General features: G+C 38.7%; 5 protein-coding genes and 1 pseudogene across 7 annotated transcripts; 5 read left to right on the top strand and 1 right to left on the bottom strand.

Annotated features, from left to right (window-relative positions):
* The first annotated feature begins 7,108 nt into the window (after window positions 1-7,108).
* On the top strand, window positions 7,109-9,585 carry LOC112186045 (protein SOSEKI 2). Its single transcript, XM_024324398.2, has 5 exons — window positions 7,109-7,605; window positions 7,686-7,755; window positions 7,838-7,950; window positions 8,058-8,805; window positions 9,242-9,585. The coding sequence occupies exons 1-5, from the start codon at window positions 7,404-7,406 to the stop codon at window positions 9,372-9,374; spliced, it is 1,266 nt and encodes a 421-aa protein (XP_024180166.1). The 5' UTR covers window positions 7,109-7,403; the 3' UTR covers window positions 9,375-9,585.
* A 7,262-nt stretch (window positions 9,586-16,847) lies between these two features.
* LOC112184027 (putative pectinesterase/pectinesterase inhibitor 28) lies at window positions 16,848-18,755 on the top strand. The gene is made up of 2 exons (XM_024322325.2): window positions 16,848-17,921; window positions 18,009-18,755. The coding sequence occupies exons 1-2, from the start codon at window positions 16,904-16,906 to the stop codon at window positions 18,698-18,700; spliced, it is 1,710 nt and encodes a 569-aa protein (XP_024178093.1). The 5' UTR covers window positions 16,848-16,903; the 3' UTR covers window positions 18,701-18,755.
* Window positions 18,756-22,539: 3,784 nt separating this feature from the next.
* LOC112189030 lies at window positions 22,540-26,830 on the bottom strand (annotated as a pseudogene).
* A 14,938-nt stretch (window positions 26,831-41,768) lies between these two features.
* On the top strand, window positions 41,769-43,066 carry LOC112183484 (protein DOWNSTREAM OF FLC). The gene is made up of 2 exons (XM_024321864.2): window positions 41,769-42,019; window positions 42,522-43,066. The coding sequence occupies exons 1-2, from the start codon at window positions 41,863-41,865 to the stop codon at window positions 42,851-42,853; spliced, it is 489 nt and encodes a 162-aa protein (XP_024177632.1). The 5' UTR covers window positions 41,769-41,862; the 3' UTR covers window positions 42,854-43,066.
* A 6,731-nt stretch (window positions 43,067-49,797) lies between these two features.
* On the top strand, window positions 49,798-54,707 carry LOC112189371 (2,3-bisphosphoglycerate-dependent phosphoglycerate mutase 1). Of its 3 annotated transcripts, none has more exons than XM_040513908.1 (9): window positions 49,798-49,995; window positions 50,096-50,149; window positions 50,868-51,109; window positions 51,228-51,451; window positions 52,406-52,524; window positions 52,603-52,759; window positions 52,874-52,975; window positions 53,060-53,179; window positions 53,474-53,669. In XM_040513908.1, the coding sequence occupies exons 3-9, from the start codon at window positions 50,869-50,871 to the stop codon at window positions 53,522-53,524; spliced, it is 1,014 nt and encodes a 337-aa protein (XP_040369842.1). In that variant the 5' UTR covers window positions 49,798-49,995; window positions 50,096-50,149; window position 50,868; the 3' UTR covers window positions 53,525-53,669. The 3 variants fall into 3 exon arrangements, with proteins under 3 accessions (XP_040369842.1, XP_040369841.1, XP_040369843.1); XM_040513909.1 differs by lacking the exons at window positions 50,096-50,149; window positions 53,474-53,669 and adding exons at window positions 53,918-53,977; window positions 54,282-54,707 and having other exon boundaries at window positions 49,803-49,995; XM_040513907.1 differs by lacking the exon at window positions 50,096-50,149 and having other exon boundaries at window positions 49,800-49,995; window positions 53,474-53,668.
* Window positions 54,708-56,358: 1,651 nt separating this feature from the next.
* Window positions 56,359-57,923, top strand: LOC112184024 (aspartic proteinase CDR1). The gene is made up of 2 exons (XM_024322321.1): window positions 56,359-56,815; window positions 57,070-57,923. The coding sequence occupies exons 1-2, from the start codon at window positions 56,359-56,361 to the stop codon at window positions 57,921-57,923; spliced, it is 1,311 nt and encodes a 436-aa protein (XP_024178089.1).
* Window positions 57,924-71,709: the final 13,786 nt, after the last annotated feature.

Below are 71,709 nucleotides of genomic sequence, written 5' to 3'. Positions count from 1 at the left end.
GTCAGGAAAGACTACAACAGTGTTAATAGAGTGAGCAGAGGTCATGTTCCAAGATTGTACTCTAGAGGTTATATATATGTATGTATGTATCTATATGTGTGTGTGTGTGTGTGTGTGTGGTGTGTGTGTGTGTGTGTGTGTATTTCTTTTTAATTTGGTTTTGGTGTCAAATGTACCAAACCGTTGAAAACTTTTTCTTCCTCTTCTTGCTCTACTTGTTGGCATCCATCTTTGATGCATCAGTAGATAGAGTATTCTCTTCTCTACGTCTTTGCACTATAGGGTTTATACAACATTATATGGATGGTTAAGAAGCTGAGAGAGAAATGAGAGCGTCTCTCTCTAAAACCTAGAGAGAGAAAACAGATCTAAGAAAACCTATCTCCCTCCCCCTTCTCTCTTGCCCGGATCTTAATCCCTCCGGATCTAGATCGAAGGCTTGATAGTTGGGGGTGGCTTCTCTTGTTTGGCTTCTCTGTTTTCTAAGTTCCTCTGTTCTTCATCTTTTTCTTTGCTTCTCTCATACCCCTGTGGTGATTTATACCCATCTTGTGCTGATTTTGCTGGCTTATGTCCAGTTCTAGAGGACTTTGTTCCTCCTTTCTTTGACGATCAACCCAAAAAAATTTCAGATCCCAAAACTCCATGATTCCCCTCACCCATCACCTCACACCAGCTCCCGTCCATCTACCAAAGACCTGTTCCATGAAGGTTTTCGTGGCTACCTCTTAAAAGTGAGAATCACTTACCAATGGGTGCTCACGCATGGGTGTTTCACCCCCCACTCACCACTAGATTTTTCTTCGCTATTGGCTTCTATCCCATTTCAGTGGCTTTGTTCCCTTCCCAGTTCGAGTCTCTCTGGTGGAGAAGAGAGAGTCAATGTGTGGTATTGGTTCCTTTCTCTCATCCCCTTTAACTTTGGTTTTGACTGGATCTGCTTTTTGGGATTGGTCTGGCAACGGTTATTCAGTACTCATCACCTCAATTTAGCACTTCTCGCATCCTCTTGGCTTCTGGCGGCCGCGACGGCGACTGCAGCGGCGACTGTGCGGAAGAGTTTGGGCGGCGGCGGTTGTGTTAGTATTGTAGGAGTTGATGTTTTATTTAATTTTTAGGGTTACACTTTTTTACCCTATCCATGTGGATTATGGTTGAATTATAATTTTCCTTATTGGGTTTATTTGTACTTGGGCCTTGTTTTGGGCACCTTCCATTGGGTTTACTCCCATTGGTAATTATTAATGAAGCTTCATTAATATCCAAAAAAAAAAAAACATTATATGGATGATACGAGAGTTGAAGTATCCTCAAGGGAAAGGAATCGAAATATTCTGTGGCAAAAATTCAGCAATAGCACTTACTAAAATTCCAGTTATTCATGGAAGAAGCTAGCACATACAAATCAAGTACCACTTTATCAGAATGGTTGTAACATGGATAAATTATTGTCAAGTCATGCAAAACAGAATTTTAAATTCCAGATACTTTGACCAAAGCACTGAAGCTTGAGAGTTCTTCAAAATGAAAGAGAAATTTGGTGTTGCCCCGATCGAAATTTAAAAGGGGATCGAAATTTCTTGTTTTTCGGTTTACCTACTTACCCTGTATTGTGGGTTAGCTCTTGTAAATTTTCCCCTGTGGAAGTATACTGTCCCAGTTTGTTCTATTAATAAATTTTCTTTATTCTTTAAAATGCACTACCCTTTTGTTTTCTGTTGTTTTTTTTTTTTTTTTTTTTTTGCAAAGTTTAAAATGCACTACTCTGTAGATACATTTTCTTACTATCTTCATGTCTATCTTTCTTCATTGCAGGGGATTTGGTAATGAAGAGGTTGTCAAGGAACTCTAGGCAAGGACAAGTGGAGTTCACGAACGAGTTGAAGCTTAAGATACAGTAATTGAGTTTGTTAGAGAGCAAGAGTAGTAGCTTTTGACAAAAAAAGCCCATTATCCCATGATATTTACAATGTTGGAATTATAACTGACCAACAAGTCACAGCTCACTGCAATTAGTAGCTTCTGTTACAGTAAATTAGTACTAGACTCCAAACACACCCTCTGGATGTGGATAATTACGTGGGAAGTTATTCCACTTAATGTGAAGAAAATTGCTACACATATTTTTTTTTTGATTTTTGATTTTTTTTGTTAAATTTCTTTTGTTTTTCTTTTATTTGTGAATTGACCATTTTGTCTTTATCAAATATTTCAGTTCAAATGTTTTTTAATATTTTAGGGATATTTTAGTAAAATTTTTCTGTTTTAGCTGACAGACTCTCTTATCTTAATAATAGTATAGATAAATATGGTGCTTAACCATGCATTAATCTCAGATTCTCAGCCTTGGAAGCGATTTCATTACACAGAAAATATCAATAAAGTTGTAGCTTTCTTGTTCATTTTCTCTCTAGGATCTTTTTCTTTCTTCATCTTCTTTAGCTTAAGACCTAAAATTCCAGCAATACATATGCAGTACATCTTTGTCACCCTTTGCGTCACCATATAACTCATTGACCTACTTCATTAGTTCCTCCAATTTTTTAGTGCTAGTGTTGGTATTCAAAAACAACTCTAGCTCTACTTGAAACTTTATCAATAGTTGGTTAGGATGGTCAAGAAACTTAAATTTTGATACAAGAAGAACAGTAGGTAGTACAAATTTACTTACATCTCTTCACATTCTTTGCTTAGTTTTTAACATTGTGTAGCGAGATGTTGCCTATCCAAGTTATTTAGCATGTTGTTTGCTTCATCAGTCTCCCTACTCCGTCAATATTTCTTAGTGTGATTATGCTTTGAATCTAAAAAACAAAAAGCAAACAAAAGTGAAAGAGTAAGAAATGATATTGATAAAGACTAATCTCACTTCACTGATGAAAGTATCTTTGTTTAACTAAGAGATCACGGACTACTTTGAACTAAATTCACTTGCTTGAAAAATGTACACAACCGTATTCTTAATTTATTGTGTTTTTGTTTTACTTTTGTAATCCCGTTTTACGCAACAAGTTACTAGTCCATTTCTCATATGAGGAAAAGAAGCAAATTTACCGTAAAGTTTCGACCCAAAAAAAACAACAGTTCCATACCATACCATTGCATGTGATAAATCGAAACAGCAAAATGCTCTAAATTGTTTTATTGGAAGATGCCAACAGTTGAAACTGCATGTTATAGCTACTCTACGGATAAGTCTAGGGCGTAGGTAGGGCAAATGGCCGGACAGGCGAAAAAGCAAAGGAAAGCACAAAGCAAATTGACCCAAATTAACCAGACCACCACCACTGTAGGGATAGATCAGATACACTGCAGCATTGATGAAGCAATAATATTAGGTAAAAGCTTGGACATCGATCGAGGCCAGAGGTCGTAGAGCAGGGTCTGCCTAGAACTGGAAAGGGACTCGGATACAAACCAGGGCTCCGAGGATGCAAATTAAGAAAGAGTGAAAATGGACGGGTTCAGTTAATATCGGGCATGCATGCAGCTGCTTCATCGAGGGCTCTGTGATTCTGGGGACACGACTTGACAGGACCTCTGAGCAACACTCCAAAAGGGAACGTCCAGTTCGAGTTCAACATACGAGGAGGAGAGGGTCTACGGCTTAAACCAGCTTGTGATCTCTCACATTTCATTTTCATGCAGTTAAAAAGTCTTATTTGCAGGTAATACACAAGCACCTTATTGACTTCACTGTTAAAAAAAAAAAACACGTCATTGGCTTAATTTTTATTCCCTAGTCCCTACAGGTGAAAGGAGACTCTCGCAACTTCTTATTAAAATGTTATAAGAAAATTATCAAGTTCCTTAATTTCCACATTAGTTCGTTCAAGGTCCAAGTTTCGTCCAAGTTACTTATACACATGCTAGCAGATAATCTTACTTTCCGACTTCAGAGTATTAAAACTCTAGAGCATTATAGAATTTTTATTATTTTTTAGTTCGTTTCTCCAAGGTTGTGCTCTCCATGTGGTAGTTTATATATATATATATATATATTTATTTATTTATTTATTTATTTATTATTATTAAATAAACAACTTATATATAACAATTAGTTTATTGTGAGTCGAACTCACGACCTTCTACTTATAAAGAGGAGACTTATACCACTAGACAAAATAGTATTAGGCTCCATGTGATAGTTTTTTTGTTTTATTTTATTTTTCATAATATTATTTTTGCAATAAATTACCACACATAGTGAAAACAAACCCGCAAGTTCAAAGAAAGAATGGCGAGAGGGCCTCCGAAACTTTCGGAGAGACCCGGCAAGGCGAAATTCCGATTTCGTGATGGCGGCAGTGAGTCTCGTGCTCTCCAGACCATGCAGAGGCGAGATGGCGGCGGCTTGGGTGTGGAGAGACCGTGGTCTCTTCTGCAACGGTGCTGAGCTCTCGATCGAGGTTCAAAAACGCTCCGGTTGAGGCTGTTCTCGGCTGAGGGTGGTGCTTTTTGACATGGTCTGGCAGTGAGTCTCGTGCTCTCCAGACCATGCAGAGGCGAGATGGCGGCGGCTTGGGTGTGGAGAGATCGTGGTCTCTTCTGCAACGGTGCTGAGCTCTCGATCGAGGTTCAAAAACGCTCCGGTTGAGGCTGTTCTCGGCTGAGGGTGGTGCTTTTTGACATGGTCTGGCAGATCGTGTCGGAATGGTGATGTCGGTGTCGGCGCTTACAGCGCTGCTTTGCGTTGTGTGGCTGCGTCGATTGATCACGTTTGGGGTCAAATCTGGGCGGATGGAGGCGCTGATGGTGAAGTCGGATCGAGATGCCATTGAGCCGGGCTGTAGTGCTGTGGGTTTGCAGCGATCGATGATGGCAGCAAGAGGATCAAGACAAACTGCCATAGCATCGGCGATGGCTACGTCGGGGCTAGGATTGGCTTTATTTGATCAGGCAATGCTGGTGAGTGCGGCGGCTAGCTGCGGGGAAGCTCCGGAAAAACCGGCGGAAAATCCTAGCTTTGAACTAGGGTTGACTTTGACCAGGCTAAGTTAGGCTTATGGGCCGGATGAGCTTGGAGCTGCTTTCAACGGGCCATTGACTGGGCCTATTGGACTCAACTTTGGAGAAGGGCTGCAGACCTTCACGAATAGCCCGAGGAGCAACCTGTGGGGGGCTAACGATGGTGCCGGTTCCAACCCTAAGGAGGCTAACGATGGTGACGGTTCCAACCCTAAGGGGGAGGGACTAGTGCTCTCTTAGTTCTCTCAGCTTTTAGACATTCTGGACTAGCCTTTTGAAGTAGGGGTAATTTCTATAGGCTTTTCTAAGATGTTTTTAGTTGATATTTGTACCACAATTGCATGATTGGCAGATTAGACTAGATGAATATATTTTCCTTAGAGAGCGAGATTATTCTTGCTTAGTTTTAGGCTTGTTGTTCAGCGAGCGTCCCTTTAGATTTTAATGAGTTTAGAGTGACTTAGATAGGTTACCCGGTTTGTCTCGGGTTTTCTTATGTAAGTTCTGTTAGACTCTGTCCTGTTTTCATGGCTTTGATATCTAATAACATCAAATCCTATTAAAAAAAAAACCCACAAGTTCAAAACATTTATCTAAAAGAGATAATCTTTTGAGATCTTAACTACTATTAAAATAATATCATTAATTGTCCGGTCACACGCTACGCCTATAGTTTAGCACCTCGCCAATTTTGTTTTCTTCATCTCTTATAAGTCGGATTTTGTGTACTGTAATGTTTTCTTTCGCTATTGCACATGTAGAACAAATTGAAGTCCACAATTTCCAAACATGTATCCATAAGAGATTGATCGTTTGAATGCCGAAAAAAAGAGATTGACCTTTTTAGCCTTTGATCTAATATTGATTTTTTTTTTCCTTTAGAAAATTGGACGTTAGACAGTTATTTACTAGCTATAATGATATTACAACTGAATGATCGATATCTCTTTTCCACTTCTTTGGATAAATTTGATGAGACAAGTCATTTAAATAGCTAGCTGGAGTAGTACTTATTTATATATAACCCTAGTCCCTAGCTAGAGTAGAGGATAGAGAAGCATATTAATGGCTTAAAACAAGTAACTTTCTGTTCCCAGCTGGTTCATGTCCACTAGTTGATCTGTGTCTGCATAAATTGCGAAAACTGAAAACTCTCTTGTTAGGTCCGTGACATTGTTTGCAGAAAAAGGATATAATCATTGTCAATGTTTTCAATATAGAAATAAAAGGATCTACAAAATAAGGGAATGAATCAATGAAAAAAAATATATATATATCAACCTTATAAACTTAACGTGGGAGAGTACTCCAACGACCCATAGAATAAAAGTTAATGTCTATTGGATGTAACGAACAATGATCCAAGACCTTTCCCGGCATTAAGTTTGCCAATACTTTGTTGTGGTACGAGATATCAACTGTAATCCGAGATACATTGCGCAAAGCTGATTAGAGAATGTCAATAAAAATTACTCCTAATGTGAAATATGTCATGCAGGGTCAAGACTAAAACAATGGAAGAGATAAGAATAAATTTGGTCAAGGCCAAAAGGAAATACCTAATCACCCCATCCTCCCCTGTCGCCTAATCGAGGATGTCGTCAACATGTTGCGGCTGACAAGTTTAACGGCTTAATTGGCCATTCAGATAAAACAAACGGTCTGATGATAAAATGTTCTAATAAAAAAAACAATCCAACCACCTTAAAAAGCATTTTTTAGAACAAAAAATCAACCACGAAGCACACCACACCGCCTCCTCCTCGATTGAATCATATAATGACAAAAAAATCATTGCGCACTTGTGTGCTATTTCGATCAACTGACGAAATATCAATGACTTCAAAATTCACAATAGTGTGATAAAAATCTAAAAAGTTATTAAACTGAAAATCAACTTGTTTGTTTTTTAGGATCCCGTTCGGAGGATCACATTGTGCACAAGTGCATAACACATTATTGACAATTTATGCACATATCCAATGTAAAATAAACAAAGTTCCGTTGAATGGTTGATTAATACCCACAATGCACAATAAAAGTTACCTTTTCTAATATTTTTGTGATCTTGATATATCACTTTCCTTGTCTGATTTTGGGATCCGGGCAAAACCAAAGTCAAAGTTAAATTCTCAAACAGTGAACCTTCCATCATGACCATACACTGCACACTCTCCCTCAAATTCAAAAGCATCCAAAGCTGAGGTCTGAATCGTTCTCCTGTAGTTACGCCTTTTGAGGATCTGTACTGATCAATCTATCCTATTGCCCTATACCTCCTCCCCTTTTCACTCTCACTCTTATTAAACCAGTGCTAGCTGCTATAATGACTAGTATCAATTCTTCCAACAACCAAAACCCACATTAAGCACAAACTGCAGAGAGTTCAAGGGGAAGAAGAAGAAGAAGAATATCTGATTCTCCAGAACTCAGAAATGGATGTTCGATTTCGAAGACCCCAAACCAGTCCAGATAGAGCCAAAGTGTGCATGCAGCAACTGCAGCCAAGAGTAGCAGTCAACAAACCCACCATCAAAAAGGTCCAAATTGTCTACTACCTCTCAAGAAATGGTCATCTTGAGCATCCTCACTACATGGAGATCACCCATTTGCCCAATCAACCTCTTCGTTTGAGAGGTACTTAAATTAAATCCCAGCACTTGATTTCCTTAAAAAAGAACTCTCAGATTTTGATTTGTTGATTTTTCATTATGCAGATGTAATGGATAGGCTCACTGCTCTCAGAGGCAAGGGCATGCCCTCACTATATTCCTGGTCCTGCAAAAGGTGTATAATTTTTTAATAAATCATCAATCTTTTTAGTATTATGGAGTAATTAGGCTAATGTTTTGTTCTTTACACTAATTAGGAGCTACAAGAACGGTTATGTGTGGAATGATTTAGCAGAAAACGACATAATCTACCCAGCAGACGGAGCTGAGTATGTACTTAAAGGCTCTGAGCTAGTAGAAGGCTGCTCTGGTAAGTAGTAGTACTCACTCTGTACCCTTTTGGTTTCATCTGACTTTACTGATCAATAATTATATTTTCACAGTCAACTAAATCACCATCTTGATTACTTTTTGCAGAGAGATTGAACCAGATTCAAATAAGCAGCCCCCAACAAATTCAAGACTCAAATTTTGGGTCCAAGAGGAGATCACCACCACTTGCTCCAACCCCAAACAGTAACCACAAGTTTCATGAAGACCATGATCAATATGATGAACAAGAAGAAGAAGAAGTTGACTATGAGGACGAGAAAACAAGCTACACAAGCTCCACAACAACAAACTCTCGCTGCTCCAGAGGAGTCTCCACAGATGAACTCGAAGAACAACAACCACCGCAAACCCACAAGACTCCCCCCGAGTCATCTCCTCTCCCAAATGCACCAGCTTCAGTGTTGAACCAACAAAACCACAGCAACAATGTGTCCATGAGGTTCGAGGACGGCGACCCCATTGTTACGAAACAGAGCTACTCTGTTTCGAAGGCAGGGCAGGGCAAGAACTCTGTTCTGCTCCAGCTCATTGCTTGCGGCAGCTCGGCCGTGGCTAAGGCCAAAAGCACACCGTGCGTGAGTCAAGGGATTGTGAAGAGGGAGAGGAGTAGTCAGAGTTTTCGTAAAGAGGTGGTGTACAGGAGTGCGGTGAAGGTTGCCATAGAGGATGAGGATATGATTACTTACATGTCTGAGAATCCAAGGTTTGGGAATTTACAGGCGGAGGAGAAGGAGTATTTCAGTGGGAGCATTGTGGAGTCCATGAAGGAAGATCAAAGAGTACATTCAGCTGAGCCTGTGCTCAAAAAATCCAATTCCTATAATGAAGAAAGGTCAGTTTTCATGTTCTTCATGCAATATGCATATAATATTTAGACCTTATTTGCATAATTTGTAATGTGTAGTTAGAGATTATCGTGGGTAATTGAAAGTTTGCAATGGGAAATGAATCTTGTATGATAGGTTGGTAAATTTTGTTGGTTATCAATAATGGGTAATGGGTAAGTTGCAAGTGGGTTTTATCTTTTATTTTTATTTTATTTTATTACAAAGCTTGGTTCTTGATTGCGGGTCCTTCATAGTATAGGTTCAAGTAACTTTGCTCCGTGATGAGTAATTGATAATTTGTAATGGCCAATGAGTAGGATGAAATAGGTCATTCTGATTTTGTAATGGGTAAACTTTAATTACCTAGCTTGGTCTATGATTACTTCTTCTGCATAATTTGGGTTTAAGTAACTTTGCCATGTGATTAATTTTGGTCATCAGGAGCAACAAAGTGGGGCTAGAAGAAGAAACAGTGGAGGAGGAAGAGAAGAGAGAAAAAGCAGCAGTGAGAGGAAATTGCATTCCTCGCAAGTTCTGTTCTACTGGTGCATCATCAAAGCCAACCAGGAAGTGAAATGATTGCCATAGATCTTAATAATGTGGGTTTAATTCATGCAGTTTGTTGAAGTCTGTAATTACTACTAGCACTACTTAGGGGGGTTGAGGAACTTTGGTTGCTGTGGAATTAAAGCGAAGAGTTTGGTAGGAAATGGTTGAATCTTTGAAAGCAATGGGTATGCGACTTTGTTCATTGGCTTGTTGCAGCAATCATAGCATTGACTTCACTGTTTGTACCTTCATGCACATCATTAGTTATTGTGGAATGTGTATGCACATGCAACCATGAATCTGGGTTTTTGAAACGAGAGAAACCGAAACAACTCTAAAAGTTAAAAGGAAAAATGGTCCGTATGGTACCCCCTTTTGTCTCTTTATAACTTTTGGTACTTGAGCTTAAAAAAAATATCAATATGGTACATGAGGTTTCTTGTCCGATTGAAGATTGATATATATGGCCGTTATCTCCGTTACAGTGTCTGCTAGTTGTCAATTTTTGAAGGGCATTTTCGTCTATTCATGTCTTAACTCAATTTTTTTTTCTTGAATCAAATTTTAAACTCAATTTTCATGTCTCTGTTCATCTTCCTCTCTCTTTTTGCAAATCATCTCCATAGATGAAATCCAGAAGAAAGAACAGGGACCTTAAGTTGCTCTCTCTCTCTCTCCTTCTCTCTCTCTCTCTCTCCTTCTCTCTCTCTCTCACACACACACGCACATTTTTCTCATGAAATCTGAAAACGTTCACCTATTAAAGAACCATAAATCTCCAAACTTCCTTTACATTATAAAACACATGAAATTGCAAAAGTGGATAAAAATGACTCAATACAATACATCCCTTAATTAATTAAACCCAGCTCCCAGATTCTAAGAAACAAATCTAAGCAATCATCCTCATTAAATTCATGGATTAAGAAAAACCCACCTGAAATCAAACCAAACCCATTACAAATTTACACCCAAAGATTCAAAGAAAGATTGAAACTTTTACCAAAGTGCTGGAGACCGCCATTACCATCTTCTTCTTTTGCTCTCTTGTTGGGGACATCCTTAAGTATGAAAGTGTATGCAATTTGTGGATGATGTGCCCTACTCCCAAGTTAGGAGGTCAAGTTTTAGTAAAGGGGAAAAGTAAGAGTATCGTACCCAAGGGATTGAGTAACTCTACCCTACCCTAGCTAGATCACAGTGAAAATAAACCTAGAAAACACATGCGAGTCTACATTTTTACAAGTTCACAACCTTAGCCCTTTGGAAGCTAAAGATCATGAGGATGGTATTAACAATTGTGGTAGTGAGCGGCTTGGTTGATTTTAATTTGGATAAAGAAAATTAAGTTGCATAAAATAAAAAAACAAATAAAAATGTAGAGACTAAATCAATGAGAAGAATAGAGACTTATGTATCATACCTAACCTTATTCATGCACAAAATGTAACCCATATTTAATGTAATAACATGCTTTGATAAATTTCCCCTTAGTGCTTTGATGAAGCTACCAAGAAACCAACTAGTCATGTAATTTAACAATCTCTTCCGAAGCAAAGCTAAATTACACAACCTTTATACCCATTCAAATCTTTTGAATCCTAAATGGTCTATGGTGCCGTGAGCCTAAATTCTTCCGGAACCTGAACTCACAACATCATACTTTAATTTCAAGGCAAGAAATTCAAGTAACTTAGTTCTTCCCATAGTAATAAGCTAAGCCACCACCTATTTAGCTACATATGCTCACTGAATCAAGAGTTTATCAAGTTCATGTTTCCGATTCATTAATTTCTTAAAGCATGCTTCTAGGTGATAAATCTATAAACACACTTAGGATACATGAAAGTATAGTAGCCAAAAGATTCAAAACATGCATAAACATTAAACCACATGGAAATTTACATTATTTGCACATAAGTTTGCCCTATCCTCAAATCCAACTACTCACCACACATGTTATTATAAATACAAGCTATGAACATCAAATTACAGAGAGAAGGAAGAGAAAAGAGAAGAACTACCCAACCTCCCACCTAGCTCTCAAAGATGTCAAATGATGAGAGACTTTCTTCAAGGTATGGGATTTTCGGTTTTAACAACCCAAAACAACATACACATCCACAAACCTCAAGAACAAGGGCTTGGATATGTGAAAGCAAGTGTTGTGATTGATTTAGAGTGTGTAGTAACTTCGGTTTTGGTGAAACTCAAGTGCCTACACACCTATTTCTCACACAAAATTAAAGAACTATGTACAAGGTCTGAAAAACTAACCTAAAATTAGAGAAAAGAGAGATTTTGATGCTCCAAAATGAGGGAGCTAAGGGGATGCACGGTTTTGAAAGAGAGAAGCGTCTATTTAAAGGCCAAGGCAATTCAAATCAAGGGTGGAGATCAAAAGGAATCAATGGTGAGATCTAATTGACAAATGTGTAAGCACAAAATGTGGATCTAGTCTTTGACTCCACATAGAAATGACCTAGAAAGCCCATAGATATTTTGGTGGAGGAGAAAAAGTAAGGGTAGAAGGGTCATTGTATAAGGGAACAAGGTAATAAATAAGAGACAAATGTGTAAGGTGTAAGAATGTGACTACTTGCCATCTTTCAAATTTTGAATTTCAAAATAACCTAAACCTAAAGTCTTCCCACCTAAAGTATCAAACCCTAGTCAGATCTTTTTTATCCTCCACACATGGTCTTCGCCGGCCAACTTGGCCGGAAATGTTCGGAATCCGGCGTTGACCTCTATTGACTTCTTTTTATCCGTTTGAGCACTTTCTTCTCCTTTCTTCCTTCACTTAGATCTCCACCGAGACTTCTAAATTGGCCTTTGACTTCTTTATACCAAATGTTCCTCCATGGTGTGGCCAAAAATGTTGCCGGAATCCGTACAGGTCCGGTTTTGAAGTTTTTGTCTTCTAGTGCAGAAAATTGCACTGATCTTTTGAAGGCCTTCCATTCCTAACCAGCTCTTGCACTCTTCATAACAAATGATCCTTAGGATTTCTAGAATGGATATAGAAAGTTTCAACTCATTTGGAGTTCATTTGGTCAGTCTGCCGCTCCTCTTTCCTTGCCTAGCTCGGTTTCTCCTAGTCGGAGTAGGAAAAGGTTCTAAGATTGACTTTTTAATGCATTTCTAAGCTTCTCCATCATTTTCTAGCATGATAAGGAAAATATAATAAATATATATAAATAAACACAAAAGTTAAGCAAAAGTGCAAGATTAGGGGAATAATTACTAGGTAATTATGGACCTAACATCTCTCTCTCTCTCTCTCTCTCTCTCTCTCTCTCTCATATCAACACCATGAAAACCCAGCAGCCTAAGCTTAAGACCCATTTTTTTCTCTTGTGGGTTCTTCGGCTACTATACTGGAACAGTCCTCAGCTTCTAACATTTGATTGGAATTGGCTATAGTATAGATTAGAATGAAGAAAGTTATAGAAATCTGGTGGTGGTGGAGACAGCGGAGGTGGCGATGGAACCAAAGGCGTTGGAGGTGGAGAAGCCTCTTGCACTCTCTTCCTTCTCAATGGCAGAGGTTTTACCAAAAAAAAAAAAAATTCCCCAAACTCTCTCTCTCTCTCTGATACTTCACATAGCTCACAACAATGGTGAACACCACCGGCAACAAAATCTTAATGTTAAAAGCTCCGCCGCAAGGTTCATCGTGGCCGGGCCCCTTAACCAATGCCAAGATCATCGATGCCTTGCTGTACATCGACGAAGACTACTACGCTAGCGCAGCCATTATGAAATAGGTCGACCTTATGATGGAGGAAGGGCTCCGTTGCAGCGCCAAAAGGCCCGCCGATTGCTCCCACTCGTCAAGTCAAATTTCAAGAATAATCCAGTTCTGGTGAGAGAGACGACTGCATGAGAGCTTCCAAGCCTCCGATGAACTGTTTCTTTTCCTCTTGGGCCGGGTGATTCTGTCAATCAGCTAGTTCTCTATAGATTTTTAGGAAAGAAAAAAAAACAGAGGACCTAAGGAAGAATAAGGAAGAAGAACTTAGGAAAAAAAACGTTCAAAAAAGAAAATTGAGGAAAAAACAAAACAAAAAATGAATAAAGAGTAAATTGGTCATTTTATGATCAAAATTGCCAACTAGCAGATGCCATAATGGAGATAACGGCCATATGTACCAATCTTTGGTCGGCCAAAGAACTTCAGGTACAGTATTGATATTTTTTGAAGGTCAGGTACCAAAAATTATAAGGAGACAAAGGTGGAGTACCATACGGAATATTTTTCCAAAGTTAAAATGTATGTATGTATGTATTATATATATATATATATATATATATATATATATACGCACACACACCGTCCTTTTTGGATAAGGATGTCCTTACCTTAGCTTAGGAACGGATTTCAAGTTTTTGACCACTTTTCGATCACATACTCACATTTTAACCGTTCAGTTTTTAGGTCATAATGTACAGATCACTTATGCAAATTTTCAGCCAAATTGATAATCGTTAAGGCATTCAAAATTGTAATTTACAATAATAAACACGAACGATTTTGGTTCGACAGATTCGGTTCGTTCATTGGTTTAATCGAGTTTGATATCTTAACGATCATCAATTTGGCTGAAAATTTGCATAAGTGATCTATACATTATGACCTAAAATTTGAATGGTTAAGATATGAATATGTGATCGAAAAGTGGTTAAAAACTGAAAATCCGTTCCTCAGGCTAAAGTAAGGATATCCTTACCTGAGAAGGACTGTGTGTGTAAGGACAACTCTGCTACCCTACTACCATTACTCGCTTGTTCTCCCTGCCTAGCTAAACTGACGTACATGTAGGAAAAATTCAAAATCCGACTTTAACCAAGAAAGACTTATTGAAATTATGATTGTCAATCAACTCAAATTTCAATTTAATCATCAACGCTGGTGACACGAGATTGAAGAATATAAAAAGTTCTAATGATGGAAATGGGCTAGATTGTTATTGCAACCATGCATATAACGTCGCATATAAGATTGGCATAAACCCAAAACAAAACTAGATGAATAGTTGAGAGGGTAGACTAGTATAGGAACATGTCGACATCCTTCCACAAGGAGAAGAGCCCGGCTACCTAACTAGTGCAACCAAAGACCTCTCATGGTTATGCTGGGTGAAGGCAGCGGCCTAGGTTTTTCTTGGACAATGCCAAAGTGTAACTTAAATTTAATTATGTATTAATGATCAAACAAATGGACGGTCCCTCAAAAAAATTTATTCATTACCAACATTTTAAGAAGGATGGTGCTATTCACATACCAATTTTCTCTATTCACACACCCTCTCTATTTTTTCATTACTTTAATATAAAAAAAATTACAAATTACCCTAACTATCCTCCCTTGTAATTATATATATATATATATATTTTTTTTTTTCTGTTTGGTCAATCATGAATTAAACATCATTATACAATAAATCAATTTTTCTTGTGAATGTCATTGCTGATTAGAGAAAGAAAAACCGATGGGCAGGACGAAGTTCAATCTGTCAAAAGTTCTGCAATTAGTGTGGCAAAGTTTAGGGCTCAGATGAAAAATCACGAAGTAACTGAGTGTAGAGATTTAGGTATGTCATGACTGCTATAGAAAACTGAAGAAAGGTATAAGCTTATCACCTAAACCAAAGGAGATCCAAAACCTCTCATATCTGATTAAGCAACATTGTTTCAAGACACCATTCCCAGTGACATAAAGCATTCTGTAGAGTGATGATATGACTGATTTTCTCAACTCTTTAATCTATGTCTAGTGTAGCAAAAACATAAAACAATAATAAGAATGTATTATGCAAGGCCAGAATAATCAAAATATGATTGAACATACAATTGTCAATAATGTTAGTCAGCATCTTGTAAAATGATTACCTCATCAAAATTTCATGATACCACCAGTACTTTATACTACAACACTATAGTTAATCTGGTTTGCAATATCCTGAGGAATCTGAAGAGAGAAGACTCTGGAACCTCTGTTTCTAATCTCAAAAGAATAGGAAAAATCATCTCCACAAGTCAAATTTACAATAGCAGAAGAAAACTACATGAGAAAACACATGAGCGCTTATAATAGAACTTGCATCCAAAGAAAATACAATAGCACTTCAGGCAAAAGATTGTTGATACGTAATGGCACTACGAATATGAAACAAATAAACTTCAAAGCATCACATTAGAGATATCGAATGCCTATGTTAGAGAAGTTTTTGATGAAAAATAAAAGAGAAAATTGCAAAGAGTTTTGAAGTTCTTTGTGACTGTGGGAAAATAAGGATTTAGGATTTGAGGATGATTGACTTGTCAAATAGAAAAAAGAAATAAAATTACAAAGGAAGGTAGTTAGGGTAATAGGTAAATTTTTTTTTTTTTATAAAGTAATAGATAAAAAAAAATAAATAAAGTAATAGATAGTGAGTGTGTGAATAGAGAAAATGAGTGTGCCAATAGTACCACCCTTTAAAAATTGTAGAATGTGGAGGATGTATTTTTTTATTTTTTCATTAAGGAGAGAAAGATGGGTCATAAATAATTGCTAATATTCCTCTTTCTCCAAACTTTTTAAGGCTAATAGCCAAAACTCGAAAAGAGCAAATTTCTTTCCAATAGTCAAAAAGAAAAAAAATAATAATTCCATAATAATATGGATAATCTAACGCTCTAAACCCAGAAATATGTGAATCCATTCACCAACTTGTAGACCTGATTGGAACTTCATCATCCAAAGTCCAAACCATTTTTTGATGTTGGACCAAAGCTGTTTTTCTCGTATAGATGGTGCAACCATACCCCTATCCGTGGCTTATCTTACTGAATGCTGACCATAATTAAGCCTCGAAATTGCGATACCAAACTTGGTTGAAACCATGTCTCCTCATTATCATTTGACATCCAATATGCACTATTTTTGCTCATCTTGATGGTGTGATCATATATGTGCTTACCAATTACCTATCGTACTAACAAAGACTAATATTGACTCTCTACCTGTCATGTATCATTAATGACACTTTTTAAATCTCTAAGAACTTGGCGACGACTTTTTGTTATTAGGATATGGGGGAGCCAACAACCTTGAATTGTTAATGATTGAGTAGCTTTCGGAAAGCTTTGACTAATCCCTTATTTGCTTAAAAACAAAAACAAAAACAAATTGTTGTTGCTGCAGCCGTACTCAGAAGCTTCTCTCAATCCGTTTCAACAGTGTTCGTAATAGAGAGAAGAAACCATCAACCACTCCTAATTTTAATTGGATCGGCACTTTCCACACCTCAAGTTTCATAACTGCAATAACTGCCATTTGGAGATCTCCTCCCTTATAAATTCCTGCATTGACAAAAACATTCCAATCAGCGGGAAACCAATAAGTAATTACTGTGCACTGCTCGAATAAAAAGATCCCCAACAGCTCTACACATGCAACAACTGACCTGAAAAAAAATATACATAAATAAACCTCTCCTATATCTTTCTCACCACCAGGATACCCCGCACCTTTTATCTTTGAGAGCTTCTATCTAATCAGTCAACATGAGCGGAAATGACCGTCACGGCAAGAAGAAGAAGTTCGCCATCATCGGCTTGTCGGCATTGATCCTGGTAGCCATGGTGGTTGCTGTGGTTGTTGGGGTCACCAGAAGCCAAAAAGCCGAAAAGGACGAGATGAAACCAGCCACAACATCTAAGGCAATTGAAGCTGTCTGCCAACCAACAGACTACAAGGAAACCTGCCAGAATAGCCTCTCTGCAAAAGCTGGCAACGTTACTGACCCAAAAGAGCTCATCAAGCTTGGGTTCCAGATCACCATGGACAAAATCCAAGAGGTGATCAACAATTCCTCCACCTTGAAAGATCTCGCCAAAGATCCGATGGCCAACCAGGCCCTTGAGAACTGCAAAGAGCTCTTAACGTACTCCATCGATGATTTGAAGAAGTCGTTCGAGAAGATCGGCCCCTTTGAAGTCAGGAAGCTCAAAGAGTATGTCGAAGACCTCAAGATCTGGCTCAGTGCCTCCATCAGCTACGAACAGACTTGCTTGGATGGGTTCCAGAACACCACCGGTGACGCCGGGACCAAAATGCAGGACATTTTGAAGCAATCACAAGAACTCACCAAGAACGGACTTGCCATGGTCACTGAAATTAGCAACCTCTTCGGAAACAGCAACCTTAAAACCCAACGTCGTCTCTTGGCTGAGGCTCCTATTGACCCAAAAAAGGCACCTAAGATCATCCCCTCATGGATCGACGGACGCAAGCTTGACCTTACCACTGCCAATCCCAGCTCCCTTAAACCCAATGTCGTAGTCGCCATGGACAGAAGCGGAAAGTACAAGACCATCAATGAGGCTCTCAAGGATATTCCCAAGGACAACAGTCAGAAGATGTTTGTGATCTACATCAAGGAGGGTGTGTACAACGAGAATGTGTTGCTTGACAAGCACATGACCAATGTCATGTTCATTGGTGATGGCCCTACTAAGACTAAGATCACGGGTAACAAGAACTATGCCAATGGTATCCAAACATTCAAAACCGCCACTGTCGGTGAGTGTCAATATATAATTCGTGTGACATGCAGACATTTTTTGATAACTTAACATATCAAACGGTCTAACTTTGTGACGCATGCAGCTGTGATAGGAGACTACTTCATTGCTAAGGACATAGGATTTGAGAATACAGCCGGACCCAAAGGACACCAAGCTGTGGCATTGCGTGTTCAATCTGACCTGTCCATCTTTTACAACTGCCGGATAGACGGTTACCAAGACACTCTCTACACTCAAACCCACAGGCAATTCTACCGCGACTGCACCATCACTGGAACCATCGACTTCATCTTTGGTGATGCAGCCGTCGTGTTCCAGAACTGCAAGTTGATCATCAGGAAGCCCGACCCAAATCAAGACATCATGGTCACCGCCCAAGGAAGGAGCGACAAGCGCCAGCCTACTGCCATTGTCCTCCAAAACTGCACCATCAGCGGTGAGAAGGACTACATTGAAGACAAGAACACCAAAATGGCCTACTTGGGCAGGCCATGGAACACCTACTCCAGGACCATCGTGATGCAGTCCCAGATAGATGATGTGATCAACCCCCTGGGTTGGATGGAGTGGACGGGTAAGATCAATCACCAAACATGCTGGTTCGGTGAGTACTCAAACAGGGGACCTGGTGCGGCCACCAACAAGAGGGTGAATTGGTACAAGTTGGCCACCCCTGAACAAGCCGGTGAATTCGCCCCTGGCAGAATTCTTTTTGGTGATAGGTGGATCAAGCCCAGCGGTGTCCCTTATGAGGCTGGAATGATGCGTATCTAAGATACCCAACTATCCATCACACCTGCTACACATACAGACTAGTATTCTAATAAAACAATAGCACTATAAACATAAAAAACATATAATTAATATCATTTGAAGTTCAAATTAATTATACCATTATTGCGTTGTTATGGCTTGAGTTTATCAGTAACTTGGATTTAGCCATTTAGGGTAGGCTGAAACATCCCACTTTGCATAATTGAGGACTGATAGCAATTTCTCCGTACTAATTTGTTAATTTCCTATTTTATCGCACATGTTTTCCTATCGCAGAATTTCACTTCTCTATACTAACGAGTTCTTTCAGTGAATTCATTTCTCAGTGTTCCCTATTAATTTTTTTTTGTGCCTTTTCGTCATTGTTTATCTTATGATTTGTTCACTATCGTAATCACTAGGAAAAGTAATAGATGCACGATGTTGTGGCGCCGAAAGTTGTAGTGTTCTATGGTTTATTCCCTTCTGCAAGTCGAGAGATCTTCTCAAATCGTCTGACAGTATATCCTCGTCTAAATGTTGTCTTTTTACCCCCATTGCTTTGGTTTGGACGCTTCAAATGCTCTCCAGCATGAAAAATCTCTGATTCCGATTTATGATTCTACATCATCACCTCACGCCCCTGAAAGCTTGGAAGCATATAATCTACAGAATCTTGCTTAATGAGGTTCTCATTAGTCTCATGCATCACAGAACCTGATAAGAAGGCACTGTAGGTCCTTTTGTAAATGGTCCACCGCAATACAATAATTTGAGCGTGGTCTTTTAAGTGCTGCTTCTGCTGTAGCAGCTCTTCTTTCAAACTCCTTGGTGAGAGAATCCAAATCAAGCGTTTCCTTGGAAAATTTGTTATTACTAATTCATTGTTCATATATATCTAGCTAGCTAGCTAGATTCTCTCCATCTCAGCTTTAGCAGATGAAATTGTGTAAATGCATGCAAGTAGAATGTTCATTTCTGAGACTCTGCAACTCCCCCATCATCTGCCTCTGATTTTCTTCTAATTCATGAATGAGAGCTTCGTAGTAGCACTCCAGTTGGTCTGATTTTTTCGCAAGGTACCCTTGCAAAAGAGAAACATTATAGTTAGTAGCAGCATAGAATGCAGCTGATAGAGTTAAAGACACCACTGTAAACAAAATGCATATCAAGGTTCACAAAAGCCGTTAGCCATTACCCAATAAATTTTTAACCTGTATCATTATCCTTATTACATATGCGAGCATATAGGATGTCCCTAATTGTTTTGTTTTGGTGTATGGTCCCTAAGAGTTGAATCTAAAAGATAAGTAGAGAACCGATAAGATGGAATTTAGCAGCAAACCCTAAAAGATAAAACATACTTGTATAGCATTAAACTGTAGGGTGAAAATGACTTTCACAATTATTGTTTAGGGGTTGTGACCACTTACCCAATTTTTGGCCAAAAATTGCCCACTTACTTCACCAAGAGTTTTTTAACCTCATTTACCCAATCTAGCAGTGTTTGACAGTATTGCCCTCATTTTAATTAACAAATTAAACTCATATCTCTCTCTCCTCCCCCTCATCGATTTCTCTCTCTCTCTCTTTCTCTCTCTTTCTCTAACCTCGTCTCAGGCTCTCTTTCTCTCTCTCTATGATTCACCACGCCCACCACTCCACCGTTGATGTCGGCCTCCGCCGCCGCCGCTTCGTCCCACTGTCGGACCACCAGAGGATGACGCCATCTAACTCCACGATCCCAACCCCTCTGGGCTTCGCCGGTTTTGTTCATCAGATGTCCGGGATGCTCTCCACGCCGGAATCGGGTCTGGGCTTCACCGGTTTTGTTCGTCAGATGTCCGGGAAGCTCCGAAGCTCCACGCCGGAATCGGGTCTGGGCTTCCCTTGCAGGTCTCAGACGACGTTAAAACTGTGGTCTATTAACGATCATCAATTTGGTTAAAAATTTGTAGAAGTCATCTATTGCTGGAGTCCTAAGAATTGAATAGTCCAGATGTCAATATGTAATCGATATATACATATATATATATATATATATCTTCAAATTAGCTTCATTTTTCTAGTACACAATAAAAAGCAAAAGGCAAAGGAACTTGAGATTGAAATTTTTTTCAGAAGTAACCAGAATGGGAATATGGTTAGATTGATGTCTCACAAGTGTGGATGAACTGGTAACTGGCCACGAATCTAACCATTGTAGAGAACATAAGCACCGATCATAAAGCATTTCAATGCGAGTTGCAACACCTCTACTATTTGTCGAAGTGAAAGGAAACTCTTTCAGATCAACAAGAATCAAATGACAAGCATCTGTTGTGGCCCGAAAATCATCACAAGATATCTGTCTAGGTAAGTTGCCTCGCGATTTTTTATGAGCACTAAGAACAGCATTAAAATTACTAACCACTAAAAGAGGACCCATGAAGCTAGTGACGACCTGAGCCAAAGATAACCAGAGTGAATGGCGCTCAACAACAGTAATCGCCACATAAACAAACACCAGTTCATGAGCAACAACAGTAGCAATAAGTTGGATTTTTCTCTCTCCCGTAATATGAAAATGGATCAATGTTCCTCCTCCTCTTTCAGACACTCACCACCAAATTTCTCAGTCTCTTCTCCTTCCATTCCAAATGCCTTTTTCAACTCCTACCTTACCTTGACTATGGAATATACTACGGAGTTGATCAAGGAGATCACACTGGCTTGTACTCTGCTCTACCCTGATGCCAATAAAGTCTAATGGCTCTACATTAATGAGACAAAGCATATATAAAGGCAAATTAAATATACAAAGAAGAGTAACATAGATAACCAGCCAATGTCATGTCACGACAATATCTTGTAAGCAGTAAGTAGAGACTATAAGAAGCAGATCGAGTGAATAGAATCAATAGCACACAGGCTTTGATCATATATTACAGTATTTATACAGAGAGTTTGAGTCCTATCACTACTAGGATAAAGTTCATAGACATCAGTTCACAACTGATGTTAAAAAAAAAAAATTCCGATGTCTTAGTGGGCGATGTTAAAGATCGCCAAAACTAAGACATCGGTTCACAACTGACGTCTATTTTACAACGAGACATCGGTTTAAGGTCCAGAACTGATGTAAAAACGTTAATGTGATCACCATTTTGGTGTGTTTAGCTATTGTCAAACCTTCATATTTTGGCATTAGATGCTTAATGAAATATAGGTCTAACAACACAATTATCCATTTTAACATCGTTTCTGATTTAGAAACGATGTCTGATAATATTTTACACATCGGTTCTCATAAATTTTTGCTTGTGGTTCATAAGCTTTTCGTGTGTTTGGTACATAATATTTCACTAGACATTCAATCTACATTCTGTAGTATAGTTTGAACTGATGTCCATATTTATGCTAAACATCGGTTTTGTTTATATATCGATGTCCATAGTTATTCTAGACATCGGTTTTTCTTTATATATCGATGTCCATATTTATTCTACACATTGGTTTTTTTATATATCGATGTCCATAGTTATACCAGACATCGGTTTTTGTTTATATATCGTTGTCCATAGTAATCTAGACATCGGTTTTGTTTATATATCGATGTCCATAGTAATGCTAGACATCGGTTTTTGTTTATATTTCGATGTCTACATTTATACTAGACATCGTTTTTGTTTATATATCAATGTTCATAGTAATGCTAGACATCGGTTTTTGTTTGGTAACTGATGTATTTTCTCATTCTTGACATCAATTTTTGTTTCCAAACTGATGTATTTCTTCTTTTCTGACATCGGTTTTTGTTTTCAAACTGATGTAATTTCTGTTTTCTGACATCAATTCTTCATCAGTAACTGATGTTTTTTTCATATCCCTTTCCTGCTGTATTTGGTACTAGAAAGCTGATCCACAAATAACATAAAATTCAAATGTACTCTAAATATTAGGGAATTGTATTAATTTCTGTTAAGGCCAAGCAAAACAATGATGAAATTGACACATCATATACATTAAAAATAATGCCATGAAACTTAACCCTCCATATACATTAATATCAAGGCCAATCTTGAGAAGAACAACAACATTATTCTTCAGATACTTCAGCACAGCGTTCCTCTTCTTCTTAATCGCCCCTAGCCTCACCTTTATGCTCTTTATATCAGATTTGCTGCATCAAAAAGACCCAAAATCAGAATCCAAAACAAAACTTAAAAGAAACAGGAAACCATACTCTACATAAACTTGGGCAGAAAGACAAACTGGGTTTAAATTTATCATTAAAAGCCACAGTCGACCAGAGAGTAATAAAAAGCACATACTTGAATAAGTGATTGAGATAGTGCAAAGCAGCAAACAAAGTAAAAAGCACATACTTGAATAAATATTGATTAACAGCAGCCAATCCAGTTCCTGAAAACAACCTAAATAAATTCTGAAAAGCTAAAGTCAAAGAAAATCCAAGATGGTATTAATTTTACTCCAATTGGGCTCCGTTAAGAGTGGAATTAAAAGCTACAGACTCAATAGTCAATTCAATGAGTGCTTACCAATGCCGATAAGCAAAGCAGATAACCCCTTGTTCTTTGTCAAGCCTCCCATGAATATCTTTATGCACAAAACGAATGATGGAACCCATTAGCTTATTCTTGACGTATTAGCCTATTTCCTCCTTCAATTCCCATGGAACAATGCCATCATCCGTTTTGTCTATGATAGGCTTACCATTGCAAGTAATCCTGTTCTTCCTCCTCTATTGCCCCACTTAACTCTGCCGCTCGCAACATCAGTTTTAACTCCTCTTCAGTAACATATGGTTCATTGATTGAAAACCAACAAGAAAATAAATACAAATAAAATAGAAGTTGAGGATAAATACAAATAAAGAATATGCTAACCATAGAGGAAAAATAGGAGTACAAAAATCTCACCTTCTGAACATAAACCAGGAGATCCATTGCATATGCAATGCCTACTATGTTATCAACACGCTGCTCAAAAACAGGCACCCTACAAGAAAGTTCAAAATATTATGAACATAAAGGCATCATGGAATATTCACTGCATCAATTAATCCTGCCTAACCTAACAAGCAAAATAAGGTGTATAAATCTTCTTGGGAAAATATAATAATAATGAAAATTAAAATTATTAAAAAGAAAAGTCCTTGCATATCTTGAATATTGATGAGTCACCCACAAGTCGTGAAAATCAATTAGCGTTGCACTGGCATCAATTGCAACTACATCTACAAGAGGTGTCATCACCTCTCTAACATGCGTATCTTTAATCTCCAACACATTTTCAATCATATCCTGCAAAAGATTTTGTTTTTACTAAAAAGTACATCTTACATAAAGTTACACACACATCAGCGATCAGAGAGAACACATTATTCAACTAGTTAGAGCAAATGAAGCTGTAGCCATTTCAAGCTTCAAAGGAGACAAAAAAAAATTACTGGCTATAAAAAAAATGTGTACAGTTGTCCCAAAAGAAATATATGTGTGCGCAAGCGCACTCACACACGTACATGTGAGGGATCTAGAGAGTACATCCTCTTTAAAGTATCATCGCATTTGTACTAAGACTACCCTCCTAAAACTTATAAAGAGATTCAATACAAATGCTTTGATATCCCACACCCACCCCTTACTTTTTATGCTCTCCATATACAGCAGGACCTTAACTCACACACAATATAACAGCATTATTCTGGAAATAATAAGTATTAAGTTTCTTGCATATATAAATAAAAAAATTATAGATGCAACTGCAGGATACTTGATGGCAGAAGCATTGAATTTTAAACTGATAGCTTATATGAAATTGATTGAATTTCTTCACTATTAGCATTCAAAAACAGCAATCATGGTTTACCAGTTGGAATTACCAAAGCAATAAATACTTCAGCAGAACAATCTTAGAAAAAAAGCTATTGGAGTACCTGTTCTTCCTCTTCTATTGCCCTACTTAACTCTGCCGCTCGCAACATCAGTTTTAACTCCTCTTCAGTAACATATGGTTCACTGATTGAAAACCAACAAGAAAATAAATACAAATAAAATAGAAGTTGAGGATAATTCAAACTTGAGTATTCAAAAGAAAACCTTCTTCCTTTCAACCCTAGAATTTTCAGCATCCCCATTAATAGGTATGTACCAACTCTTCCGACAGGATATAGTACCAATGAAAGCCAAGCCACCGGCCTAACCTAGAGGCATTAAACCAATACACGTCGAATTAAGCAAGGCAGGCAGGAGTAACATAAGTTACGCACACAGATTGCACCACTATACCAAAAGGCAGGGACGTCTAACTAGTATTCACATGTAGAACTTAGTTAAAGTTAGAGAAAGAATCTAACTTACCACAAACCTAGCAACTTCTGTGGGATTGTGAACAGAAACACTTTTGGGAGTTATTTCAGTGAGGAGCAAAATAGGAACCTTACATCATTAAAGGGAGAAGAGCATTATCAGATATCAGTCCCATACAAAAAGAAATTTCCTCATATGTCATGGCCTTCCCTAACAAGTGAGGAGAGGACAAAACAGAACAATGATTTTGCATTTTAACAAAATTTCAGTCTCAACACCCAATGTATATAACACTAACATCTGACTCGATAAGAAGTCCAGCAAATTTGATCAATCTCTCTCTTGAGACTGCTTATAGAAAATAACCTAGTCAGTCATAAATGAAAGAACATCTCTTCGGTGTCCGCTCCTGATACTAAATATATTTTAGTGTTGTGTTTTATAAGATTACTGATATAGGATAGAGTACAAGTTATTGGCATTTTCAACATTACAAGCTTGATCATACAAAATATCTATGATATAAGGACCACTAAAACATAAACTGACCAGTACCCAGTTTGTCACAAACAAACTTTAAAACCTCCAGCTATGTATCGTATCAGGCAGGGAAAATGAGACATACAGTCATTACTCCAGTTGCTGCACAAACACCAGCTTCACCAAATATCACTGTTGCAGCCTCTGTAACTAAAGCAGTTGCTTTAATATTGACAACACTGAGTACACAAGTAAATTCTACAATAAGAAAGAAATGTTCAACTTCATGACAAAAGAAAGGAAAAACAAATACCAACAAATATGAGAAGGAAAGTACGTTGTGCCAATAAGTATGGTTGACAAGAACCGAGTCACATCATTGCGAAGCAATCTGAAGACACCATTTTCAGGCTCTTTCTCAGCCAACTCACGCACCTGACACAAATTAATATCAATTAAGTAATTTTCGTTCAAGATTCTACCAAGGTTAGATCAGTCACATTCTTTCAAATCAATGGTTTGGATCATTGCCCAGCTTATGAAGATTCTAATGTGTGTAAACTCACTGGATAATGATACATTTCAAAGACAACACAATATTTAGATATAGGAACCCAGAAGGCCAAAAGCCCAAAACCTATAAAGCTCATACATCTCGAGGCATAATGTGCTAACTGAAGATTCTAATAGATTAGTTACTCACATTCTTTCAAAATTTTTATGGTTTAGATCATTCACGTTCTTCCAAGATTCTAGTGCAGTCTATCATTCACAAATTAATGGATAAACTTTAAACACAGAACTATGTCTAGATATAGGCACCCAGAAGGAAAACACATAAAGTTCATACCTTCCAAGGCCATAGTGTCTTCGGCCAAGCATTTCTGAACATCAATATGCATTTGTCAACAACCCCATAGCTTGCATTGACCACACCCTCCACAACAAAAGCTCTCCTAGACCCACACACCAAAAGCCCACAAACCATAGCTGCTAAAACGACTCCACACTTCACCATTACCCTAACAAAATCAAAACTCGAACCCGAAACAGCATTTGTACACTAGAACTCTCACTATCTTTACCTACAGCTCTCAAACGAGCTCTATTAGCAAACAAGTCAACTCCTTCGCATCTTGGACCTAAGAACCTCCCAAAATCGCTAGTGCCAATGCAATTCGACACCAATCGAAATGGGTATTGATTACTTTGCACCAAAACCTTGGTGGGGAAATTTTTCTGCTTATGGTAATACAAGAAACTCAATGATTTCGAACCAGAAATGAATCTGGGTGGGCTTAGAATTGAAGACTCAAGCGCCATAGCACCCAAAACCAGAATTTGAACAAGACCCAGAACGCAGAGTAAACTAATCAAAGCCAAAGAATCAAATGAATGATTTTTTTTTTTTTTTTGGGGAATATCAGAATTGGATGTTCAAGTGTGGATGGGATGGGAGGCTAACGTTGTGGGAGGAATAGAAGATGAAGAGACTTGGGAAGGAAGAGGGTCATGGTTGAAGGGAAAGGGGTTCATTATAAACATGTTCCATGGTGGGCTCGACGAGGGAACAAGGCGGAGCTCGGGCATGGACTGCGTCATTGGTGGATTTGGTGATTTGAGGAGAGAGATGAGAGAAGAGGTGTGCCGGAGGAGAACGGAGACGGAAGCAGAGAAGGAGGAGAGTGGAGACGGAGGCCGAGGCGGAGAATAGTTGGGTGATGGTTGGAGGCGGAGGATGAGGAAGAGGAGGTCGGGTGCTGGTAGGGTGTCGTGGTGGGTAGGGTTTGAGAATGAAAAAATGTCGTGCCAATCAATATGACTAAGTGTTGGGGAATTGAAATTTTGTTCCCCGCATTGAAAATTTGGTAACTTAGCCACTTTCCGCGTTTTTCAAAATTTTGAAAAAAAATGTAGACATCGGTTAACTATTAGAAATGATGTTAATTGTACAGATAGAAATCGGATTTCTAAGAACCGATGTTAGAAATTTTTTTTACATCACCTCAAATCCTAACTGATGTCTATGACATGATGTCTATTAGCATTATTCTAGTAGTGTATACAAACTAAATCTTATCATGCTTGATACTTAAGCAATAGATACAGAACGTGGAGAGCGCGTATAATTATTAAGAACATTCAGGAATATACGCAGACGTGGTTCTTTCCTTATTGTGTTCATTACACCCCCGCAAGCGAAGTGGCCTAGGAAGGACAGGAAGCTTGAAAACTAAGAATGTGAAGTGAGAGGGAAGAAGCCCTTTGGTAAAGATATCAGCTGTTTGATCAGCAGTACAAACATAACCCACTTGAAGCTCATGTCGAACCACCTTCTCACGAACATAATGAAAATCAACTTCAACATGATGAGTGCGAGCATCACCGGGTTATAAGCAAGAGAAATGGCACTGATGTTATCACACTAGAGCTGAGGACAAGCAAGAGACAAATGCAAATCACGAAATAATGCACGAACCCAAGAGATAGCAGCAGCAGTATAGGCAAGTTGTTGATATTTGGCCTCTGTACTGGACCATGAAACATTCCCTTGCTTCTTGGAGCTCCAACAAACTAAGTTGGAACCAAGATACATACAATACCCACCAGTTGAGCGACGATCATCAGGATCACCCGCATAATCCGCATCAGAATAAGCAAGAAGATTAAGAGAAGAAGGCTTGTAGAAGATACCATGATATGGAGTATGCTTAACATATCACAAAATGCGCTTGACGGCAACCCAATGTGTAGAAGTGGGACGATGCATAAATTGGCAAACCTGGATGACGGCGAAAGAGAGATCAGGACAGGTGAGAGTGAGATATTGAAGGGCACCCACAACACTACAATATTCAGTAGGATCAAGAAGAACTTTACCATCATGCGGACTAAGACGTTGACGAGAAGCAGATGTAGAAGCTGGTTTGGCATCAAGCATGTTGGTACGCTTCAAAAGATCAAGTGCATATTTAGACTGAGATAAAGAAAGTCCTGTAGAGGTACGAACAGCCTCAACCCCCAAAAAATAGCTAAGAGAACCCAAATTCTTCATAGAAAATAACTTGCCCAAATCAACAATCAAATCAGCTATATGACGAGAATTGTTCCCAGTAATAAGAATGTCATCCACATAAATGAGTAAATAGATAAGAGTAGCTCCTTGATGAAAGATGAAAAGAGAGTGATCAGCCATAGAAGCCACAAAACCCAAATCCTCCAAATAAGCTTAAAAGCAATGGAACCAGGCACGAGGGGCTTGTTTTAAACTATAAAGAGACCGCCGTAGCAGGCACACATGATGAGGAAACTGAGTATCAATAAACCCAATAGGCTGCCGCATATACACATCTTCAAATAAATTGCCATGAAGAAAAGCATTTTGAACATCCAATTGTTGAATAGGCCAGTTAGCACTAACAGCAATGGCCAATATAATACGAATAGTAGTATGTTTCATAACAGGACTAAAAGTTTCAGCATAATCCAAACCTTCCTGTTGGTGAAACCCATTAGCAACCAAACAAGCCTTGTAACGCTCAATGGAACCATCAGACTTGCGCTTGATACGGAAGACCCATTTATTTGGCAAGATGTTCATAGAGGGTTGAGGAGGAACCAAAGTCCAAGTCCCAGCACGTTGAAGACATTGAACTCCTCAGTCATGGCCTCTCTCCAATGAGCATGTTTAACTGCTTGACTATAAGAAGTGGGCTCAATAAGATTAGCACAAATAACAACAGTTAAGGCATATTTCGGATTCGGTTTCCGAAATATTATCTTTCCCATGAGTTAACATGGAGTGAGCATTAGAAGAAGCTTGACCATGAGTACTTGACGAAGAGACAATAGAGGATGGTGCAGAAGGATTAGTTTGAATGGGAATAGGGTGAGGAGGCGCCTGGGGAAGAGGTACGGGACGACGTGAGTAAACATGCAAAGGTAAAGGAGAAGGAGACGTGGTGGCAAGGCAGTAATGTGTTGAGAAGGAGAAGATGGAGGAGCAAGTTGTTTTGAAGGCAAAGACGTAGGCATGGGAGATGATGGGGTTCGAATAGTAAAAGGACTAGATAAGGACAAGTTAGATGGAGGTGGTTGAGGCAAGACGTATGCATGGGAGGTGATGGGGTTGGAATATTAAAAGTACTAGATAAGGAAAAGTTAGATGGATCGGTTGTTGAGAGGATAGAGTTTGGGATGGACGTGACAACAAATCACAAGAGAAAAATTCAAGGGGTTGCTGCGATGAAGACACCCCCTTAGGCACAACATCAATGGTCTCTTGAAAAGGTAAAGAATTTTCATCAAATAAAACATGACTGGAAAAATAAATACGACCACTCAACCTATCAAGACATCTATAACCCAAATGATTAAGAGAATACCCTAGAAAATTCATCACTTAGACCTCAGTTCAAGTTTATGAGTATTATAAGGACATAAGTACGGATAACATGCACAGCCAAAAACCCGTAAAAAATCATATTGAGGAGCTCGACGAAACAATTTTTCATAGGGAGAGAGACATAATTAAGGACACGAGAGGGCAAATGATTAATCACATATAAAGCAGCATTGAGAGATTCGACCCAATAACTAGATCCCATTGAGGCATTAGAAAGCATAGTTAGAGCAGTTTCAACAAGATGACGATGTTTGCGTTCAACTAAACCATTTTGTTCAGGGTGATGAGGGCAAGATAAATGATGAGTGATTCCATTTGTAGCCAAATAATTTTTGAACAAAGTGCTGGTATATTCACCACCCCCGTCAGTTTGGAAAGCCTGAATGGGACATGAAAACAATTTTTCAACATGAGTACGAAAGTGAACAAAATGAGAAAACATTTCATGCTTAAATTTCATGGGATAAATCCAAGAATACTGAGAGAAATCATCCACAAAGAGAACATAATATTTAAATCCAGAAATGGGAAAAAATTACAAACAGTACCCAACTTTTGGGCCACTCCGAATTTCTATACCCAAGCTTCCGAAACTATCATAATGGTACCCCAAATATCCCACCCGACCCAACATTCGTACCTGCCGTCATGGACGGCGTTAACTATCATGCCACGTGGCATTTTCTTAGGAATAAAACCGACCCTCTGTCTTTACCTCCAGGAAAAAAATACAAATAGTACCCAACCTATGACCGACTCTGAATTTCTGTACCCAAATTTTCAAAAACTATCACAATGGTACCCAGGTTATCTAGCCCGACCCAACATATGTACCCGCATCCCACGCTTGCTCATCCCACCCAGCGCCCCGCGCCTGCGCAGCCCACCCGTGCCCAAGATGATGGGAGAGTTAGGAGGAAGAAGAAAATGAAGAGAGTTTGAGGAAGAAGAAGAAATATGGTGAAAGGACGATAATACCCCTCAAAGTTTGACAGTTGACTAACTCCGTAACGGCCAATAGTGTTTTAGCTACTAAAGTTGGGTCGGGGTCCGAACTTCAGGTACCAAAGTGATAGTTTTGGAAACTTGGGTACAGAAATTCGGAGTCGACCATAGTTTGGGTACTGTTTGTATTTTTTACCCTCCAGAAATTGATAAACAAGACGAGCTCCAAACATCTGAATGTATAAGTTCTAATGGAAAGTGAGAAACAGACTTCGACAAATTAAAAAGCAATTTATGACTCTTGCCCAATGGACAAAACTGACAAAATTCTAAAGAAGGAGAGCCTAAAAGAGGTAATAATTTATTGGAGAATTGACGCTTCATGATAGGAAAGGATGGATGACCAAGCCGGGAGTGCCAAACTTGAGCATTGACTCAAACACCAACTAGACCAAACAATTTGTGTGATGAAGGGGAACTATTTGAATTGAAGGAGAAAGGAAAGAGACCATCATCAGTCGACCCGCAGAAAAGCGTCCTCTGTATCGCACGATCTTTCACAAGAAAACAATTGGGATAAAGGACAAAATAACAAGAATTATCATGCATAAATTTATTGGCAGAAAGAAGATTAGAAGTAGCATTAGGGCAATGAAGAACGTCTTTCAATAGAAAGGAATTGGAATTAAGAGAAAGGGAAGAATTGCCAATGTGTGAAATTTTCAAACCTAAACCACCAGCAATACCATCAATAGAATCATCGCCATGATATTCTTGAGGATGAGCTAAGCGACCCAAGTTATTTGTGATATAAGCATTCGCTCCAATATCAAGCAACCAAGTAGAAGAACTTGGGAGAGAATTTGCTTGAGCAACCATGGCAGTAAGACGTTGGGTTGGAATGCGACCCTCATAAGACAAGTTCATATGCTGAAAGCAATCCAAAGCATTATGGCCAGATAGTCCACAAATCTGACATAGAACACGGCCCGCACTAGAAAAAGACTGAGAGGAGCCAGGTACAATATTTTGATGAGAAGGTCTAGGACCAAGAAGAGAGCCAGCAGTACGGTTGTTGGCACTAGAGAAAGAATTGCTGCCAAGATTATTGAAGCGAGCACCACCATAACCATGACCATTAGCAGAATGAGGAATACCACCAGAAAAGAACCCACGACCCCGACCGCGGACACTACGACGAGATCGAGATGCAACAAGAGTTGTGCAACCATTATCAATAGCAGGAATTGTGTGAGTTGCCAACCTGCGCTCAGCAGAGTAAAAGTGCTTCAAGAGCATCATAAGTAATAGGAGTATCACGGGCTTGGGCAGTGCTAACAGTTGTTTCATACAAAGGACCAACATTATGCATGATAATAGAGACAAGATCATTATCAGGAATAGGATTACTAGCAAGAGCCAAGTTATCAGCAATGGCATTGATTTTGTCTAGAAAATCAGAAATAGACAATTCACCACGAGTAGTGCGAAGCAATTCACTACGTAACTGGATAATACGGTTTTGAGATTGCGAGGCATAGTGTTTTTCCAAGGCCCACCAAGTAGAACGAGAAGAAGTAGAGCGAGCGACAGTTGCAAGGACAGAAGGAGTTAGGGAGCCATTGATCCAACTGAGAATCATTTGATCTTTGAGAATCCATGCTTCATACTCGGGATTCACAGCATCAATTGCTTTCCCTTTATCATCCTTGAGGTGAGCAGGAGGACATGGAAGAGTGTCGTTAGTGATGCCCATTAGACCACGACTCTTCAGGATGGGAACAATCTGAGCAAGCCAGAGAGGAAAGTTATTACAGTTATGCTTGATGGATATGAGATTAGTCACGGTGGGAACATAATTGGAGGAATTTGAATCTGTGGAACTGGAGATAGCCATGAGGGAGAGAGAGAGAGGAGAGGAAAAAAAATATATTATAAGGTCGTTTGACGCTTATAGCTCTAATACCATATAAGAAGCAGAGTGAATAGAATCAATAGCACACAGGCTTTGATCATGTATTATAGTATTTATACAGAGAGTTTGAGTCCTATACAAACTAAATCTTATCATGTTTGATACTTAAGCAATAGATACAGAAAGATACAGAACGTGGAGAGCAAGTATAATTATTAAGAACATTTAGGAATATATGCAGACGTGGTTCTTTCCTTATTGTGTTCATTAGAGAACTACCCAAAATGGCAGTTATAACAACAGTTAAAATGCAGCACTTAAAATATTGTAATAACTAAAGCCTCTATTTTTTTTTTTTTTGACTTAAAAAGTACTTCATTCATAGAGGTAAAAGCTACCTCAATTGATTACAATCATACTTTAGGACGTCCTCCAGGAAATCCGGAGGGTTAACAAACCAACTAGATTCATGACTAGCTGCATAAGCTACGTTAGCCAAACAGTGGGCTACACGGTTGCAAACCCGTGAAGTATGCTGCACTATAATGTCAGTTCGGTGGGTGAGTTCTTGACGAATATCATCAAGTAGACCTTCATCATTGACATAAGTGAATTGTGCAACAGCAATGCTAGAAACTGCTTCCAGACAGTCAGTTTCGATGATGACATTGCTAATCTGCATTGTAGCGACCAGCTTCAATCCCTCCTTGATAGCACACAACTCTACTTGTCTTGCAAAAGCAACAACTAGAACTAGGGAAGCAAATGCAGCTCGAAAGTGACCTGCATCATCACTCAAAACACCTCCTACACCCCCGTGAGAGATATTTGGGAGGAAACTACCATCAACATTTAGTTTCCAAGTACCCATGCCTGCCAGTTTCCAGATTGGCTTCTGTTTTGGATGAATAGGTTTATCTACCTGTTGTGCTTTTCCAAATTCCTCCAGCCTAGCCAACGAACTAAGTACCAAACCCTTAGTAGATTGTTTGGTATTATTCCACAACATATTATTCCTATTCTTCCACAAGGTCCAAATGATCATGATGAGTTTGTCAAACGACTCCTTCTTTAGATGCAGAGCGTGTTCAAAAAGCCACTCTTTAAAGTCCATCCAAGGTAGGAAACATCTTCCCAAATTAAAAGGGGATGCATTCAAAATGGCAGTTGCTATAGGGCATTCACAGAAAACATGGGAAGTGTCTTCATATGCATGAGAACATAAAAGACAATGAACATCACCTGTGTATCCTTTAGTACTGAGGTTAGCCCATGTAGGAAGGAGATTGGAGCAAGCACGCCAAGCACAAATTTGAACCTTCCCAGGTACCTTTGCCTTCCAAATCTTCTGCCATAACTCTGTATACGGATTACCCTAAGATGTAGAGATCAGCACATGCTCTAACACTTTTTCCCTAGCAATCCAATAAGCAGTTCTAACAGAATAAAAACCTTTTTTTTTCCGGACTCCAACAAGGTTTATCATATAGGTTTCGTCTACTAAGAGGGATACAAAGCACTTTCTAAGAAACCTCAGGTAGGAATGCTGCATGAACTGTAGCTGGGATCCATTGTCTTGTGTTTGAGTCAATCAAGTCCGAGACTAACTCAAACACACAACTTGGAGGTTTCTGAATCAAAAATTGCTGACAATCGGGAATCCATTTGTCCTTCCAAATATTTACGTGAGCCCCATTGCCAATGCTCCACTATATTCCAGCTTTCAGGACCGGTCTGCCACTTAAAATACTTCTCCAAGAGAAGGATGGAGAGTCCCCCAGTTCAGCTTCCCAAAAGGAGCAGTTGGGATAATATTTTGCCTTGTACAACCTTGAAATTAAAGAGTGAGGATTGGACAACAACCTCCATCCTTGTTTGTCAAGCATAGCAAGATTGTACGCATAAATGTTCTTGAACCCATACCACCTTCTTGCTTTGTGAGACACAATCGCTCCCAACTCCTCCAGTGTATCTTTCTCTTGTCATCCGTGTCTCCCCAAAAGAATGATGCACAAAGTTGATGAATATCATCACAAAGAACCTTGACAATAGGTAACAGTTCATTGCATACAATGGCATAGTTTGACCCACTGCTTTAATAAGGATTTCTTTACCAGCTGCACTTAAGATCTTTGCCTTCCAATTGACCAATTTTTTTGTCAATCTTTCCTTGATACGAGCAAAAATAGCTGACTTGGATCTCCCAACCCGCATAGGTAGTCCCAGATACTTGTCATGCTCCGTGACACATTGAACACCAAGAATAGAAGCTAATTCTTGTTTCCTGTCATCCTTAACATTATTACTAAAGACAACACTACTTTTCTGGAAGTTTACCTTTTGTCCTGAGGCTTTCTCATACGTATCCAAAAATAAATTTGTATTGTACACATTCCTCATTGGTCGCAGACCCAAATAGGATACTGTCATCTGCAAAGAAAAGATGATGCAAAGTGGGTGCTTGAGGACACATAGTAAGCCCCTGAATGGTGTGTTGTTGCACAGCTCTGGAGATTAGGGCTGACAGCCCCTCACTACACAGTATGAATAGATAAGGTGATAAGGGATCCCCTTGTCTGATGCCTCTCGTAGGGGTAATTACAGAAGAAGGCTCACCCTGAATGAGAATAGAATAGGTCACAGATGTCACACATTTCATGATGATTTGAATCAAGTGATCAGCAAAACCCAACTTTGTCAGAATGGCAAATATAAAGGACCAATCAAGTCGGTCATAAGCTTTAGAAATATCAAGCTTCAGAGAGAAAAAACCTACATCATGATGTTTCAACTTATGCATAAAGTGTGCAGCCTCATTGGCTACTAAAGTATCATCCGATATCAATCTACCTGGAACATAGGCACTCTGCAATGGGGACATAAGTTCAGGAAGCCATACTTTGAGTTTGTTTGCTACAACTTTCGAGCTAATTCTACAAATAACATTGCAGAGAGCTATAGGTCGAAAATGCATTGCTTCCTTAGGTCACTGATCTTTGGTATTAAGCATAGATAGGTATAATTTGATTCTAACCACATATCCCCATGAGTAAGAAAATTTTTCACTGCCAGACAAACATCATGATTGACAATATCCCAATACTTTTGATAGAAAAAAGAGACATACCATCTGGACCCGGACTTTTGGATGGGTGCATCTGGAAGAGGGCTCTCTTGATCTCAACATTTCATTCATTTGATTTGTGACCTTACATGGCGTAGCATCAATTACCATTTGCAAAGCATCCATATTTACACTTTCTGCTGAAAAGATTTTCTGAAAATATGACTTGTAACCTTTCAATGTCACACTGTTCAGATTGCCATACATTGTTTTCACCTAACAGTCCCCTGATTGTATTCTTACTCTTTCAATTGCTTGCTTTCCTATGGAAATAAGCAGTGTTCCGATCGCCTTCTTTTAACCAAAGAGCACGAGACCTTTGCCTCCAATACTTCTCATGGAGGGCAAGTAAATGACTATATTGAACATGCAACAAACGTTGTTCTTCATACAGGTGGATAGAGTGAGGCTGCTTCATCAAATCATTCAGCTTTTCCTGGATCACTCTCATCTCAGTTTGTTGTTTGTTGAAATCAACACGATGCCAATCACTTAGCTTTTGCCCTACTGCCTTCGTTTTACTTCCAATTTGTTGTAGATAGTTTCCTGTCGTAGGCATTGCCCACTCTTGTTTTATAATGTCCAGACATTCCTCCCTACCGAACCAACTTTCTTCAAACCTAAAAGGTCTTTTAATCTTCCTCCGAACATGGGGTTCCTTGTATGCCTCAATAAGCAAAGGACAATGATTAGACTCTGATGGACTTAGGGTGATAACCCGGCTGTGTGGGAATTTGTCTCTCCATTGTACCGTTTGAAAACCTGAATCAAGACGCTCCTTTGTGTACCTGTTTGGCCATGTGAAACGACTACCAACGAAGCCCATATCGCTGAACCCACATCCAGTCATGGTGCTGCGAAATCTTGTCATGGCTGCCAGAGCTCAATGAGGCCCTCCCGACGTATCTTTTCTTACCATCACTTCGTTGAAGTCACCTGCCATCAACCATGGCAAAGAACAGACCTGGGCAGCTAGGGCATCAATCAGCTACCATGTTCGATCCCTTCTTCCACTGGCAGCTACGCCATATATGCCAGTAAAGCGTCAGATCTCGGTTCCTGCCTTGCCAACCTCGACGTCAATATAGTTAGGAGAATGGCTTCTCACATGTACATGAGTTTCCTCTGTCCACATAATGGCCAGACCCTGTGAATCTTCCTCATGAGAGACACAGAAGCTATCCTTAAAACCAAGTCGGTGTGTGATTGAGTCAATGGTACTCTTTTGTGCTAGGGTTTCAGAGAGAAAGATAAGGGTAGGTTTCTTCGCGAGCACAATATCCACTAGGGCTCGTTGGGTTTCTGCATTTACTATTCCTCTGCAGTTCCATACCAGAATGTTGCCTTGAAGCATCCCGGTAGACTTGGTACCACCGTATTCGGTAGTTTGGATGGCAGCGCACAGAAGACGGCGGCGCCTTAGGGTTTTACTGAAGTTGATGCATAATGAGATAAACTAACTAAAGCCTCTGTAAAAGTGAAGGTTTGAAAGAAAATCAACAGGATTTGACATAAACACGACTTTCAGCACAAACATACTAAAGTATCCAAAAAAAAAAAAACTAAAAAAATGAAGGAATACCCTGAGTAGTGAGGATCTCATCCACAACCACGGCCACCTTATTGAAATGCTCCTATTGCCCATTTCCAAGAGCAAGCACTCTGCAACAAAGATTTTGAAGCCATGCTCCCTTCGCTTTACCCTATAATCATATCTTTTTTTTTTTGCTGAAGCAGGGTGAGGGATGAACCCTGACACCTCAAAATATTAGAGAAGCATGGAAAAGTTATAATGAAGGAAACTAAGCGAAAACCTCACACTACAAAAAAGAATTCCAATGGCTTCACTATTTTGCATCGGTGTAGAATTGCCATCGCCAAGCCTACTCTTTCATGACGGATAGCGTGACTATTGCAATTGTGCAAAAAAATTGCGAACGTAATAATTGCCTTTGCCACTGGTCGTCGCCAACCACTGTTGGTCTACTTTGGCAAGAATTAATTGTATCAAAATATTAATGTACAGTTTGCGAGTGTAAAATACATGCCATCGCCTTAGGTGGACAATTTTGGGTGACGTGAAGTCTGTGTGGCTGTGAGACATGCACTGAGTTATCTCACGTCTCTGATACCATGATGAAGTAAACTGGGGTTCACATTCAAAATCAATTGTCAATGGATAAAGTGTTCCAAACCCTTATAAACTCATAGGCATATCCCATTTTTCCCATGTGGGATTTATATATACTCAACAATATTTTTTGAACTATTTCATCTCTTGGAATACCTCTTCTTTCTTTCTTTGCTCTGCTCTCTTTCTTCTTTGAGTCCATGACTCCATCTCGATCCTACACCGATCAGTACTTTCAGATTTTTTCCTCTCTCCATTGCCTCCTTCAGCTATTTTCCTCTCTCGATATGTCAAATTTGCAGTGGAATGCAACGCTGACCAAATGCGCCTATTTAGGTCAAATCAGGCAAGTTTACAAGGAGATCTACCAACCAATGGTTCCTCAAAAGCGTCCTCTATAAAACCCAGAGAAAGTATGAGAAACAAAAGGCAAAGGTTAGGGTTTAGATATGATTGGGTTCCTTTTAAATTTCTGTTAATTTGATTGGGTTTTCATATCATGTGAACTATCACATAATCTAATATCTTTTTTTTTTATATATATATACGAAATATTCACATAATCTAATATCAAATTATAGATATGATGCATTAGATTTTAGTCTAATTTTGCAAATTGAAAGAGCTATGAGCTCCCTTTGTAACTCCGTCTAAGAGATTTTATGTTTTCTGGCTTTACTTTTGCTAAATATTTTAGTGTGATGAGGTTGCATTGGGGAAGGCGTTAAGCAAATGTTAGATTTATATATATTTATTTTATTTTTAACTTTATTTTTTCTCAGACACATATTGGTATTGGTATTTAATAAGTCCCTATATTCTGATAAATCAATTTTACCCTCTCATTTGTCAAGATTATGTGTATATGTTAAACAAATAAAACAAAAAATAACAAAGGGTGTCATTTGCTCTATGAAATGATACTGTTATCAAAGTGTGTCTAATAAGAGGTTGGCTATCTAGTAGCCAATCTTCTAGTAGTGATTCCTTTAATTGAGGGCTACGACCATTAATCAATCCCAACCTAAGCATATCATATAAACAAGGTTTTAAATTTCTCCCAAACTGCCGAAATTTCCGTAATTTTAAAGTACCGAAACAAAATTCATATACTATATCATTTCCGTTAGGAGTTTCCTAAAATTTTCTGATATTTTCTGTACATTTCTGCGCAATTCTTAATTTCTGAAATATCTACATACATAAAATATATTTAAAAATTCACAACGAAATTTTGTCAGAAATTTCAGTGAAATTTGTATGTCACCGACAATGATTTTTTTTTACTTGATACTTTCATAGAGAAAATATTTTTCATTATTATTATTTTTTTATATATATTATTTATTTATTTATTATTATTATTTTATTTTTTTTGCAATCAAGTTGAATACAATAAAAAACATTTTTTCTTTTATTTACTAGAAAGTTCATGAATGCTCCAACCACACCATGATTCCTTCTTGCTTCGTCTTAAATGTTGTATGCTTCATACAATAAAACACCATGTTGGGTTACTCCACAATATCTGATATATGGATTGCATGTGGGAAGAGATCAACACACATACAATACCCATGTGATGAAGTACCCAAATCATTTCCAAAATTTATGTACTTGGGAGCAGTATTGTATGATACTAAATGGAAGCAGTTCAACCAGCTAGGTGCGCTCCGCTCAGTTGTAAATTTCTAATTATTAGCGAAAAAATGGTGATGGCCAAGCCTCCCACTGGGTTCTAGCCATAAAAATAAAATGTAAATCACATTCACATTATCAATATACAGCACATTTATAATTACACATAGATAAAAACACTAGATTAGAAACCTACGACAATACTAGGTTTTTACTCATCCACATTAAATATCATAATTCTATTATACATGTATAATTTTAGAGAAATTATATTGTAAAAACGTTTATTATAGGTTAGTTTTGTCTATGTAAAATTTTCATTCAAAAATATCATTTTATAAGTGCAATTAATGTGATTTCTTTATTTTTAACCGAAATTTCTACCGAAATCAAAACCGAAACCGAAATTTGAATCCTTGCATATAAAGAATTGATGGAAGGTAGCAAGCTCAAACTTCGCTGTCATGCATATGTATCCAGCAAAAGAACAATTTCTGAAAATGTCACTCAAAGATTCAGAATCCTTCCCACAGAGAACACATTTAGAAGCCAAGGCAATACCTATTTTTGGCATATACCTTCACAATACTTTACCCTATAACTGTCATCACAATTGCCATATTATAAAAAAAACAATGATATAATTTTTCATAATCAGAGAACCCTTCTAACGTACGCTTGTGTCACCAATTCTCTACTTGGAGAACTCACTTCTCGTGGGACTATCGATTTCTTTTAAACCAAATTTAATAAGTAGAATAAGTAAACTATTCCGACCTTCTCTTTAACTAAGAGGATTACAAGGGTCAAGAAGTCAAGGAAAAAACAAGCGTTTTCCAAGATTTACCTGAAATACTTTCTTTTTCAAAACTAATTGAGATATGTAGTTGATTACACAGCAATATAGCATGTAATGAATATGGAAGGTAGAAAGAGAAATATTAAAGAAGGAGGTTGATAGTATTCCTCATCTAGTTTTTAATTTTTTAGTAAATTAACCTTTATATAAATACTTGATCCCATGTGAGAATACACCATTTCTAAATCCTGAACTCCTGACCCAAGAATTGTGCATCTATATACATATAGTCACATGCTTTTCGATCTTCACTGTTACCCCGAAACCATCCCCGCAATAGAAGCAAAATAGTATTCCAGCCATTAATGAAAGATGTTGTATACGAAGCTTTTGTCTCTAGGATCCACAGCATGCACCATAATTCTTACTATTATTTTGTAAAACTTAATCAGCTCAAACTTTTATGACCTTGGATCTGCGTTGGCAAATTATATTATTTGATGCTTCCTCGTCCATTACTCCAGCACATGCACATGCACGTAGAAATGCATATATCATTTACCTTGTCAATGCTGCTTTCGCAGTATTCTGGGTAGGTGAGGAGGTTATTAGAAAATCTTGTGACACAATTTTTCGAGTGAACTTCTGTTGTACTCTCCGAAATTACTAATCATCTATGATCCACGGACCACGGACATACTTTCACTTGTCATCCATTTTACTTTAATTTCATTGTTATTAGCTGACCAAAGTTGAAAGTTATCGTTGAAGTTGCCACAAAATGATGGAAATTAAAACAAGTAATTCAAAGAAAAACTAATTGGTAAATTATCTTAATTAGCAATGGCTTCTTAAGTATGCCACAAATTATTCCTTTACATATTGTAGATAAATAATATAGAATTTAATACGGTATATTATTGATGTGCGAACTTACAGTTTAATGTTCAGATTGAAGTAAATCAACACTAAACTTTTCTATTTGTTTTGATTAAACAGAAAAGTAGAAATTAAAATGCAAACTCGAGTGCGGATATCACAGATACTCGAGTTTATTGTCATATTGTAAATTTTCAAAATCCTAAACCCCTAACATTGACCAATTAATAAATTAGTTTGAGCCCTACAAACTAAACTATTATAAAATGTGGGCAAGAAATGACATCTCACTCCTTTGCAATTAATGTCAAACGGAGGAAAGGGCACAAGAAATGGTCCGCAAGACGCTCTTTCTTTGCTTGAATGGCGGTGCACGTGACCGACCACCCCACTGGTATGTGTGTGCTTCCAAGACTCCAAGCTAGACTTTCACTATATGAACAGAGCGATCTCCCATTCGCTTTCACTTTGTTCTTCTAGTTTCACATTTCAGTTTCGTCGGGTCTTTCCCTTCTAGCTAGCTCCCACATAATCACTCTGTTTATCTTTGAAGGCGATGGCAGTGTCTAGGGTGCTGGTGTTGCTTGCTCTCTGTGTGCTTCCGGCACTTGCCAGTGCAAAAACCGTGGGCAAACCCTTCCATGTCCAAGGTCGCGTCTACTGCGACACTTGCCGCTGTGGTTTCGAGACCTCTGCCACCACTTATATTGCTGGTATGTGCACCTTCTTCCATAGTCCATATATAGTACGCACACCGCCCCTAAATGACTTGTTTTCCTGGTTTGAGATTATTAGTAGTTCAACAGGCTAGACTAACATGCATGTGTCCGGTAAGGTCCCATTTATATCGTCAATGAGTAGAGCTAGGCACCAACTAGTGCAAAATGGTTTGTTTAGATCGATGTTCATAAGAAATACTTCAGTTTAAAGTTGTTGTAGAACATAAGCTGGTTGCGTTAGTGTTTAATCATTTGCATTGATTAATTAAATAGATCGAATTAGGGTTGACTAGTATTTGATACAAAACACAAAAGTAACGTACACGATAACTAATTTGTCGATCGCTAACGCGAATTACCATCTGTTATGATGCAAATGCTAGCAGAACCATCACCATTCTATATCATTAATTTGTGTGCGATCGGTAAAAAGAGTTCAATCTCCAGCATTACTTAATTTCAATTGATAATTATATATGGTGTGCTTTTTAATTAGGTGCAAGGGTGAGAATTGAGTGCAAATACAGGAAAAGCTTGAGCCTTGCATACAGTGTAGAGGGCGTGACCGACGCAACTGGAACATACCACATTTTGGTTGAAGACGACCACGAGGATCAGATTTGCGAAACGGTCCTCATTAGCAGCCCAATCAGTGACTGTAAATCAGCTGACCCCGGACGTAGCCGTTCCAACGTGGTACTTACCCGCTTCAACGGCGTTGTTAAGGCCAAGCGTTTTGCAAACAACATGGGGTTCTTCAAGGATCAGGAATTGCCTGGGTGTTCCCAACTGCTCAAGCAATACTTGAACTACGATCAGCAGGAATAGAAGAGCTAGCTATCTAGTCCTTCTTATTGTTAGTCCTTTATACATTGATCTATATATTTTTGATTTCATTTGGGTTGTTCTTAGTTGTTGTTATCTAAATCATTGATCTCAATGATTCTGTGTTGGGTGTCGCTTTTCGATCTTTATTTTGTGGACATTGCATTAATCCCTCTTGATTAATCCGAGACTATAAAATGTACTTTGGTCGCTTAACTGTGGCTCTCAATATGGTCGAGCTAATCCTTCCTGCTACCATCACCTAGCTCAGGCAAGTCAAATAATATTTGATTTACGTAATTTAAGAACTTCATAATTTACTACAAACATATACAAAGTTACAAACTCTACAGTTGAAGGCACTTTTTTCTCTAAGTTGTTGCATTACATGTTCTCTTGCTTTCACTTTACTTTTAACTTCATTGGCTCCCCTATCCATTTCACTGGAATAACACCAATTTCGTGCGGGATCGACAACAATTTTCTCAAGCGAAACAGCACTCTCTATTAATTACAACAGGCATCGGCAGCACTCTCTATTAATTACAACAGGCATCGGCATTAGTGTGTGGTATCATTCCTTATAATTCAAGGATGATTCTTCATCTTTCTGATGTGGGATTCCAAATGGCTCTAATCTAAACCATATTTTTCCAACACGACCATGGTATCCACCTATTTCTACTATCTTCAGGTGATGATAGTGGTGGTTCGCACATTTTTCCATTTCTTGTATCTCCCTAGACCTTGGGCTTTCCCGCGTCAAAAAAAAAAAAAAAAAAAAAATTAAAAACTTGTTACTCAAACTTTTGCCTGAAAAACAGTTTAGTCCATTGCCTTTTAATTAAGTAGCAAATTACCACTACCTACACTTTTAACCCATAAATTACCATCAGCAAGCCTTTTTTTTTTTAATTCCCATGTGCTAGTGTGCAAGGCCCATGTGCAAGGTATTATCCATTGCGGTCAGATTCCTTTCATTTTTTAATTATTTCTACTGACAAGTAAATTACGAAACTGCTCTTGTGATTTGGATAATGTGAATTAACACTACTGAATGTCAGTAGCATTATGTAAAAAGAATATCTCTACATTCCATCTTTGTTTTTCTTAGAAACAACTCATTTATTTAATAATTCCAAAAACTATTTGTACATATTACAATATGAAACTTGGACACTATCATTTATCTCTGGTTTTGCTGCTTCCGCATACAAGCAGTAGTGTACTGAGGATTAGTAGTATGTCACCCCCAGCAGTATACTGACTCTCAGTAGTGTACTGATTCGCAGTAGTGTGATGGCCCCCAGTAGTATACTAGCCTGGCCTTCTCGCGTTTGCTCACTTCAGCATTGCTTTCATTAGCTCCATCCTAATCCAATAAGAAAGTACCACAAACCCAAAACTAAAGCATTACACAACACCATTAATCCAATAAGAAAGTACCATAAACACAAAACTAAAGCTACTGACCCTCAATACAAAACTGAGAATCCACCAAATACAGGGAAAAAAAATTGAAATTCAATTTTATTCGGCACCAATTATTTGGTCATACTTTCAGATAAAAAACCAGTGAAATAGCTTACCCATGCCAAAACCTGTGACAACATGAGGCTAAAGGTATTGACCCTCAGAATTTCTCAACCAAATCTGGATTCGCAGCCTTGCTTCGCCGAATTCGTAGCCTCCATTCGCCGACTTCGCAGCCTCGGTTCACCAGTTGCTTTGGAGCCTCGGTTCGCCGGATTCGCCGCCGTTGCTTCGTAGCCTTGCTTCGCCGGATTCGCAGCCTCCCATCGCCAGTTGCTTCGCCTCCTCGATCCGCCAGCTACTTCGTCCCTTACCTTCGTCGGAGCCCTAGATCGATTTAGGGAGGATTTGGATTTTGGGATGGTTTGATTTTAGAACCGATCTGATTTTGGGAGAAATGGGTTATGTGAGCTGAGTCTCAGTGGCATGTTTTGTAATTTTCCTAATATTTGAGTGTTTTTTCTATAAAATGGGCTGACAGCCTGTTTCAATTATTGGCCGCATGGGCTATTGGTTTTGGAGTCTGCTATTGGTAAATAGTAGTGTCATTTTGTAGTTATTGGTAAAAAGCTATTAAATTAAACTAGATAGTCCTTATTTTTTCTAATTCTCACACAACAGCCTAAAATTACTATTATATCCCCACTTCCTTTTTTTATTTCTTCTCTCTTTTTATTTATTTATTCTCTCTCTCTCTCTCTCTCTCTCTCTCTCTCTCTCTCTCTCTCTCTCTCTCTCTCTCTCTCTCTCTCTCTCTCTCTCTCTCGGAGAGTTGGTGTAGGCATACTCCGCCATTAGTGCAGACCATCGTCCTCGACCCGATTCCCCTGTCGCCTAGTCTACAACGTCTAAAGCCTCTCCTGCGACTCCCATAATGACGAGAAGACCAACATGTCTTTTCAGTCTACCCCCGTCCTCAGCCCCGTCGATTCCCCTCACCACTCCCAAGCCCTTGTCGGTTGCCACTCCCGCGACTCCTCCGCCATCATATGATTCAAAAAACAAACTATATCCCAATTCCAATTGGTATATCAACATAAATCCATCACATTATCACCTCTACAGAAAGCTAGACAGAAACAAACACTAACCTAAAGCCAAAGAACCCGACTTGGTGCTCAATCCAGAACCCAGCCCACCACTGTACCCATAACCTCAACCTCTCCAACAACACCCTCTCCGGTTCTTTGTACAAAGGTCTGAAAAACTTTAAGCAATTGTAGAGACTAATACTCGCTGGAAACAAATTCACCTGCGAAATTCTAAAATTCCAGTCGGAATTTTGTTCGATATGGAAAATCTCCTCCAATAGACCTCTCTAACAACGGCTTCACTGGATCGGTGCCGGAGAATTTCGGTGACCTGAAGTCTCTCTCATGCATGCTCAACCTCTCGTTTAAATCACTTTTCCGACACGATTTCGAAATCACTGGAAGATTTATCGGTGTCGATGAGCTTTGATTTCTGCAAAAACCAAGCCCTGAGTTCCTCGGGTAACCCAAATTCCTCGCCCAGATCCTATAACAACACACAAGGTCGTGATCTTCATTGCGACAAAGGTGGTGATCTGTACCGGATATTGGGGAGGGAGAGAGAGAGTTTTAGGGTTTTGTTTTTAAGAGGAGAGAGAGAAAGAGCTGAGAGAGAAGTAGAAAAAATAAAAATAATAAATAAAAAGAGAAAAAAAATTATTTAAAAAATTGAAAAAATAATAGTCAATTTAGGCTTATTGTGGACCTGTTGTGTGAGAATTAGAGAGAATAAAGATTATTTAGTTTAATTTAAAAGGCGAGAGACTAAACTATTTTTCAGGCAAAAATTTGAAGAGTAACAAATATTTAATCCAAAAAAAAAAAAAACAAACGAGTTGGCAAATGAGGAGATGCCTTCATGAAAGAAGCTAAATAATAAATAGCCCATTCATAATCTGCAACAACCATGGGCTCTAAATGCTCAACGTTTGCTAACATATATAGGAAATGTAGGCTGCTCCCCTGACATCCAGGGTGAGACTTTGTATCTGAGAAAGAAACATGATGGGTGGGTGAAGAAATGAAATAGGTTTACGGATTTTGAAAGGAAGAAGGGTAATTGTGATTAATTTATGAATCTACACACTCTTGCGATTCTAAATCATTTTAAACAAAGTTGATGATGTGACTTATCATGTCATGTCATTTATTTCATTATTTGTAACTACAATTTTTTTTTTGAGTAAATGAAGATTTCATTTATAATCGCAGGCCAGAACGACACTTACAAATTTCCCGAAAAATGGGAATCATGCACCATTCACTTAAGACATTGAAGCTCATTTAAACAAGGAGCTTAGCAAACTACAACATTATCCTACAAAGAGATAATTTTGTGTGAAAACTTCCTTTGCCAATGCGCTCAATTGCTGTGCGCCAGAAGCTTCCATTATCAAGATGTAAAGAGATAACATCATAATCTACAGGCTAAAAAAGTCAACCATAGACGTAGTTTGTTGGATAAAGTCAACTGTGTCCCAAATACGAAACCCTAGGGAACTAAAGCACAAGATCTTGGTCCACAAAAGGGCCCAAATCCAAGCAACATCTGCAAAGACTGTGGACATCCAAAATTCCTTGGGCCTTAGCCTCGGCTTGAGCCGCCCAAATGATCTGGGCACCCGGCTCCTAAGCAGCCATTCTCCTGTAGCCATCTTGGTCCCGGCCGCCGCTGCTGCTGCAACACCTGTCACACCTGCAAATCGATGCGTCGTCGGCTGCTACCTTGGACCAACCACCGATTTCGCCGCCACCAGCCACCATGATCTCCCTTCCGGCTTCGCAACTCTCAGCCTCCATCCCTAGCTGAAGCAAAACCACTCTTCCTTCTCTGCCGCCTGCAGCACCAGGCTCAAACCACAACCACCTTGTTGCCTAACAGCTGCAGAGGCTATGATCCGATCCTTCGCCACTATCACATCTAGAATCATACGTCGAACTCCACCATTCTTTAGTCGCCCTCTAGGAGGTCGGATCCGACCCGGATTCTCATTCGGTTTCCAACTTGAGAGGCCACCAACGCCATTGTGGTGAGGCACGATGGAACTCGATAATATAGCCTCTTTGAGGGAGAAAACTGGTTGGAGAATCGCTGAAGTAAACTGACGTTGAAGGGCAGTAAGACGACGGGAGGCAGAGATGCTACTGCTTATTGATGGTGACAAAAACCATGGATGGAGTCCCCAGCCATGACGGCTAGGGTTAGCAAGGAGGTGGAGAGCCATTTTTACAAGCATATTCTATATGGCTATGAGGTAATGACAATATTGATTACTTGTGTTTGTTATTTTTGTGACTACAAAATTGATACACAAGTTGGTGCCTCAAATATTGTCAAAAATTGTCTCGAAATAATAGATCGAACAGATTTTGATACACATAGCCACCAACTATAAATCGGAAAATTTAAGCCAATAAAATCCTGCCAAAGACTGTGCCTGAATAAATGGAAGCAATTATTAGCCATCCCCTGTCCCCAAAATGTAGGAAACAAAGGCAGTTGCCTAGAGAGCCTCCAGCAGCTAAACTTTCTCCAAGTTCTTATTTTGGCTGTGGCTAGCTATCAGGATTCAGGAGCTCCCTTCCTCTAAATATGCTCCATTTCCAACTCTATATAAGCTCTTAACATTGCATTTCCTCTTCATCAACAGCGGGCCTGTATCTCTTTCTTCGTCTACATTCTACACATACAAAGATCAACATGGACCGTTCAATACGTCTAGCTGCCTTCCTTCTCGTCCTGGTTCTCATGGGAACTGGTATTGTTCAGTTTCCCTCTTGTTAATTACTTTGATCAATTAATCATTGTAACTTAAGAAGTTATTAGCTAGGCACGTATTAACTTATTGTATGCATGCTAATGTTGGTAGAGATGGGGCCGACAATTGTTGCCGGGGAAAATCTGAGGACATGTGATTCTCCGAGTGGCAAGTTCAAGGGACCTTGCATTATAAGTAGCAACTGCGCACTTACCTGCCAAAAAGAAGGCTTCGCCGGCGGCCATTGCCGCGATTTCCTACGAAAATGCTACTGCGCTAAACCTTGTTAGGTAGATTGTTCAATATATGTATAGCATAGACTTTCGCTAATATTATACGTGCATAAATAATGAGCATATGTGAGCACTGGGTTTGTGATTATATGTTCTTGTTCTTCCAAGTGAACATTGCACACATATTAGGGCTGCCACTTGGTTTGGTAATTACCAAACTAACCGAATACTAAATAATACTTTAAGTTTGGTAAACCGACTTTTTGGTAACTGAGACCGATAAAATCGAAATCGAAAATTACCGAAAAAGTTGGTTTAATTTTGGTAAATACCGAGTCTACCGATTATCTAAATATATTAGCTTTATATATTATGGTTTTCAATACACATACATGTATATTAAGAAATAAACATAAAAATTTTCATAATAGTATGAACGTTACTCAATATACTACATTAATAGTACATATATTTTAAGTAACCTGGTCCAAGATGGTTAAATAACCTAATTTTATTGAAAATGGCTAAAATTTGATGTCATGTATACAAAAGAAAGCTATGATTAGTAGATAAATACAAAGTTTACGGCTATAAAATTGAAAAACCTAATTTTGTTCGTTTTAATTTATATTACAAAGAATTAGTTGTTCTAAAGTTGGTAATATCGAAAACTGAAATGCCGAATTTGGTAGATATGATTAAAAACCGAAATTTTTGGTTGGTAATTGGTACCTCAATTTTTGAAACCGAAAACTTTAGTTTTGAAGTTGGTAATACCTAGCTATAACCGATTCAAACCGATAGAGTGACAGCCCTAGCGCGTATGCATGACTTACTTTGGCTAGTTAAAAGAAAGATCGTTGACCAAAAGAGAAAATAAAGTTAGCAGAAAGATTGGAACTAAGAAGACGCCTCTCTATCCATATTGATAACCACCAAGGGTCCAAGACCAATATCACATATACAATGAAAAGAACATGAGATCTGATTACACGACAAATTTTTGGTGCATTATATATTACGTGATCACCTTAATTTCAAACGTCTCTCGTGCGCACGGTAAACCCGCTTCATACAATGAGAAAGTAGTTTCCTGCATGTTCTACTATTATATAAAGTTCGTCTAAACTATACACTGAGGTACGTATCTACATACATAGTAAAGAGAGTGTTTTTAGTTTAGAGTTGGCCGATCTTTGATAATTTTATTTATGATCGTTTATAAATTATTTATAAGTACTAAAATCCTCCACAATCAAAATAAAATTAAAATATATATGTATATATATAATTTTGGATATCTCCGATTTTAAAATCGAAGAGGCCCCATTAATGTTGGAAGTTGAATTCCAATCGACAGAAGAAGAAAAAAAATTTAAAAAAATGTTCAAATTGAAAGAGGATACTTCCCCAATACGACGTCGTCACGTTCCGAGCTATTGAAGAGTTATAGCGTGGTTAAAGCCGAAAGGAACAGCCACCTCTGTGTGTTCCCCCGCTAATTCGTAAAGAGCGCCATCTCTGATTCCCACAAGCCATTCGATCCCTCTAAACCCATTTTGGATCAACTCAGCTCCCTAATTGTTCATGTGAGTTTTTGCTGTTTCTTTCTTTCCCTTTTGTTTCAAGCATGATCCTTTATTGTTTTTCTTTGGATTCTTTTATTCTTAATTGGGAACCGCATTTCAGATAAACTGGAATGAAATAAAACCTGTTGCTGGCTTTGATCTTCAGTTCAGTTAGGTGGGTTGTGTTGTGTAGATAAATTTGAGAATCCATGGTTGGTAAAGTAACGTGCTTTAAATTTGTGAATACTTAGCTTACTGAAGCAGGAACATCCAATTAGATCATAAAGTTATAAGCTTTTTGATGGAATCAGATTCCATTTCCTGAACTGCACATTAGTTTTATTAGTCACTAACAATTCTGTGACTTTGTTGTTTGAAAGATATAGTTTTTTTTTTTTTTGAGAGAGAGAGAGAGATAAAGAAGGGGTTGATTTTGGGGAGCTGAGCTACAGTGGAAGTGTTTTGGGGCATTTGGAAATGAGGAACAAAAGAGAATTTGAGTGGGGATGAGGTTGACATCTTGTGGGGAAAGAGTCTGCTTCAATTACTTTGGTTTTGAGAAATAGCTTCTTTTTTTTTTGCTATTCAGTTAGACTGGAATGTTGCAGTTTATTGTTGTTGTTGTTGTTATGCTTGGTGTTTCTTTCCTCTTTGTTTGCTGTGTTGTCTCATGTATCTAGGAGTTCTTATCAGTGAATGTCTATTTCGCTTGTGTTTTTCTTTTAAATCAATAAACATCTGTTACTTATCAACAAAGAAAATAAACGAGCTTACTGAGGGTGTCTCCAACGTTCTGTCCTTTACTATTTTCCAAAAGAGCAGAAAATGTTTGTTCAATTTGGTTCAAAGCACTGTTTGATTTTGATTTGACTGGCTTATTGGATATCTAACAGAATGGTTGCCGCTGCTTTTCGCCACCCCGTTGGGATCATTCAGCTCCATGGTTCTCTTAGTGATGCTGGTTCTGCTAGCAAATGTGGGCATTCTTCTTTCAGATTTATCTCCAAGAATTTTGCAGTTGATGTTGCTTTGCTTGGAAAAGGACATTGTAGCTATAGACAGGGTCAACAGCATGTAGTTCGTGCATTATCTTCTCAGGCTCAAACTACTTGTCCAAGTTCATCCAGCTCCCATGGTATTACCATCAATTTTTTAGAGACATCAAAATGTGTTCATATTCTTTTAACACAAATTATACTTGTGTGAAATTTAGGCATTTTCTCTTAATTGTATTCCCATACTCTTCTTTGTAGTTGAGAGTGCTTTGATATTAATTCGTCATGGCGAATCTATGTGGAATGAGAAGAACTTGTTCACTGGTTGTGTTGATGTGCCTTTAACAAAGAGAGGTGTAGATGAAGCAATAGAAGCTGGTAAGAGAATTAGCAACATCCCTGTAGATATGATTTATACATCTTCGCTGATTCGTGCACAGATGACAGCCATGCTTACCATGACCCAACACCACTGCAAGAAGGTATCTTTGCTCAAATTTTAAGCTTATCATTGTAACATTTTGACTTTAGAAAATTCTAAATTGAAATAGATAGTTTTCAGCAGATAAGTGCTTCAAATGCAGAGGGCATTAAGCATCATGATATGATTATATCCTATTTATGGCAAGATTTGTACCTTGGACCTACCTCTACCCCTTCCTATCCCTTGATAGCTACCTGAAGCACATTGTTCATAATCCCTCCTACTAATTTAATTTCATAGACAACATCAATTTTTTGTGATTCCTTGCTCATTCCACTGACCTGTCATGTGTATGCATAGAATATTGCAGACAATTGTTTGAGATCAGAAAGTACAGTTTAAAGGAGTTTAAAAGTGTTTGAAGATAATAAGTACTAACCATATGGGACTATTACTATTCATATTATATGCAGTTATCCATCTCAGACTTTTGGTTGTTATCACTGGAGATGTTTGCCTAAATGTTCTTATTGTGCTTTTATCAACCACTAATGGACACTGTTCTCTGTTGCTACATGCTGATGACTATAAATAAGCACTCTATGAACATCCCCAGCAATGGTGACTGGTTGCTGATCTCGTTGGTTATGCTCTTTAGAGTTTGTCCACCATAGGTTTAAATAGAAAACATATACTTTAGCGACTAAAACCATTGTGGGCAGCTCAAAAGTCTTGAAATACTTATGTTGTGCGCTTAGGGTCAAACAGGTTGGTCTTTTTTTGCTTTAATTTAAACTCCTATCCAATATCTTAAACATTGTAGCAAAAAAGACTTAACATGAAGATGTTACCGTGAGTTAAATGATTTATTATCTAGCTATTCTAACAGAGATAAATACTAAGTTTGATAATTGTGATTGCATATTTCTTAAGAAATACACACAATCTGTTATTCAATTTCTAATGTACCATGAAGGGAAGTTATATATATCATCCCAATTTATGGTTTCAGGTTCCAATCATTATGCACAACGAGAATCGACAGGCAAAGTCATGGAGTCAAATCTACAGTGAAGATACTGAGAAGCAATCAATTCCAGTTATAACTGCTTGGCAATTGAATGAAAGAATGTAATCTGTTCTTTCCCTTGCACATCATTTTACATTGAACAAATTTGAGTAAGTATTACTGGCTGTTGTCTTCTACAGGTATGGTGAATTACAGGGTCTCAATAAGCTAGAGACAGCTGAAAGATATGGAAAGGAACAAGTGCATGAGTGGCGTAGGAGTTACAATAGTCCTCCTCCCAATGGTGAGAGCTTGGAAATGTGTTCCCATAGAGCTGTAGCTTATTTTAAAGACCATGTAAGTAAACTATATTATTATAATATTTGGTATTTACATACAATGCCTATGAGGAGCTGAGTGCCGGTGATGTGTTACCGTTTAAGCACTTAATGAGAAGAAATTACATTGCAGATTCAACCACAACTACAATCTGGAAGGCATGTGATGGTTGCTGCCCATGGGAATTCATTAAGGTCTATAATCATGTATCTCGAGAATTTAACTTCTCTAGAGGTAACAACCTATATTTATAAAATGATTACCTGGGTAATACTTTATATTATCCAGAAATAACTCTTAGTACTTCATTGGAAACAGGTTGTTAACTTAGAATTACCAACTGGGCTACCACTGCTTTATATCTATAAGGAGGGGAAATTTATGAGGAGGGGAAGTCCAGTTGGACCTACAGAAGCTGGTGTTTATGCTTATACTGAGGTATGGACTCTCCGCTCCATCTATGTTGTTAAAATGCTCAAACTTTCAGCCAATTGTTTCTACCCTTACCTTATAACATCATGTAATTGCTGTCAAATTCGTTTCACTTACTACTGGGGTTTTGAAATTAATCAGAAAACATACTTAGTGGAATGAAAGAAGTAAATGCTCGGGGGAGGCAACCTAGTCTAGGGAGTAGCTGTCCTCCTTACTATGGCTTGGTAGTCCGACAGAGAAAATTTAGAATGCTCTTCTGCTATATTCTGTCTAAACTATCCCTTCCACATGTGGCAGCAATTAATAGTTCATGGCACTTGCCAAGCCAGCTCTCATAAGCCTGGTTGAGCTGAGCGCCATACGACTCTGGATTGGCTCAGATATTTAATCAATACCACCATGAAGTGGCTTGTCACATTTGCAACCCTATGGGCTTGAGAAATGTATGAGTGCACTGATATGCCTGTTAAATGGTCAGACATTTTTCTCGTCCTGCTAGTGACGTTATCTTTCGTTGTAGGTGTATAATGTGTCTCTAGTTCTCTCTTGTACTTTTGGTTGACAACAACAATTAAACCCCTTAAGTCAGGTAGGTTTAGGGTCAAAAATAGTTTTGTAATGAGTCAACAAACATTGTGTCTCTGACTCTGCTATATGCTTCTATATGTTTCTCTTTTTGCACTTATCCTTGATTCCTTGCAAAATATTTTATAAGCTGCTTGTTTCGATTTCTGCATGCAGAGCTTGGCCCTTTACAAGCAAACGTTGGATGAAAAGTTGTATTGAACCATATGAAAACAGGTAAGCTCCTTAATAGATCAACTGCCCTGAACGTTCTTACTTGTTGAAAGAATGGATGCTTTGTTTGTTCTTAGTCACATATATGCCCTGTTTACAGGGATAACTGTCTAAAAATTGGATTTCTAATGTTCTTTTGGCATGGATTGGTTGGGTAGTTCAATGTTCTTAAGAATCTGTGTTGTCTTATCCACCAGATATCTATTGAGCCGATATATATGATTTAGATCTTATCATTTCAAGTGTACCTTTTATCTTCTTAATAGAAAGTGTAACCATTATTTGCCTCATATATGTGTTTTTGCAGAGGCAACCTATTTTTACTCGGACTCAGGAGCGTATGAAACAATTGAATCCCATATGCAGTGAGTTCCATGCATGTATAAAATTACATGCCGCTGATTAAATGTCAAACTCAGACACTGAACATTACGAACCGGCCTTGCTGTGAAAGATTTTGTAGAACAAAAGGTTACATCATACTTAATGGCGTTGATCTCATAACCATCGTGTTAGAATTTGGTAATCTTACTCATTTTCAATGACTTTACTAGGTAGGCAATGGTTGACAATCTCAGAAGTAGATTTCTACTTTTCAAATTGGAGCTGTAATTTTATTTGACAACTTTGCTAGTAAAATAACTGCATCCAACTATGTCAGAGAAACTGAAGCATGGCTCAATTTGATTGTCGGGAATCTCATAGAAAGGATTATGAGTGTCCGACTTCATTCTGTCGCATCCTAGAGATGCAATGTGCAATGTATTTGCTTCCTCTTCTCAATTTCTTTTGGCTTATTGCCTTCTCTGTCACGTTTCAGACTAATCACGTCTAACTAGTGAGATTACAATATTATGCCATCAAACAATATATGAAATATCTCTCTGTATTTCAAAATGTACAAGAATTCTGAGCGATTATTGTCCATACATTTCTCAGCTTTTACCACAAATGTGCTGTAATGGCCCAGGATATTTTCTCATGAGGTTAATGACAATCTTGTACATATAAAGATGATCCCTCTTCCGCATTTTGGCAGATTCCTCGCCCCTGCATACATATGTTTAGGCAATCCACCCAAATCATATGCCATATAAATATGTTCCGTATTGCGTCTTACTCTTCTTTTTCATGAACAAGTCACACGCAAGTTGTTTCATCTGTCTTAAATAAGCCAGTCAAGTTGTTTCATCTGTCTTAAATAAGCCAGTCGAGCTTCATAAAGAATTATCTCGCAGAGGTTTTGCTAGCTTTGAAGTTGGTTCACTTGAAACTCGCAGTATTAAACAGAGAATAACACCTGTTTCAAATGAGATGTTGGAGAAATCAATATCCAATATATATGGATTCTTCAATTTTAGATTCGAGCAGCTGTGTTGCGCATTTATGCCTCTATTTGCTTCTGCAATATCTAACCTGTCTTCCACTCCGAATGATGTATAGTTGTGTATGTGCTATATATGGAATAGGGTTTGTTTTTATTTTCAAAATTAATTTAGTAGTAATTAACTGACATTCAAAGTATTTTTGTTATAATAACGGCAATAATATCTGAGGGCATGGTATAGGTGCTTGCTAATGCTAACTACTAGCTGGCTCTTGTGATTTGTGTGGAGGAGTGCACTTTCTCTACTAGTCTCAATGCTGATTTGGAGAATATTTTGCAATTAAGGTGACATTAATAAATATCTGTGTTTCAAACTTTCGATACATATACTCTAAACACTCCTATATAATTGCGTAGATTAATGTCACCAATTTTATTACATGTAGACATCGACATAGGATTACATTGCATGGACAATATTTACATGAAAAGGAAAATTCCAAAATTGATCTTTTGTAATAACATTGTACCTGTAATATTTATTATTATATACTATGAAGTGTAGATGATGATGGCCCAACATTTTTTTCGAGGTGTTTTTATTTTAATTTTTTTTTAATTTTGAGAATATTTGCGGTTAATCCTAGATGAGAAAATGGTAACAACTGTGATGGTTACCAAGTACAAACCTACACACACATTCAAATTAATTTCGCATTTGCAATTTGGTGTTCGACAAAAGTTGCAACTCAGAATCTCAGGTCAAATATGCTCTAAGAATCAATCATCCTCATGAAAAAAGAACGGTTTCAAAAGGCCACATTGATTATGGCAGTCTAAGAGACATTACACTAAACCATTGATTATGGCAGTCTAAGAGATATTACACTAAACCAGTTGATGCCCTTTGGTCTTTCACATCTCTAAACCCGTTGTCCATTGACCTTCCAATGACTATTACCTCGTTACTATAAACCAAGCAGTATAAAAGCTTTGTATATTAATCATCATCATCATCCATGTTTCAGCCCTTATTCTTTTACAGTATCACTAAACAATGGCATTAGCAGCTATTCTTGCATGCTTAAGCTTCATTCTTCTCTCATTTTCGGCAGAGGCTAGCTATGGTGGTTTCACTGTTGATCTTATACAGCGCGACTCACCGCTTTCCCCCTGGTACGACTCATCCACCACCCATTTCGACAGCTTGCACAACGCTTTCCGCCGCTCCATCTCACGTGCACATCGTTTCATCAAGCCAAGCACGAATACAATCGAATCCAAAATAGTCCCAAGTGGTGGAGAATACTTGATGAACATCTCCATGGGAAACCCACCGGTTGAGGTTCTCGGAATAGCTGATACGGGCAGTGATCTTGTCTGGACCCAATGCAAGCCATGCACGCAATGCTTCAACCAAAACCCACCTCTCTTCGATCCTAAGCGCTCCTCCACGTATCGAACCGTCCCCTGTCAGTCCAACTCATGCTCCAATCTTGAAGAAGCCTCTTGCGGTGTGTACAGTAAAACCTATTGATTTTATCTCCCTTAATCAAAGCTTTTCCTAAAGGGACTAAGGACCATCCATACACTATTTTCACTTGTATGATTTTCATAAGCTGTGTCATTTTGCACTTCAAAAATAATTTTCTTTGAGATTTGTATAGAATTGTATAGTGACATTTTATACGATAAGAAAATAGGCTTTCAGATTTCACTTGTTTTTTCATATAATTATGATTCCTAATTTCTCTCTTTGTTTGTATAGGTGGGGACCACGGTGACACTTGTGTGTACAGTTATCGTTATGGAGATCGTTCGTTCACTCGGGGGAGTCTAGCTCAGGAGACCATCACCATCGGCTCCGCTTCCGGTCGGCCGGTTTCCCTTCCGAAAATCATTTTCGGTTGTGGACATGAAAACGGTGGCACATTTGATGAGTCCGGCTCCGGCTTGATCGGTCTTGGCGCTGGTCCACTTTCTTTCATTTCTCAACTAAACGGAGGGAAATTTTCCTATTGCTTGGTACCCACGTCAGCTAAATCATCCGTTGCAAGCAAAATAAGTTTTGGTACTGCCGGAATAGTCTCAGGCGACGGTGCCGTCTCAACTCGTCTTGTTTCCAAACAACCCAACACGTTCTATTACCTTACTCTTGAAGCAATTAGCGTTGGAGAAAAGAGACTGTCCTACAAGACCAGCCAATCCACTAAGGCTGTTGCTGTCAGTTACGGTAGTGAGGGTAACATAATCATCGACTCCGGGACTACGCTGACCTTGCTTCCACCTGGGTTCTACAACGACGTCGTCTCGGCTTTGGAAGTGGCGATTAATGCAGAGCGTGTTAGTGATCCGAAGGGGGTTCTGAGTCTTTGTTTTAGAAGCAAAAGTGATCATGACATTGATGTCCCCGTTATCACTGCGCATTTTAGTGGTGCTGATGTGAAGTTGAACGCTTTGAACACGTTTGCTAGGGTGGAGGATGATATGGTTTGCTTTACGATGATTCCGTCTGATGACGTGGCGATCTTCGGAAACTTGGCTCAAATAAACTTCCTGGTGGGTTATGACCTTGAGGAAAGTACTGTGTCCTTTAAGCCAGCTGATTGCACCAAGCATTAGATTAACATCACATAGTGATTCTTCAAGCTTCTGCAATAATTTTCCTGTTAAGGGTAGTAGAAATATTGGATCAGAAAATTCGAAGGGTAATTATTATCTTTATGGCTGTTAGCTATGCATATTTATAGAGGTTTTGCCTTCAGATTATGCACAGCCATGCATATAACTTACAGCACTGTTCATGCACAAACAAAAACCTTGTCCACAGGGAAAAGTAGGCAAGTAGCCCATTCATCAATCCATAGTATCAAATTTTTGGAAAATTATAACATAGTTCTGGAATGGTACATGCGGTGGTACGAGTTGATATAATTGGTCCAAATGATTTATACTTATTTTTTATTGGTTATCTGAATATTTTTTTTTTCACGCCATGCATAGTCCTCACCAAATTCGAGTAATATGATTGGCTCGTACCACCATATGGCAATGATACGTGGTACTCTGGGACTACAGAAAAGTTTGAACTTCTGTAAAATCTGAGGATTATTGAATCTGGCATTGTTATCCCAAACAACCAATTAACTAAAGATCAATATGGGTTTTACAGGGAAAATAAAAACGTGAGTCACATTAGGTTAAGCTGCTCTTAGTGCCATATCTGCATAGGCAGATTTGTCGATTCCGTCTTTCAATCTCTCTTTTTTTTCTTTTCTTGTTAGGTGGTTCTAGTGTTGGATCTCCAAATTTGATATTTGGACCTCTCATACTTTTTTTTTTGTATCGAAAGAGGTCAGCCCGGTTTTATAATTCAGCAAGCAGTACCAAATGACACACCCCAATGGGGTCGACAGAAAGAGCCGTCCTTTAGGACATACAAACATCCTATTCTAGAAAAATAGAACTCTTCATACCCAGAGTACACCCACCTTTTAGACATTCCACCCACCATTATTCTAACAAAGACCTAGATGCTTAGAAGCATTGTAAAAAGGTTCCAACCAAACATCTGATCTTTGTGACCTAAACAAAAATTAAACAGTACTATGGGCCCTGGGACCCCAGTCCAGCCAACCCCACACCAAATGGGTTGACCAAATTGAGGCCCTAAGAAAAAGCTCCGTAATCTAGTTCAGGGCCCAACCACTCTAAATTTTGGGAAGAGCCCAAGATGCCAGACATTAGCCTAGGCGCCTGCCGAAAGAGAGCCGAGGCAAAACTGCCCTGTCAGTGCCATACATGCGATGAACCAACCTTAAAAACTCCTTGACCAGATGAGACTTTGGAGAAGGGAGATGCACGCCATCAGCCGCTGCGCTCGAATCCCACGCCTTCACAAAGATGAAAGGACAAAAGGAGGAGACAGCCTGGCCGATCCTTGCTACACACGACACCATGGAAAGCGCCAGAAGTACTCTCCATCTAGGATGGAGGAAGGTGCAGATATGCGCAACCCAAGGCGGCGCTCTCTCTAGGGTTTTCATTCTCTATTGTAAATAAAATTGGACCTCTCATTCTTGTTAAACCTCCAATTTACTTTTCTGAATACTTAAAAGGCTAAGTATCCCTCCTTAATTTTACAAAAATACCCTTGAATAATTAAATCTATATCTTCAACAATTTGTTGTTGTTGTTTTTTATTTATTTTTTATATATATATTTTTATATATATCTATCAATTCAACTACGAAGAATTTTGTGAGAAACTGTCTACATCTTCAGTGTACTTTTAGTGACGAAACCATAAAATGATTCTTGGAGGGGTCGAACAAGCAGACAATTATAAAGATTTTTTTGTTAATCCAAATCTGTTTTAGAGAAACGGGAATTGAGAGAAAATCGCTGTGTATTCTCATTCATAATAGGGGTCTCTTTATATAGAGGATTGCAATGCATAGAGTCTGAATCATACAAGGAAAGGTAATCATACATTGAATAGGAATCTCTAGATTCTTCTAATTAAACCCTATTACCACTAGGTCAAGTAACCTAGAGTTTGGGCCAGACACAGAATAGGGATGTACTTGAACACTCCCCCTTGTGTCGCCCAAACACGGTGCTTCTCTCGTTGCCTCGCTAAAAACCTTGCTGAGTAACAAAAACCCAGTGGGACAAATAACCTCAGTCGAAGGGGAAAAAGAGCACAACACACCCTTCACGTTTCGATACCATACATGTAGACACCTCCCCCTGCTGTCTGCATCTCTCCCTGATGACTACGGTCATTGGAGTTCGGATAACTTCCACAAACGATGCTACCAATATGTTTCTTGAAAGTGGAATTTAGGCAATGACTTAGTGAGCAAGTTTGCCATATTGTCCTGAGATTGAACCTAGTTCACTTTGATCTTGAGGAGAGTCTATTGTTGCTGATTATGCTTGGTGTTGTCGCTTTTGATGTAGTCTTGCTTCATTTGTTCAAAACAAACAACATTATCCTAAATGCTCGTAGGCTCATCTATGGTAGACTTCAAACCACAATTGTTCAAACATGCGTAATTATGGATCCAATCCATAAACATTCACGAACCACTTCGTGAAGAGCAATAATCTCTGCATGGTTAGAAGATATAGCGACTAAGGTCTGTTTTGTAGACCTCCAAGATATCACGGCATTTTCCCATGTGACCACTTAACCAGTTTGGGAATGACCTTTGTATGGGTCAGAGAAGATACCCAATATTAGCAAAACCTTCCAAAATACATGTCGTTTTGGGATGGGGATAGTGGACGCATGCCAGTGTTGGCGGCGTTCCTGGTGTGTGATGGCTCCGAATCCATCATCTCTCTGTAGGGATAAAGCATGCCCATATCAATCGTACATCTCAAGTACTGAAAGATATCTTTTACACTAATCCAATGGCGTCGCGTTGGCGCAGAGCTATATCTAGCTAACAAGTTCATGGCAAATGAGATGTCCGGTCTTGTGCATTGAACTAAGTACAATAATGCGCCTATTGTATTTATGTAAGGCATTTCCGCCTCTAGCACATCTTCGCCATCATCATTTGAACGAAGAGGATCCTTTTTAGGATCAAGACTACGGACGATCATGGGGGTGCTTGGAGGATTGACCTTGTCAAAATGCCTAAGCATCTACCAACACGATGCTCAAGTTCCAAACCGAGAAATAATCGTGTTCTCCTAGAATCATTCATCTGAAGCTCGAATTTCAAGTGTTCAACGGTTTCCCTTAACTCTTTAAGGGCTTCCAATGAAGATCATGTTCAACATGAACCGCGATAAAATCTGAAACTTGTTATGGAAATACATGGGCATATCCCTTCCCAATCAAGTAGTCACTTTAGTAAGCGTTTCAATCTTATTGTAAACGCGCTTTGTAGTCTAGAGCCACTTGACTTGGGTAAATGAAGTTCACCATGAACCTTCATGTATATTCTGTATCTAGATCCCTATAGATATACATAATGATCACATTTGTAAGCTGCATGTTCAGTTATTCGGAAACTACCAAACTGACAGGGTAGTGGAGTGCTATGACATCCATTACGAGATAATATGACTCATCGTAGTCGATTCCAGGGCGTTTTGTGAGAAGCCTTGTGCCATAAGGTGAGATTGCCATCTCTTTTTCTCATCACGCTTTCTAAAGAATAGAGGTGGCAACGGGTCAGCACGGCCCAACCCTGCCCATTTTAAGCCGGCCTAGTCGTGCTTCGTGCTGTGCTTGGGCCGGCCCATTTATTATCGTGCTGGGCTCGTGCCGGTCCATTTACTTAAACATTAAGCCCGGTCCGGCCCATGGCTCCTAGCCCATATCGTGTCGGGCCGTGCTCGTGCCTACCCACTATAAAGCACGATTTTAAAATCTTAATTTGAATAAATAAAAATTAATTTTATTTAACTATTTAGAAAATTAAAATAAATTAAATTCTACAATATTTTACTTAATCTTAGCTTTTTAAGATTAGTTTTCTAATTTTTTTGTATTCCACTACAAGAAAGAAAGGAAAAAAAAAATAACTCAAAATATATTGCTTGTAGTATATTATTGTGAAATTAATCTTTATTAATATAATGAAGATTTAGTATCATATTATTCTTTCCTTCATTCTATAGTTGTATTATTATGACATAAGAAAAAATACTCTATGTCAAAACAAGAATATAATGTTTTATTTCACTATTTTGACAATATAAAGAAATAGCATTGGTGGAATTGTCATGAGATTTTAAATAAAGAGGTCTAATATTCAAATCTCATCATTGTGGTTTTTAAATATTTTTAAAAATAAAATGAAATTTTGTGTTTGTAACGGGCCGGCCCACAATATGTCATGCTCGGGCCCATTACTGGCTCAGGTCGAGCCGGGCCAATGGGCCAATATTCCTAGGCCCAACCAAGCCCGTTATTCTAACATGCTCGGGTCATGCCGGGCCACTAACGGGTTTGGGCCTTGCCGGGCCTCTTTTAAGCCTGCCGTGCTCATGCTTAGCGGCTCGTTTGCCACCTCTACTAACGAAGACCCATTAGTCAATAGGTTTTATGTTAGGAGGTGTTGGCATCACTGGCTCAAAAACCTTCCTCTTTGTTAGAGAATCCAACTTTACATGGATCGCATTTTTCCATTTAGGCCAAATCTCTCTACATTAGCATTCATTCATCAACGGAGCATAGTTCGATATCATTGGACTCAACAAACTCATGCGCAATGAAATGCACAACTACATCGTCAATTATGATAGAGTTTCTATCCCACGTCTCATGTACACTAGTGTAATTTTCATAGAGCTCTATATTCTCAAGAATAGGTTCTAACATTGAGGCGTCTCCCAACGATAACCATAATTCAGAAGATTCTCATGAGACGGATTTTGAGTCTTGATGATCAAAGGATTGGAATGTGCCAAAGTATCTTTCGAACCCACTGGCCTCCCACGCTTCCTAGCTGGGGCCATCGCCTATAACTCCAGAGTGCCACTCTTTTTGGCGTTGGCGCCATACCAGCCTCTGTGTAGGGTGGTGTTATGTCCTCTCGTAAGAACATTCTTCCTTGCAGGCATGTTTGCAACATATTTGTGTGATCTCGTCACTTTAATAGAGATCGAGATGAGATATAGTGGGGATAGTCCACGACAATTCTTGTCGTTCTGCTGAACATCCGTGTTCTTTCTCCCCCTAAAGATTGGAAAACTGTCACATCAAAGTGACAACCAGATAATCTAGCGGTAAGAAGATCGTCTTGCAAGAGCATTAAGTGGCGGACAATTGTTGGAGTCTCAAATCCAACGTAGTTGTCCATTCGTTTGTAAGGACCTGTCATAGTGAACTGTGGCGGCGCAATTGATACATACATGGCTCACTCAAATGTGAGTAAGTACGATACTTGTACCCAGTCACTAGCCGTAACGCAGAGGTAGATTGAGTGGTGGTGGGTCGTAGACAAATTAGCATAGTTGCATGCGATATTGCATCACCCCAAGCGGATAGAAAGAGATTGGTGCGCATTACCTATGTCCAGACTACCATCGTAGTCATTTTTGTGAGACCAATTGGGTGTGTTCATGAGAATATGATGTCCAACATCAGTCCCAATGCAATAACCATCGAAAGTCTTCGATGTAAACTCTCTAACATAGTCAAATCCAATTGATTAAATAAGATGATTCGGGGAGTGAGCCCATTGTCATATGATATGTGCTAGGAGTGTAGCATATGCAGCATTACAAATGGACAATGGCATAACACGTGACCAGCGTGTTTGCATGTCAACCAACATCATGAGATATTTAAACGTCAGCAGGTTGGTTGAATCAGTCCACAGAATCCCCATGGATTCTACGTAAGAACAGAATGAGTATCATATCCTTTACTTAGGATGGTCTTAATCTTAATTTCCCAAAGTAACAAGCTTTGTAAACGAGCGAAAGACTTTAGATGCAACCAATGAGGATTGTGGTTGGGCTTGAGCGTCTGAAATGCTATTTGAAGCAAAGTTGGTGATTGCAACATCACCTGGGGCGCTATCACCATGATGGACGCCATCCATGGCGTTATGGATAGGGATTATGCTAGCCCTAGGCTGGTGGTGGACGGCGGCGGGTGCCCTAGGCAGCGGCAGCAATCACACTTAGCCAAGGAATCAACCTTTGATTCATGCTTCGTTTCGCTCGAGAGAAAGGATGTCCATGTGAAGTCTTTAGTAGACGAATCATCATATCATGACTAGGATGACCTATGCTATCGTGACAAAGCCAATATGTGTCTAAATCAAAGAGATCTTCTCTCATAACTTTATTGGATTTAATAGCTTGAATAGTGACATAGCGTCCACTAGAGAGACACATAAACTTCTCTAAGATGCGCCTTTGTTTGCAATCACTAGAGGTATTGCAAAGGAACTCATTTCTGTTGTCTACATGCATTTTAGCATGAAATCCATTGGCCATTCATATGTGTGATTTGCCCTAGGAGCGTAGAGAGTTTCTGTGACAGTAATCAACGTGCCATTTGGCAAGGGGAGCTTGGGCTATTCCATATCCTCGAATTAATACTGATGGCTCAGCCATCGTAGTCACAAAGTAATATGCTCAGAATCAAAATGGAGTTATCATGAAAAGAACTCAAAATTTTATTCATAAGCCAACAGAGTACATCATTGTCTCTTAACCATTAAGAGAATCTAATCCAAATGCTAGTTAATGCAAAACAAAGGTAGTCGTTTGACTTCTTTCAGTAACTCCAAAATAAATATGACCAGGCGAGTAGAGAGATGTCGGTGGAGCAAAGCTCGCTTAAGTACCACTTATCTCAAAACCTTCCTAGACATCATACTTATTTGGGATGAGCCTATGTGAAGAAAAACTAAACCAATGGCATTTACGACAAAGTATATGGCAATTGCCTATTACATCTCTTGGAAAAATAAAGATTCAAATAGAATTGGTGATCTATTGATCCCAGCCAGATTTATAGTCTTCAACCCTTCACTCTAGATCATCTTCTTGATCTTCTTGTTCCACATAGTGAGCTTCTCTTGCTTCACAATATGCTTTGTAGGCGGTGACAATTTCTTCACGAGCTCTACAAATGTGTGCCCAATGATCGGATGCTACACATCGAGAACATACATCTCTTTGCTCAGACTCTATTGATTGAGGCACTTTGAAAGCGTCATTTAGATGGCTCTTAGTGTTGGTGGCGCAACCAACATGGCCAGAGGCATTGCCTCCCTCTCTCTTTCCACGTTGACCTCTTTGGTTCCGTGTTTGCCTATTTTGGCGGTTACCTTCTCAAGTAGAGTGATTATATGGACTAGAACGTCCAGAAGCATCCCTAAGACTAGGGTTTCGCTCTTGGCGCCCTCTCTTAGCTGCGTGACTATAATTGGATTATGAAATAAGCTCTGTTTCTACGGATCTCTAATTATAGTTCTTCACAAGGATGTTGTCATGCTTTTCAGCGACATTTATAGCTCTAACAAGCTCGTGAAACCTTATGATCCGTCCTGTAGTAACATCGATTCGATAGTTCTTAGTAACCATCAATGCAGAGACGGGGAAGGTAGAGAGAGTCTTCTCAATCAACATCGCATTTGTGATCTCTTTACCACAGAATTCCATTAAGGATTTAATGTGAAGTGCTTCCGAGTTGTAGTCAAGAACTGACTTGAAATCACAGAAGCAGAGGCTATGCCATCTCACTTCTAGGTCAGGAAGTAGGGAGTCATGGACGTTGCCAAATCTTTCCTCGAGTGAGACCCACAGCCTTCTGGGGTCTTCTTCATTCATACACTCATACTGGAGAGAATCATCGATATGACGAGTCATTAGGATGATGGCTTTCGCCTTATTTGCCTCTAAGGCTGCTCTATTTGCTTCCAAAGCTCAAACTTGCTCAATAGTTAGCACGTCCTGACTAGGCTCGAGAATCGTGTCTAGGATTCCATAGGCCTTGAGATGCTGGCGAACATCACGAACCCATTTGTGATATCCAGAGCCAGTTGTCCCTAATGGAGCAAAGTCCAATTTGTTCAGGTTACTCATCCTGAAAGAGAACAAGAAATTAGGGTTAGTTTTAGAGCATAAAAAGTTACCACAAACACATATAAAATTCCTAAGCGTAGTTGCTCCTAAGAAATTATGAAATTCTGAGCGTAATCGCTTCCAAGAAATTCAATTCCAAGAGGTATTGGATTAGATCGAAACAATGACATAAGTGGTTGATCATAAATTCTCTACAAACTCTAAGTTTGGAGATCTCAACAAGCTCCAAGCTTGGAGTGAGCACGAATCCCCACAGTTAGGTCTCCCCTATGATGAAGAAAAGGGGGTAGAAGAAGGGAGTTTGCAAGTCCCTGAGAAAAAGAAGAGAAAAGAAATAAAAACTTCAAAAACGGGAACTTTGAATAAAAAAAATACCTCGAAATAAGTCGCCGGAAAATTTTGGCAAAAAAAAGTAGCAGGAAAAGTGCCCTAAAAAATCGACGGAAATTCACCGGCGGTGGTTGACCGAGTGCTGACGTGGCAGTAGATCCTAGATGCTGACGTGGCAGTGGGTCCCGACTGCTGACGTGGCAGAGGCTGTTGGTCAGTGGGACGAGTTGATTGTGGGCTTCTAGGCTTGGCTTGGGCTGCCTCCTCCTCCCTTTTTTATTTTATTTTTTTATATTTTTTTTAAATAAATTTTCTGCCATTTTTTCTGTTGGATGTTCACGTTGCCGGTTCAGGATCTTCCAGACCGGTTCTTGGGGTGGCGCAGCCGGTTCTGGACTCCTGGGGTCGAGGGCTTCAAGGTGTGAGGTGTAGGCAAAAAAGGCTTCAAGGTTTTGTATTCGAATTTGAGGTTTTAGCTTCTTGAATCAGGGTTTGGCTATTTGTTTCAGGATTAGGGCTTCGTGCTAATAACGTGTTTTAGAGAAATGGGAATTGAGAGAAACTCGTTGTGTATTCTCATTGATAATAGGGGTCTCTTTATATAGAGGATGACAATGCATAGAGTCTGAATCATACAAGGAAAGGTAATCATACATTGAATATGAATCTCTAGATTCTTCTAATTAAACCCTATTACCACTAAGTCAAGTAACCTAGAGTTTGAGCCAGACACAAAATAGGGATTTACTTGAACAAAATCATAATTTTTTTGTTTGTTTGTTTTGCAATATGGATGGTTCTAGAAAAGAGTTCGGTTCTCAAAAAAACAATATCAAGTAAATATAATTAAAAAGAGTTGACCTTGGATCTAAGTAAAACTGCACCAAAATATTCAACGAATTTAGTTTGAGAAAATTCTAAATCAAATTGTTTTGAATTTATTTTTGTATTAAACGATTGGGCCATGTATAGAAATTAATTATTTTTACTTTATTTTTTTAGGTAAATTAAAAATTATATAGGTAATATAAGGAAATTTTGAAGGGAAAAAAAAGTTTAATTGAATGTTATATTAATGTGATCGTAAAAAAAAATAATTAATGGGGGAGGTAAGAAGAGTTTTTCTTTTTTAAATATATATTTTTCTCTCTTTGTCCTTATTTGTCTTTTTATATAAGTTGACAAAGTCTAATGACAATTGAAAAAAAAAAAAAAAACAGAGGTCAAAATATTAAATTTGGAGGTCCAACTAGAACCACCCTTTCTTGTTCTTTTCTCCAAAATACGTATAAGGGTGGTTCTAGTTTTTTTTTTTTTTTGGCAAAGAAGGGTGGTTCTAGTTAGACCTCCAAATTTGCTATATGAACCTTCCATACTTAGTACACCTAGTGTTCTAAAACTCGGCCGCCTAGGCACTGGGCGGCGGCTCTCCGACTCGCCTAATGCCAAATCGGAGCTGTTGGGTAGACTGGGATTAGGCGGCTGCCTAGGCGGGTGACTAGGTTCCTAGGCAGGGTTGGTTGGGTGCTAGGCGGCCTTTCTAGGAGGATTTGCAGGTTATTTCATGGAGTTTGACGGCTTAAAGAGAGAGAGAGAAAGTGGAGGAATCAACTCTGATCGGAGTAGTATAAAAACCACAAGGTTAAAATATCGATCGTCATCGCGGCCTTCGTTCTTGTTTCTGATTGTTTTGTGTGGTTATTGATTAAACAATAAAGAAATTGAAGAAAAATCAATGAAGAGAGATGAGAGAGAGTGTGGAGGTGGTGGCTACTGGTTTACTTGTTTCGTGAATGAGAGGACGAGGAAGAGAAATGAATGAACTTTATGTTGGAACATGTGGGACTTTAGTCCCACATAGAAGAAAGGATTAAGGGTGGTAGCCTTAATAAGGCCATATCCTTGCAATCAATTAAATGGATGACAAGTCTTGATATGGGCTTTGGTGGCTTTGCTGGGCTTTTCCTCTTGGGTTTCCCATAGGAATAAGCATATATATAAAGTCATAGATGGGCCTTGGGCATTGAGGCTCTTGGGCTCGGTTTGATTAAATCTAGTTTTATTTTTTGCATTAGTATTCAATTTTCTGATAAATGCAAACAGTTGCAACAGATGAAATAAAACGATGCCAACTGCCGACACAACTGTTTGCATTAACCTCTATAAATGGACAACCTTGGGTCGTCATTCATCCATCGAAAAATCATCATCTTCTTCTTCCTCCTAAATCGTTTCTGAGAAAAGCATAAAAAAAAAAATCCGCCAGGGTCAAGTTCTTGTGCAAGAACTTGACCAGATAGTTCCTCTAAATAGACGTCCGAGAACTACAGCACAAGAAGGGGCGAATTTCTGTCTTAGGTCGCTACGTTGCAGACCTCTATCTGATCAAGTTAGTGACTTTAATTTATGTTCAAAACTATTTGATTTCAATTTTGTTTATTAGTTGATTTTATATATATATATATATATATATATATTTTTCATATTCATATATATAAATATCATGTTCATACAAGCATACACTGATTGTATCTAACACTTTATTGTTTGAGAGAGAGAGAGAGAGAGTGTGTGTGTGTGTTTAATAGAATAAAAAAAACTTTGTGGCTGGTGTTAGCTGGGAGAGAGAGAGAAAAGATAGGATGCTAAGAGCATCTTTTGTAGACTCTCTATTTTGGCTCCTTAGCTACTTTAGATAGCATGTTTAGCTTTTTATCTATTTTAGCAGTTGCACCAGACTCATAAGTGGCTCTCTATTGTAACTTTTAGCTATCTCGCTCCTAAATTGTTGATGTTTGGATCTGTGGGGATCTAATTAATGACAAGTAGAGAGAGAGAGAGAGAGACACGAGAAGTATAGTGGTTCATCTCCACCTTAGCGGGAGACTACGTCCACTTGAAAGCTTAACAATATGTGTTGGACCTTGCGGCCCAAGAAGATTACATGAGATGTAACGGGATGTCATTTAAGTGGGAGGAGGGTTCCCTTTTATAGGTAAGGGAACCCCTCTCATTTACATTTTCTTAGATGTGGGATGCAAAACCACTATTCTAGTATAGAAAAGCTATGTTGTGAGGGCAACTTGGCAAGGCCAGGAAGGTGGCTTCCCGGCGACGTTTTTGCCACTTCCGAATACCGTAGCGTAGCTTGAACACAGGGCTACAGGATGCATGTCTCGGTTGGGCCTCACCATGGCTTGTGGGTGTCCCAAAGAGGGTGTTGCTTATGCTTGGTGATGTAGCAAATCCTCCATGCATAGTGAGAGGTATCTACATAAATATAGAGAGTGGGATGGGGCTCTCTATAATTTAAAACATTCCTTTTAATTTATTTATGTAATTTATAAATACATTTAAACTATTTAATCTTTATTTAAAAAATAATATAAATTCAAAACTAGCTAAAATAAAGAGCATTGATGCAGATGTAATTCTAAAGTAGCTAGCTAAAATAACTTTTTAGCTACTTTAGCTAAAATAACTTTTTAGTTACTTTAGCTAAAATTTGACTCAAAAATGGCTAGCATTGCTAAAAATACTCTAAGGCCAACAAAAAGCATAATTGAATGCTGCTTATTCTCTTTTTGTTGGATAATTGAATACTTTGTTAAACGAAAAACATATTATGTGCCTTCATCAAAGCGACTGACAGAGAAGGAATCAAGGAATTAGCGATTATCATCAATCAGCACAATTACGAATCAATCAGCATTTAATGTTATCATTGTAATTGATATTTCCGTTGTAATTCCATCCCTATATAAAGAGACTATGAAATGAAATGAGTAGACCAATTCCATCTCAATTTTACTTTAACACGTTATCAGCACGCTCAGAGCCAATAGCCAAGAAAAAATCCTAATTTTCTAGTTTCTTTCTATCGAAAAAAACCCTAGTAGAAAAAAATTTCTGTTCTCCCGCCACACAAAAAAAAAAAAAAAAAAAAACTGACAAACAAACAAATTTCTTCCTGTCCAACTGACCTTGCGGCATCCTCCAGCCTTGTCATCCCCGTCCGGCCTCTTCCTCGGCTTAACTTTGCGCGCTTCACGCCTCTGCTCACTACCTCGCTACCCAGCCAGCCTCACGCCTAGCAGACCTGCAGCGTTGCCTAGCCAGCCCACACAGGCCTCACCGAGCACCTGGCAGCCTCTAGCCTTTAGCCCACTGCCCCGTCGAGCAATTTGGAGCCTCACCTGCTCCCCTTCACAGATCCCAGCACCGATCCCTGCATCACCAGCCCAGTCGCTCGCCTCCACCCACCTGCAGAGTCCCCGCGCCAGAGCACGATCCAACTTCCGATCTAGCCTCCGCGCTGTCTTAGCTATAGCCTCGAGCCGCCTTCGCTACTGTCCATTTCCTACTCGCCAGCGCGGCCTCCACCTACAAATCACCATCTGTAAAGAACCAGAAAACCAGCAGAAAAACACGAGGAAGAAGAGAGGAGAAAAAAAAAAAAAAAGAGAGAGGAAGAAGGAAAGAAAAAAAGAGGAAAAAGGTGACCCGACCCAAAGAACAGGACCGGCCCTAAGACAAAAAAAAAATAAAAGAAGTGGCCCAGAAAAAGGAATCCAGCCCATAAAGAATTTTTTTTTTTTTAAAAATGCCTGGTCTAGAGTGGTGACGTGGCCCAACACAAACAAAAGAAATAAAACAGGCCCTGTGGCCACAAAAAAAAGAAAAGAAAAAAAAAGGTTTTGTGGTGAGGAAAAAAAGAGCAAGCAGCCCAGTTTTTCTCAAGCCTAAAAACATTGCTACGCACGCCTGCATCAACACGCGCGTGCGCTAGGATTGTTTTGTTTTCTCGAAATTAAGTATGTTTTCTTTATTTTGTCTTTATGATTTTAATCAAGCATGTGAATTTTATTTATGTTTTCTATTTTTAAGCATGCTTTATACTTCATTGTTCATGCTTTTATTATATTTTGTTATTAAGCATGTTTAGTTAAGATAATTCTGATCATTTTAAGCATGGCTTGTTATTTATATAATTATGTTTAAGCATGCTTTATATTTTATTGCTCATATTTTTATTAAGAATTTTTAAGCATGTTTCGTGATTTTTATTTTACGCATGATATATTATTGCTATTAGTATTTGTAACACATATTTTGGTGTTTATTTGTGAATTTTTTTTTAGCATGCCATGTACTTTATTTTTATATATGCTATGTTTTATTTATTATTACATGTGTTATGGTTATTTTTTAAATGCAACATATACAATCCGCTTTGCCATGATAATGAAAATTCATGCTCATTATCCATACACACTTACTGTGATAAAGCATTTTCACATAGCATCGAAAGAAAAAAATGTGACCATTACAAATCTTGGTCTTGAAATCTAATTCACATTTTTGGAAAATAATTTACATGGATGTCTTTATGACTGCGTAATTTATATCTTCTCTCTTGTTATATTTATGGCTTATCCAACTCGACTTGAATTTGACATCTTGGACTCAGAAGGACTTGAGTACCATCGTTGGGTTTCCGATGTGGAAA

Source organism: Rosa chinensis, chromosome 2 (genome assembly GCF_002994745.2).
Source record: "Rosa chinensis cultivar Old Blush chromosome 2, RchiOBHm-V2, whole genome shotgun sequence".
Taxonomy (NCBI): domain Eukaryota; kingdom Viridiplantae; phylum Streptophyta; class Magnoliopsida; order Rosales; family Rosaceae; genus Rosa; species Rosa chinensis.
The sequence above is the reverse complement of the archived record's forward strand: the minus strand, read 5'-3'. Positions and strand labels throughout refer to the sequence as shown.

Bases quoted from the DNA above. Each gene is read 5' to 3' on its own strand.
- LOC112186045 (XM_024324398.2), top strand. From the start codon at position 7,404: ATGGATGTTCGATTTCGAAGACCCCAAACCAGTCCAGATAGAGCCAAA. The intron at 7,756-7,837 runs GTGTATAATTTT...TACACTAATTAG, and splicing joins TATTCCTGGTCCTGCAAAAG to GAGCTACAAGAACGGTTATG. The intron at 7,951-8,057 runs GTAAGTAGTAGT...TACTTTTTGCAG, and splicing joins GCTAGTAGAAGGCTGCTCTG to AGAGATTGAACCAGATTCAA.
- LOC112184027 (XM_024322325.2), top strand. From the start codon at position 16,904: ATGAGCGGAAATGACCGTCACGGCAAGAAGAAGAAGTTCGCCATCATC. The intron at 17,922-18,008 runs GTGAGTGTCAAT...TGACGCATGCAG, and splicing joins ATTCAAAACCGCCACTGTCG to CTGTGATAGGAGACTACTTC.
- LOC112183484 (XM_024321864.2), top strand. From the start codon at position 41,863: ATGGCAGTGTCTAGGGTGCTGGTGTTGCTTGCTCTCTGTGTGCTTCCG. The intron at 42,020-42,521 runs GTATGTGCACCT...CTTTTTAATTAG, and splicing joins TGCCACCACTTATATTGCTG to GTGCAAGGGTGAGAATTGAG.
- LOC112184024 (XM_024322321.1), top strand. From the start codon at position 56,359: ATGGCATTAGCAGCTATTCTTGCATGCTTAAGCTTCATTCTTCTCTCA. The intron at 56,816-57,069 runs GTGTGTACAGTA...TTGTTTGTATAG, and splicing joins TCTTGAAGAAGCCTCTTGCG to GTGGGGACCACGGTGACACT.
- LOC112189371 (XM_040513908.1), top strand. From the start codon at position 50,869: ATGGTTGCCGCTGCTTTTCGCCACCCCGTTGGGATCATTCAGCTCCAT. The intron at 52,525-52,602 runs GTAATCTGTTCT...TGTCTTCTACAG, and splicing joins TGGCAATTGAATGAAAGAAT to GTATGGTGAATTACAGGGTC. The intron at 52,976-53,059 runs GTAACAACCTAT...CATTGGAAACAG, and splicing joins AGAATTTAACTTCTCTAGAG to GTTGTTAACTTAGAATTACC.